Raw genomic sequence first — 53,092 nt, forward strand, 5'->3', positions numbered from 1 at the left:
CCACTTGCCCCCTCCGTCCTCACCCGCACACAGCCACTTGCCCCTTCTGTCCTCACCCGCGCGCAGCCCCTTGCCCCTGCAGTACTTAGCAACTGACAGCAACTTGCCTCCTCTGTCATTACCCGTCCCCAGCTGTCCTGACCCCCTCAGCCTCTTGCCCCAGCAGTCTTCACCCGTCCACGGCGACTTGCCCTTTCCGTCCTGACTCGCTCACGGCGACTTGCGCCCTCACTCCTGACGCACTCAGCGCCAGTTGCCCCTGCAGCCCTGACCCGCTCACAGGGACTGACCCCCCCAGCCCTGACCCGCTCACAGGGACTGACCCCCCCAGCCCTGACCCGCTCACAGGGACTGGCCCCCCCAGCCCTGACCTGCTGACAGCTATTTGCCACCGCAGCCTTGAACCGCTCACAGGGTCTTGCCCCCGCACCCTGACCCGCTGACAGGGACTGTCCCCAGCAGCCCTGACCCGCTGACAGGGACTTGCCCTCACAGCCCTGACCCGCTCACAGGCACTCTCTCTTCCCCCCCCCCCCCCCCCAGCCCTGACCCGCTCACAGGCACCCCCCCCCCCGCCCCCCCGCAGCCCTGACCTGCTCTACAGCGATTTGCCCCCCCAGCCCTGACCCGCTCACAGCGATTTGCCCCCTCAGCTCTGTCCCGCTGACATCGACTTGCCCCCGCAGCCCTGTCCCGCTGACAGCGACTTGCCCCTTCGGTCCTGTCCCACTCTCAGGGACTGGGCCCCGCACCCCTGTCCCGCTTACAGCGATTTGCCCCCGCACCCCTGTCCCGCTCACAGCGACTTGACCCCTCAGCCCTTTCCCGCTGACAGCAACTTGCCCCCGCAGCCGTCTCCCGCTGACAGCGACTTGCCCCCTCAGTCCTGACCGGGCTCACAGCGATTTGCCCCAGCAGCCCTGTCCCGCTGACAGCGATTTGCCCCAGCAGCCCTGTCCCGCTGACAGCGATGTGCCCCCTCAGTCCTGACCGGCTCTCAGGTACCGGCCCACGCAGCCCTGTCCCGCTGACAGGGACTGGCCCCCGCAGCCCTGTCCTGCTCACGGGGACTTGCCCCCTCAGTCCTGACCCGCTCACGGGGACTGGCCCTCACAGCCCTGTCCCGCTCACAGCGATTTGCCCCCTGCAGTCCTGCCGCGCTCACAGGGACTGGCCCCCGCAGCTCTGACATGCTCACAGAGTCTGGCCCCCGCAGCCCTGTCCTGCTCATGGGGACCTGCCCCCGCAGCCCTGACCCGCTGACAGGGACCTGCCCCCGCAGCCCTGACCCGCTCACATCGACTTGCCCCCTCAGCCCTGCCCCGCTGACAGCGACTTGCCCCCTCAGTCCTGATCTGCTCTCAGCGACTGGCCCCTGCCGCCCTGTCCTGCTGACAGCGACTTGCCCCCGCAGCCCTGTCCCGCTGACAGCGACTTGCCCCCGCAGCCCTGTCCCGCTGACAGCGACTTGCCCCTGCAGCCCTGTCCTGCTGACATCGATTTGCTCCCTCAGTCCTGACCGGCTGACAGGGACTGGCCCCCTGCAGTCCTGTCCTGCTCACAGCGATTTGCCCCCTGCAGGACTGTCGCGCTCACCGGGCCTGGCCCCCGCAGCCCTGACCCGCTCACAGGCACTCTCTTCCCCCCCCCCCCCCCCCCGCAGCCCTCACCCGCTGACAGGGACTGGCCCCCTGCAGTCCTGACCCGCTGACAGGGACTGGCCCCCTGCAGCCCTTGCCCGCTCACAGCGATTTGCCCCGGCAGCCCTGACCCGCTCACAGCGATTTGCCCACTGCAGTGCTGTCGCGCTCACAGGGCCTGGCCCCCGCAGCCCTGACCCGCTCACAGGCACTCTCTCTTCCCCCCCCCCCCCCCCAGCCCTGACCCGCTCACAGGCACCCGCCCCCCCGCAGCCCTGACCTGCTCTACAGCGATTTGCCCCCCAGCCCTGCCCCGCTGACAGCGACTTGCCCCCTCAGTCCTGATCTGCTCTCAGCGACTGGCCCCTGCCGCCCTGTCCTGCTGACAGCGACTTGCCCCCACAGCCCTGTCCCGCTGACAGCGACTTGCCCCCGCAGCCCTGTCCCGCTGACAGCGACTTGCCCCGCAGCCCTGTCCCGCTGACAGCGACTTGCCCCCGCTGACAGCGATTTGCCCCTGCAGCCCTGTCCTGCTGACATCGATTTGCCCCCTCAGTCCTGACCGGCTGACAGGTACCGGCCCCCGCAGCCCTGTCCCGCTGACATCGATTTGCCCCCTCAGTCCTTACCGGCTCACAGGTACTGGCCCCCGCAGCCCTGTCCCACTGACAGCGATTTGCCCCCTCAGTCCTGACCGGCTCACAGGTACTGGCCTCCACAGCCATGTGCCCCCTTAGTCCTGACCGGCTCACAGGTACTGGCCCCCGCAGCCCTGTCCCGCTGACAGCGATTTCCCCCCGCAGCCCTGTCCCGCTGACAGTGATTTGCCCCCTCAGTCCTGACTGGCTTACAGGTACTGGCCCCCGCAGCCCTGTCCCGCTCACGGGGACTTGCCCCCTCAGTCCTGACCCGCTCACAGGGACTGGCCCCCACAGCCCTGTCCCACCCACAGCGACTTGCCCCCTGCAGTCCTGTCGCGCTCACAGGGACTGGCCCCCCCAGCCCTGACCCGCTGACAGCTATTTGCCACCGCAGCCCTGAACCGCTCACAGGGTCTTGCCCCCGCACCCTGACCCCTGACCCGCTGACAGGGGCTGTCCCCAGCAGCCCTGACCCGCTGACAGGGACTTGCCCTCACAGCCCTGACCCGCTCCCAGGGACTTGCCCCCGCAGCCCTGTCCCGCTGACAGTGATTTGCCCCCTGCAATCATGTCCCGCTGACAGCGACTTGCCCCTCCTTCCTGATCTGCTCACAGGCACTTGTCCCCTCCGTCGTAACCTGCTCACAACGACTTGTCCCCTCTGTCCTGTCCCGCTCACAGCGTCTTGCCTCCCATCCCTCTTGCACAGGTCGCCCCTTGCTCAGAAACGGTCCCAATTATCCATGAGCCGGAAACCCTGCCCCCTGTGCCAGCTCCTTAACATGCATTCATCTCACCTATCTTTCTATGACAACTCTCTAACATGTGGCACTCGTGGCAACCCATAAATTATTACCCTCTGGGTCCTGCCTTTCAGCCTCTTTGCTAACTCCTTGTCCATAGTCCGCAGAATGTCTTCCCTCTTTCTGCCTATGTCATTGGTACCAACGTGCACGGTGGCCTTTGGCTGCTCACCCTCCACCTTAAGAATTTGTTGCAACCACTCAGAGATGTCCTTGACCTTGGCACCAGGGAAGCAACACACAGCCCTGGTGTCTCAAATGTGGCGACAGAATCTATGCCCCCAATGAATGAGTCTCCAACCACGCTCGCTCACTTGGATTTGCCTGACCCTGTCCCACAGCAGGGTGGTTTGTACCATGGACCTGGCTACTGCTGGTTCTATAACTGACCCAGTTTAGTTTTAGATCAGTGTTAACCTTGGTTTAGTGGATAACCAAGCACCTCAGTAGTCTACAATACAGGAGAAATACATTCTTAAGCTCACGGATTCTGTGACAGTCAAGGACAAGCACTGAATTGTTCTGACCTGATTTCCAACACCTGGCCCGTAGCCTTGCATGACTTGCATAGCACTTGCACATTTAAAAAAAAATAAATGGAAGGATGATGTGAGTGTAAGGACATGGAATTTTTTGGATATGGTCATATTCTCTCTTGTTGGAGCTGATTGCTGCTGAGCACTTGTGTGGCTCAAATGTAACTTATCCTTTATCAGGCCAAGCCTGATCGTTGTCCAAGTCTCACTGTATTTTCTCATCGTTGACTTCACTGTTGGGTCTAACCAACATTTTGTACATACCCTGCCTATTCTGAAACTCTGTCACTTAATATTAAGTCTAACAAAGACAAGTATCCAATGTGCCTTCCAAACCACTTCAACGACCTCGTCCATTACATTGGGGGATCAACAGGCATACACATCAAGATCCTGAGATCCCTCTGATCATTGGTGCTTGTGAGGTCCCTATGATTCATCATGGGCTCCAAAATCTGTTTGTGCTGTGTCACCTAATCCTTATCCCGTTTGTCCTTACATGAAATAATGTTCTCAAACGCTTCTCAAAAATTCTTCCCAATCCTACTTTTTGTAATCATGATACAAGTGAGCATAAAACTTGGAACACTACAGCAACAGGAATGTGCCCTTTGGCCCACCGTGTTGGGCCAAACATGACAAGAAATGAAATAATCCCTTCTGCCTGTCCTTGATCCATAGTCCTCCATTCCTTGCATATTCGTGCACTTAACTAAAAGACCCTTTTAAATGCTTTCATCGTATCTGCATCCACTACCACCCCGGGCAATGTATTCCACACTTATAACATGCTCAGTGTGAAATATTTGCCCCTCACATCTCTTTTGAACTACCCCCCCCCCTCTCAGCTTAAATGCATGCCCCCTAATAGTGGACACTTCAACTCGGGGGGAGAAATTTTCTGACCGTTAGCTGTATTTATGTATCTCCTAATTTTATAGACTTCTATCAAGCCTGCCCTCAGCTTCTGCTGCCCCAGAGAAAACCAAGAGTTTTTCCAGCTCCTCCTCCTCGTTCATACCCTGTATTCCAGTCAGCATGCTGGTAAATCTCTTATGCACCCTGTCCAAAGCCTGCACATCCTTAGTGTAATGTGGCGGCCAGAATTGAATGCAATACTCTGTGTGGTCTCAACAAAGTCTTGTAAAGTTGCAATGTGACATCCTGACTCTTGCACTGAGTTTCCCTCAGCATAAAGGCAAGCATGCGATATGCCTTCTTGACCACCCTATCTACTTGTGTGGCTACTGTCAGGGAGTTATGGCCTAGGACCCCAAGATCCCTCTGGACATCACTGCTGTTTGGGGTCCTGCCATTAACTGTGTATCCCTTTCCTTAACACTTGGTCTCCTAAAATGCAACACCTCATGCCTGCCCAGATTAAATTCCATCGGCCATTTCTCTGCTCGAGTTTGCAATTGGTCTGTATCTTGCTGTGTCCTTTGACAACCTCCCATGCTGCCCACAAGTCCATTGGTCCTTATATCATCTGCAAACTTACTAATCCCCCGTCTACATTTGCCACCAAGTCATTTACATATATCACAAACAGCAGAAGTCACATCGATGCGGAACACCACTCGTCACTGAGCTGCAGCCAGAAAAACAGCTTTCCACCACTGAGACGGCAAGAACTGTAGATGCTGGAATCAGAGTTAGCCAAGTGTGGAGCTGGAGGAACGCAGCAGGTCAGGCAGCATCAGAGGAACAGGAAAGCTGACATTGTTGATGCTGCCTGGCCTGCTGTGTTCCTCCAGACCTACACTGTGTTATCTTTGTTAGCCTTCCACCGCTACCGTCTGCCTTTTATGGGCAGGACAAGTCACCATGGATCTCATGGATCCTAACCTTCTGGATGAGCATACCATGAGGAACCTTGTTAAAACGTTCGTATAATCCATGTATATGTTATCAACTGTTCTACCCGAATTGATCACCCTTGTCACCTCCGTGAAAACTTCAACTGACTTGGTAAGACATAACCTGCCCCGCATAATGCCATGCTGGCTGTCCCTTATTAGCCCATACCTTTGAGACATGAGACACTCACCAGTCTGTAGTTTCCTGGAAAGTCCCTGTTTTCCTGCTTGAACAGAGGAACGACTTTATCCACTCACCAGTCTCCGCAACCCCTCCAGTGCCTGGCAAGTATATCAGATCCTATTGAAAGTGGTGTGTTGATGCATTTGTGTCATGATTGTGTTTTGTTTCAGCCCTAACATTCAAAGCAATGTAAGAATGTCTTTGTGCAGCAGGCGAGGTGTGATGAGACTGAGCCTTAATACAATTGCAAGATGTTGAAAATTTGCCATTATTTATGAAAACAGTGATAAATTTCCATGATCAACATTTCTGTTACACTGCAATGATTATCCCGTGGCATGTAAAATCAGAAAGATACGATAAAATGAGACTGGGTCATATGCAGGGAGAATGTTTGCCTTTCATGTCTATAGAAGTCGTGAAATATTTCCATGAATCTAAGCGTCACTTTTCCGTTCATTGAAGGACACAATCATCGCCTTGGAAGCTTCATCACGATACTACTTTGATTTCTTCTTCCCTCTTCAGAAATGCAATGTGCAAATTCAGTTCCTTGGTTTTGGAAGTCCCATTGAGAACACGATTCATTTGCGCCGGCAAAATGCTCTGACCGAGAAAGAATTGAAGGTGAGTTTGTAGTTTGGAAGATCGCAGCAATTTATGCATCAACTTCTTCATCGATAACGTTCCATTGCTTTCAAACTGCATTTTCCACTCTGCGAGATAATAACTGTTAGAACAAGCAACAGCATCGGTAGATGGGCTATGGGGAATGCAATGTTACAAAACCCAATCCATTCAACAACATATTTCAGATCTGTCAACAAATTAAATATTCCAGCACAGGATAAAACAAGGAAGATGAGAGTGAGGAGGCAATAGTTCTGATGACTGAAGAACAGAAATTTACCTTTCTCCATTCGAGCAAAAAAGCAGGCACACAAATAAATAATCATCTAACAATGCATGTGTGCAACGGAGGCTACAGAGGGACTAAAAATGCCGAATTGTTGTCATGCGTATTGCTGAAAGGGTGAGTGAAACAGATTCTGTGGTAAATTTGAAGAAATACGGATAATGCATCTCAGGAGAAAGAATATTTATGGACTGAGGCAAATCGTATTGCCCTTTTCAGGAGTTAAGAGGTTCATACTGAATTGAAACACTTCCTTGTGTGCTGAAAGCTTTAGTTTAGTTGCAGCTGGATGACAATTTCTGTTCCTGGTAGTATTTAGCAAACTGTTAAAAGTGAATGTCACTGCACAGAATTCCAAACATAACTCCAATCAGTACAGAAAATATCCAAGGGGTATGATGAGTTGTATCCTCTCATGTTGAACAACGCAGCTCCAGATACAATGGAGGCACTGATGATAATCTTCCAAGAATCCTTAGATTGTGGAAAATTCTCAGAGGATTGAAAGATTGTGAACATAACACCATTATTACAAAGATACTTGGACAAAATAGTAAGCAAGTATTGCCAATTTAGGTCAACCTGGGTAGATGTTCATGCCGGCAATGAAAGATGAAATAACAGGGTACTGAGTGTGCTATAACATCCTACAGAGTTAACATCCTTTCATAAAGGGGAAATAATACTTGACAAACTTGCTACAGTGCTTTGAGAAGCAAACAAACATTACTGATGAAGGACCACCAGTTGATGTAGTACATTGAGATTTCAACAAAGCATTTGATAAGGTACAGCTCATAAGGTGTCTCAAAAGAAAAGAGCCCGTGTGTTCAAGGGTAGTATGTTCGGATGGACGGAGGACTGCATCGTAAATAGAAGTAGAGTTGTAGCAGCAGGATGGTAACTTACAAGTCATGTACGGCCACAGAGCGAGTGCTGCGGAGGCCGAACACCTCGTGTTGACTGGGTTGATTTCGGAAATGGCAGAGGGGATTGCTATGCTGAGGAAAGTTGGGCTACACTCACTGGAGTTTATAAGATTGAAAAAAAACTTATTTTTTCGACATTTAAGATTCTTAAGAGTCTTGATAGTGTATATCCGTAGAGATGACTCCCATTTGTGAAAGATTTTACAACCAGAGGCCACATTTTCAAATTGGTTGCCTATTAATTCAGGGAAGAATTACTTCTTTCAGGTTGTAGCAATTTATTGAACACTTCAACCAAGAGTTCAGGCAGACCCTCTAATAAGAGACACCTCCTCTGTATTAATTCTCTAGATTTGACAGAAGATCAGCCCTGTGAGAGGGTCAGTACTGAGGTATTGAAGCTTTGTCAGAAGGCGAATAATGAGTGCGGGCACTGAAGAAGTTCCTCATTGACAGGGGTTCAGTCCTGACCCCTGTGAGAGTTCATCATTGTCAGATGGTCAATACTGAGACAATGCTTCCTTGTAAAAGGATCAGCACTAAAGATCTGCCACACATTTTTAGTGTCAGTGTTGAGGAAATGCAGCAATATGAGTGGGTCCGAACTGTGGGAGTGCATTATTGTCAGAACGCCAAGACTGAGGCAGCACCTCATTCTAAGGTGAGGCAATGCCATACAAATAGAAGGTCAGTCCTGAGATATTGCTGCTGTGAGAGGGTCAGAAATGAAGGTGCCTCCTTCTCAGATGGTCAGAACTGAGGGATTGAAGCATTGTCAGAGCTTCAATACCGAGGCCTTGCTTCGTTGTCAAAGGGTCAAATCTGTGGGAGTGCGATATTGTCAGAGGATCAATGCTGAGGCAGTGCCTCATAATAATGGTGTGTTTTTGATGACAGCGTGCATCGAAGTGGTTCTTTTGTGATTCTATCAAGTGCAGTTAAAGGAATGCTTGCCAATTTTCTGAAAGATGAACATTTATTGAGGAAAGAAAAGATGGAGAAAGAGTAATTATAAAGAATAACAAGTAGAGAGTAAAAAAGAATAAGCCTCATGTTCTTGTGGCCGTGAGGGACCCCTCGATCAATGGCTGGCCTGGAGGCTGAGGTTGTTCCTGGCACCGTTCGCGGTCTCATTCCAAGATGACGTCCAGTGCCGAGGAACAAAATGCTCCCTCTGCTCCGGTGTAACAAACGACTTGGCAAAGAAAAAAACCAGTTACAGAAATAAAATTAACTGTAAAACAGGAATGCTGACAGGACTCATTCAAAGTAAACCATTTCTCAAATATCAAGAAATGTTACCCTTCAGCCCATCCTATTCATGGGGTTGGAACTGCTCGTACCACACGAATGCAGCATCACGACTGAGGCAATGCAGCACTGTGCGAGGGTCAGTATTAAGGGTCAGTTTTGAGGCAGTGCCTTGATGTTATGGAGTCAGAACATTATTGCCACATGTTCAATACAGACAGTGTGTTGACCCTCTGTCAATGCTTCAATGCCTCAGTGCCTACCCTCTGATAATGAATCATTCCAACAGTTCTGACCCTATCTTGCAAGACCTCAGTATGACCTTTCTGACCCTATTACAGTGGGCCACTGCTGCAGTATTGACCATCTGATAATGATGCAATACCTCAGTTCTGACACTCTGACAGTTGTGCAACACCTCAGTCCGCACCCTTTCATCATTCGGCACTTGCTCAATTATGAGCCCTTTGTGAGTAAGTTGAGAGGCAAGACTTCATTGCTGCAGTGTCAGTGCTGAGAGCGGGCCTTTTTATTAGCTCATCAGTACCTAAGGTATTGGCTAATTGTCAGCAGGTCAGTTCTGAGGCAGCGTCTCTTTGCCCGAACCCTGACTCTAAACCCAGCCTCAGCCCTAAACCCATACAAACGCTCGCCTCAGGCTAACCCTCACCTCAGCCCTAACCCTAACCCTAACCCTATCCTCAGCGTAAACCCTCCCTACCCTCAGCCCTAATGCTGATCCTCAGACCGAACATCTAGTCTCAGCCCTAAAGTGAGCCTCAGTCCTACCACTAGCTATGGCCTCAGCCCTAAAATGAACCGTAACACACAGCCCCAATTAACACTTAGCCTCAACCCCAACCCTCACCTAAGCTCCAAGTCTAACCTCAGCCCTAACCTAACCCCCAACACTTGCCTGCCAGAGAGTTAGTACTGAGGAAGTGCTTTAATTTCAGAGATTTAGTCCTGAGAATGCGCTTCATTTTCAGAGTGACCATCTGAAACAGCGTCTCATTGAAATGGGGTCAGAATTGCTGGAATGCTACATGGAATGGTGACAGATTGTAGGACTGTCGGTGGGCCAGATCTGAGGTAGTGCATCAACGGTGGATGGTCAGTCTTGAGGGAGTTCAGAGGATCAACGAAGAGGGAATGCCTCAATGCAATGGCGACAGAACTGAGAGAGGGCCACAGGATTAGAGATATGCCACATGATTCGAGATGGTAGGAAGTGCCTCATTGTCAGCAGGTCCGTTTTGTGGCCGGTCGCCATCGCTGGAGAGTCAGTTCTGAGGCAGTGCGTCTTTGTCAGAGGGTCTGTACTGAAGCAGTGCCTCATTATTCGAGAGGGTTTGGTGTGAGGCAGTATCTGATTGGTGCAAGATCAGCCCTAAGGGAGTGCCTCTTTGTCAGAGGGTCTGTTTGAGCCAGTGCCTACTTGGCAGAGCGTCAGCAATTAGGGAGTTTGCCTTTATCAGAGGGTCAGAACGAGAGAGTGCATTTGTAGCAGAGTGTCAATACTCAGCCTTGTCCGCCCAAGTCCAACACCAGCACCTCCACATCATCCGCCCACCCTGAGGACTGACCCTCCACCAATGAGCTACTGCCTCACACTGGACTGACCAACAATGAGACACTATCCCTCCAGACCCCCTGACAAAGAAGCAGTGCCTCAGTACTGACCGTCAGGCAAGGAAGGCTCTCTGTCAGTACTGACCCTCTCACAAGGAGACACTGCCTCAGATCATGACCCTCTGACAATAATGCACGCCCACAGTTCAGATTCTATGACGCTGTTGCAGTACCTCAGTACTGAGTCTCTGTTAGTGTGGCACTGCTTCAATTCTGACCCTTCTATCATGAGACACTGCCTCAGTATCGACAGTCTGACAATAGTTCACTCCCACTATTCTGATGCTCTGACAGTGCTGCTATACCTCAGTACTCACTAATTAACAATGAGCGTTAGCGTGAGAGGGTGGCGAGGGTTAGGGTTTGGGTTAGGACCGAGGCTAGGGGTTAGGTGTGAGGATTGGACGAGGTTTTGGATGAGGGTAGAGTTAGGGTGAGGGATGAGACTTGTGTTAGGGTGACTAATGAGGTTAAGTTTGGAGTTCGTAGTTTTGTAGGCCTGAAGCCACGGTTAGGTTTGGGGTTGGACTGATTAGACCCACTCTGACCCATTACAATGAGGTACTACCACAGAACTGACTCTCTGTCGATCAAGAACATGAGATGCTGTCAGCTTGTCCAATCAGAGGTCCAATATTAAGGAAATAGTGCACTGTTGGAGGGTTGATAAATATAATATAACATAAAGGGAGTGCTGCACTGTCAGAGGGTTAATGACGTGGGAGTGCTGAAATAGCGCAGAATCAGACCTGAGAGAGTGCTGCACGTTCAGAGAGTTAGTACTGAGGGAGTGCTATAATGTCAGAGGATTGATATCAAGAGGCACCGCCGAAGGATCAGTAGCGCAGTACTGTCCGAAGGCCAATATTGAGAGAGTTCTGCTGCGTCAGTGGGGGTCGACATGACAGAATTGCGACACTATCAGTGTATGGATGTCAGACGGTCAGTTCTGAGGGAGGGCTACGCTGTTGGAGGGTCAATATTGAGTGTGTGCGCGACACTCAGATGATCACTTTGTTGGAGTTCTGCACTGTAACGGAGTGCCACACCGGCAGCGGGTTAATATGAAGGGAGTGCTGCACTGTCAGAGGGTTAAAGATGAGGGAGGGCTTCTCTTTGTGGGGGTGGGTATGAAAGAGAACCTCCCGTTCGGGGATCGATATTAATGTTGTAGAGTCAGTAGAGAGGCAGTGCTGCACTGTGGAGGGTCAATAAGAAGCATGTAGCTCCACTGGCAAGGTGCCAATGATGACAGAATGCTGCACTGCCAGAGGTTCAGCAATGAGGGAAAACTGTATTGTCAGAGTGTCTTCGTCAAGAAAGTGCCACTCTGTCGGAAGGCCAATATTAAGGGAGTGCTGCACTGTCACAGGATCAATATTAGGGGTGTGTTGCACTAACAGAGGGTCAGTGTTGATTGAATGCTTGACTGTTGCAGAGCCAGGACTGAGGGAATCCTGCATCGTTACGGTGTCATCATTGAGGGAGTGCTGCACTGTTGAAGGGCCGATAGTAAGGGAGTGTGACACTGTCAGAGTGTCATTACCAAAGGTGGGCTACAGTATCAAAGGGTGAGTAATGAGGGAATGCTGCGCTGTCGGAGGGTCAGCACTGAGGTGGGCTGTACTGTCAGATCGTCAATATAAATAATAATGTCAGGGGAGTGCTGCATTGTGAGTTGGTCCATATTAAGGGAACGCTGAAACTGTCAGTGATGCTCAGGGTGTGCAACACTGTCAGAGGGAGTGATGTATTCTGAGTGTCAGCACGGAGGCTGACCTTCACTGTAATTGTGTCAGAATTAAAAGACCGGTCAGAGGATATAAAGTGAGGCATTTCAGAGCCATCAGAAGGTCGAAACTGAGGTGTTTCAGATCAGTTTGAGGGTGCCTCATTTTAATGTGGTCAGACTTGAGCAAGTGCTTCATTGTCAGAGGCTCAGAACCAAGTGAGTGCCTCGTTATCAGACACTGTCCTAAAGAGGGCCTTGTTGTTTGTGGCTGTGTTGTAAGGCAATTCCTCATTGCTGCAGGATCAGCCTTGAGAGTGTGCCAGTCTGGAAGGAGTGCCTAAAAACTGAGGGAGTGCTACACAATTAGAGATTCAGCGCTGAGTGAGTGCCTCATTGTCACAGAGTTAGTTCTGAGGCAGGGTCACATTGCCTGAGGGTCAATTCTGAGGGTGTATTTGGAGCAGACTGTAAATACTGAGTCAGTACCTCAGTGCATTGGATTCAGAGTTGATGGAGTACAAGATGATTAGAAGTTCAGTCCTGAAGTATTGCAGCTCTGTCAGAGGGTCAGAACTGAGGGGGCAGTGCTTTACTGTCAGCGGATCAGTTCTGAGGCAGTACCTCATTGCTGGAGGGTCAGATGTGGACGAGTGTCACATTGTCAGAAGGCCAGTTCTGAATAAGTGACTTTTTGTCAGAAGGCCAATACTCAGTCAGTGGCTCATTTTGAGCAGATCAGAATTGAGGGTTTGCAACACTTGTCAAGATTCAGTCTGGAGACATTACTGCTACATGCCTGAATTGAGGGAGTGCTACAAGATTGGAGGGTGAAAATAAACCCGAAAACAGTGACCCCTTTCAATAACCTGTAAAACACAGGGATGACTGTAAATAATCCCTAAAACGCAGAGGCCTTTGTAGGAGTGCCTCAGTGTAATGTTTTCAGAATTGAGGGAGTGCCACGTGATTACAGATTCACTGCTGATGGAGTAGCTCATTGTCACAGGGTCAGTTCTGAGGCAGGGCTGCTTTGCTGGAGGGTCACTTCTGAGTGAGTGTATTAGTATCAGCCCCGTGTTGTAGGGACTGTACTTTTCCAGGAAGACAGTTAGAATAATCTTTAATTATAAACTAATCTGAAATACTGTTTGACTTGTTAAGGTGACAATACATCCTGAGTCACCTGCAGAATACGCACTTGCTCTCCCTGTGTCTCTGGGTAAGCAAAGGTAGTTTCTTTCAGACTACTCTCGGAAATGAAGTGCTGCGCTGGTGGTCAGTATTGAAGGAATGCTCCATTGTTGGAGGATCAGTACTGAGGGAGTGCTGGACTGTCACAGGGCTAAGATTATGGGTGTGCTGTGCTTTCAGAAGGTCACAAGCAAACAAGCACTGCCAGACATAAAAAACAAAAGAACTGCGGATGCTGCAAGTCGGGAACAAAAAGAAAGTTGCCGGAAAATCTCAGCAGGCCTGGCAGCATCTGTGCAGGAGAAAACAGATTCAACGTTTCGAGTCCATTGACCCTTCCTCAGAACTGGGGATCTTCCTCAGAACAGTTCTGAGGAAGGGTCACTGGACCCGAAATGTCAGCTCTGTTTTTGCCTCCACAGATGCTGCCAGACCTGCTGAGCTTTTCCAGCACTGCCAGACAACTGACGCTCTGATTGTGAAACACTCCCTCAGTACTGACCCTCCAACACTGCGTACTCTCTGATGACTGATTCTCTGATGGTGCATCTCTGCCACAGAATTCACCCTCCGTCATACTGGTGTTCTCTCAGCAATAACACTCTGAGAATGCCATGCTCCCTTACCATTGACACTCTGGCCGTGGGACACCACTTCAAATTTAACCCTTCAGCAGTGCAGCACACAGTCATCATTGCCTCTCTGATATTGCAGTGCTGCCTTCATACTGACCGTTTCACAGTGCAGGACACAGTAATATTGAACATCTTAAAGTGCCGCTCTCCCTCAGTGCTGACCCCCCTCTCATTTCTGACCCATTCAGTGTAGCATACCCTTTATTCTGAACCCCTCAGTGCAGCGCTCCCTCAACGCTGACCTGCTTCAGTGCTGACCCCCTTCAGTCCTGATCCCCCTCAGAACAGCACTCCCGCAGTGCTGACCCCACACTGTGCTGCACTCCCTCAGAGCTCACCCACTTATCCCTGACGCCCCCCTCACTTCAGCACTCCCTGATCACCTGGTCGTGCATCACTCCCTTTCTCCGACCCCTCGGACGGCGCAGCACTACGTCAGCGCTGACCCGCCAACAAGATAATGTCAGAGAGATGTACTCCCATCACATTGACCCTCTGAGACTGGAACATTTACTAATGTTGGCCCTCTCACAGTGAAGCTCTCCGTTTAGTCCCTCTGACAGGCCGCATGCCTTTTATTACAGGTCTTTTCACAACGCACTGCCCCGTCATCATTGATTCTCTGACAGTGCAGCCCTCTGTTAATATTGAATTTGTGACAGTGCACAACTCCATTAATATTTGCCCTCTGATAGTGCAGCTCTTCCTCAGTCCTGACTCTCTGACAATGCAGCAGTCCCCTAATTACTGTCAGAGGGTCGATACTGAGAGAATGCTGCACTGTCAGAGTCAGCTGCCCGCAGTCCTATCAGACATTCAGTATTGAAGGTCTGGGAGAGGGTGAGTGTCAGTGAATTCTGCACTGCGACAGGGCCAACAGTGTTGTCCCATGGCCAGAGTGTCCATGGTAAGGAAGAACTGCAATGTCCATGTAACAGGGTCAGGACTGAGGTCAGAATTTTGACAGTACTGCAGGATTAGAGAGTCAGTGTTGTGGCTGAGGAGCACTCTGAGGCCCAGTACTGAGGGAAAGCTTCATGATCAATGGGTCAGTTCTAAAGCTGTGCTACTTTGTCAGAGGGCCATACTAATGCAGTGCCTCATTGTAATGGGATAAGAATTGAGGGAATGTCGCACATGCATCACTAGCTCATCATTGACTGTCTAACAGTGCAGCACACTCTTAGTATTGACCTTCCAACAGTGTAGAGCAGTGTGACACATTAGGTATTAAGAGAGTACTGCACTGTAAGAGGGTCAATGATGGGAGAGTGCTGTGCTGTTGGAAGGTGTGTACTGAAAGGGAGCCGCCCTGCCAGAGGGCCTATATTAAGGCAGTGCAGCATTGTGAGAGGGTCGATATTTAGTGCATGCTCCTGTCTCAGAGGGTCAATTTGATGGGACAACATGCCTCTGAAACTAACTTGTTGGAGTGCTGCACCGCCTGAGGGTTCGTCTGAAGGGAGTGATGCCCTGTCAGATGATGAGCTTTCCCTCATCTTGAACCATCTGACAGTGCAGCACTCCCATCATATTAACCCGCTACCAGTGTGGCACTTGCTTACAATTGAACTTCTGACAGTGCACAAGTCCAACAAAATGATCCTCTTGAGTGTCGCACACACTCAATATTGGCCCTCCACCAGTGCAGCACTCCCTCAGGACTGACTGTCTGACATTGATACGTGGATCGTGGAGCAATCCTGTAATATTGACCCACTGACACAGCAGAACTCCCTCAATATTGTTTTTCTGACAGTAATGCACTACTGATCCTTCGGCAGTGCCCCTTGATATCAATCTTTTCACATTAGACCACTCCCTCAGCACTAACTCTCTGAATGTGCAGCACTTCTCAGGACTGATTCTGTGATATTTCAGCACTCCTACATCATTAACCGTCTGACAGTGCAGCCCTCCCTTTATATCAACCCTCCAACAGTGCAGTGTTTCCTTAATATTGGACCTCTGATTGTGTGATACTCCCTCAGTGCGAAACTCTGACAATACAGCACTCTCTCTGAAATAACTCTCTGATTAAGCACTTCCTCTGTGCTGACCCTCTGAAAATGGAGCTTTCTCTCATGACTGACCCTTTGCAGTGCTGCACTGCCTCAGTACTCACTCACCACAAGTGCAGCACTCCATTAAGAGTGATCCTCTGACAGTGTGGCTCTCCCCTAATATTGGTCCACCGACTGTGTGGCACTCCCTTAATACTGACCTGCTCGCGGTGCATCACTGCTCTAATATCAAACCTGCAGCTCTATCAGAGGGTCAATCCTGAGCAAGTGCCCCATCGTCAGCATGTCAATTCTGAGGCAGTGCCTCTATATCAGTGAGTCAACATTGAGGTAGCTCCTGACGGTCAGAATTACGGGAGTGCCTCATATTTAGAGGGTCATTAACTGAGGGACAGCCTCATGATCAGCGGGTCAGTCTTTACGGACTGCCTTATAGCCAGTGTGTCAGTTCTGAGGCAGTGCCCTCAATGTAACAGATTTAGAAATGGGGGAGGGGAAACATGATTAGAAGGTCAGTAGCAAGCTATTGGAACTTTGTCAGAGGGTCAGTACTCAGCGAGTGCCTCATTGACATCGGGTCCATACAGAGGGTTTGCACTGAGGGAATGCTTCCTTGTCAGAGATTCAGAACTGAGAAAGTGCCTCATTGTCAGAGGCTCATTCCTGAGGCAGTGCCTCATTGTCAGAGTGACATAATCAGATAGCACTCCCTCAATTCTAAACCTTAATACTGACCCTCTGACAGTGAAGCACTGCCTCAGGACTGACCCTATGATAATCAAGTGTTCCTCAGGACTGAACCATTGACGATGTGACTCTCCATTCGTGTTGACCTTCTGATAATGGGGTTCTCCTTAAGTACTGACCCTCTGACGGTTGTGCACTGCCTCAGTACTGACCCTCTAAATATCTGCCACTCCGTCAATTCTGACCTCCTTACGATGAGGCATTACCTCAATACTGACTGGGGTGCAGGTCTCTGGCACAGAGTCTGTCGCTCTTGAAACGAAGGGAAGGGGGTATAGGAGGAGAGTGTTAGTCATTGGGGACTGAATAGTTAGAGAGACAGATAGAAGGCTTGTTTGGAACCGAAGAGACTCACGATTGGTGCGTTGCCTCCAGGTGCTAGGGTCCGTGTTGTCTCGGATAGTGTCTTTGGGGTCCTGAAGGGAGAGGGTGACCAGCCCCAAGCCATGGTCCACATAGGTACCAACGACATAGGTAGAAAGAGGGATAGGGATGTCAGGCAGGATTTCAGGGAGCTCCGCTGGAAGCTGAGAGCTCAAACAAACGGAGTGGTTATCTCTGGTTTGTTACCCGTGCCAAGTGATAGCGAGGCAAAGAACAGGGAGAGATTTCAGCTGAAGACGTGGCTGCAGGGATGCTGCAGGTGGGAGGGCTTCAGGTACATGGACAATTGGGGCTCATTCTGGGGAAGGTGGGACCTGTACAAACAGGACGGTATCCACTTGAACCAGAGGGGCACTAATATCCTGGGCGGGAAATTTGCTAGTGCTTTTCGGGTGGGTTTAAACTAGCTTAGCAAGGGGATGGGAAACTGTGGTGTAGTTTCAGTACACAGGAGAAAGAGAATAGAGAGGACATGGACAGGATCTCAGTGTCACAGGAGTCACAAGACTGACAGATGGGGGAAGGCAATTATAATTGGGCAAGACTTAGGAGGCAAAGAATGGGGTAGCAAAATGCAGGGGATGGGGACAATCGAAATGGGGAGCTGGTTTAAGTAACAGATATTGCGTGTCCTTGATAGGTACGTCCCTGTCAGGCAGGGGTCAGTGATAAGGTAGGGGAACCGTGGTTTACTAAAGAAATTGTATCTCGCGTTAGGCAGAAGAGCGAGGTTTATGTGATGTTGAGATGAGATGGATCAGTTGATGCGATGGAGAGTTACAGATGAGCAAGGAAGGATTTAAAGAGAGAGTTAAGAAGAGCAAGGAGGGGTCCTGAGCAGTCATTCGCAGGTAGAATAAAGGAGATCCGTAAAGTTTTCTTAAGGTATGTGAGGAATATAAGGATGACTGGGGTAGGAATAGGGCCAATCAAAGACAGAAGTGGCAAGTTGTGTGTGGACCGGGTAGAGATCGGAGAGGTGCTAAATGAATATTTCTCATCTGTTTTCACTGAGGAAGAGGAGAATATCCTCGAGGAGACGACTGAGATACGTGCTATTAGACTTGAAAGGATTCAGGTTAGTAAGGAGGAGATGTTATCAATTCTAGAAGGTGTGGAGCTAGATAAATCCCCTGGGCCTGAGAGGATTTTTCCGAGAATTCTCTGGAAAGCTCGGGAGGAGGTGGCGGAGCCCTTGGCTTTGATCTTTGAGTCCTCATTGTCTGCAGGTTTAACACCAGAAGACTGGAGGATTGCAAATGTTGTGCCCTTGTTAAAGAAGGGTAGTAGAGATGAGCCAGGCAATTACAGCCAGTGAGCCTTACGTTGTTGCAGGAAAAGTTTTGGAAAGGGTTATAAGAGATAGGGTTAATAATCATCTCGGAAGCAACAATTTGATTGGAGATAGTCAACATGGATTTGTCAAGGGCAGGTCGTGTCTCACAAACCTCATGGAGATTTTGAGGAGGTGACCAAGCATGTGGATGAGAGAAGGCCAGTTGACGTAGTGTACGTGGACTTCAGTAAAGCCTTTGATAAGGTTCCACATGGTAGGCTATTGGAGAAAATACGGAGCCATGTGATTGAGGGAGATTTAGCAGTTTGGATTAGAAACTGGCTTTCGGTAAAAAGGCAACCAGTGGTGTTTGATGGAAAATATTCAGCCTGGAGTCCGGTTACTAGTGGTGTGCCTCAAGGATCTGTTTTTGGCCCACTGCTGTTTGTCATTTTTATAAATGACTTGGACGCAGGCATAGGTGGATGGGTTAGTAAGTTTGCAAATGACACTAAAGTCGGTGGAGTGGTGGACAATGTGCAAGAATGTCGCATGTTGCAGGGAGACTTGGATAAAGTGCAAAATTGGGCGGAAAGGTGGCAAATGGAGTTCAATGTGAGGTGATTCGCTTTGGGAGGAATAATAGGAAGGTACAATACTGGGCCAATGGAAAGATTCTTGGTTGTGCGGATGTGCAGAGGGACCTTGGCGTCCATGTACATAGATCTCTGAAAGTTGCCACCCATGTTGATCGTGCTGTGAAGAAGGCATATGGTATGTTAGACTTTATCGGTAGAGGGATTGAGTTCCAGAGCCGTGATGTCATGCTGCAACTGCACAAAACGCTCGTGCGACCTGTTCTGGTCACTCCATTGCGGGACGAATTCGGAAGCATTGGAAAAGGAGCAGAGGAGATTTACCAGGATGTTGCCTGGTCTGGAGTGAAGGTCTTAGGAGAGAAGGCTGAGCGACTCGAGTCTGTCCTCATTGGAGAGAAGAAGGGTAAGAGGGCCTTTAATAGAAACATACAAGACGATCAGAGAAAGATGAGTCAGGGTGGACGGTGAGAGTCTTTTTCCTAGGATGATGATGTTGGCTTGTACGAGGGGGCTCAGCGACAAATTGAGGGGTGATGGATTGAAGACAGATGTCAGAGGCAGGCTCTTCACCCAGAGAGTGGTAAGGGCGTGGAATGCCCTGCCTGCCAATGCAGTTAACTCAGCCACATTCAGGGCATTTAAACAGTCCTTGGATAAGCATAGAGATGATGATGGGATAGTGTGAGGGAACGGGCTTAGATTAGTTCACAGGTTGGCGCAACATGGAGGGCCGAAGGACCTGTTCTGCACTGTATTTTTCTATGTTCACAGATGACACTAAAATGAGTGAGAGAGTAAAGTCTGAAGAGGACAATGAAAATCTGTGGAAGGATGAAGAAAGTTAAAGTGAATGGACAAGGGTCTCGCAGATGGAGTCCAATGATAGTAGATGTGAGGGTATCCATTTTGGTAGCAATTATTGAAAAATGGAGTCTTGCTTAAATGGTGAAAAATTGTAGCATGCTGCTCCGCAGAGTGAGCTGGGCAGCCTTGTGTCTGAATCAGGTAGTTTGCAGATGCGGCTGGTAATTGAGACAGCAAATGGAATAGTGTCCTTCATTGCGAGAGTGATGCAGTTTAAAAATCGGGAGGGTATGCTACAGTTGTATAGGGTGCTGGTGAGGCTTGGTGTGGAGTATTTTGTACAGTTTTAGTCTCCTCACTTGAGAAAGGATGTACTTGCACTGGAGGGGGTGCAAAGGAGGTTCACGAGGTTGATTCCAGAATTAAAAATGTTGCTGTATGGGGAGAGATTGAGTAGACTAGGATTGCAGTCACTGGAATTTAGAAGAATGAGGGGTGATCTAATAGAAACTTTCAAAATTATGAAACAAATGGATCGGAAATTGTTTCCACTGATGGGCGAAATTCCAACTTGGGGGCACAGCCTCAAAATAAGTGTGAACAGATTTAAAACTGAGTTGAGGATGAGCTTCTTCATCCAAAGGGTTGTGAATCTGTGGAATTCTCTGCCCACTGAAACAGTTGAGGTTCCTTTGTTGAATGTTTTGAAAGCCAAAACAGATAGATCTTTGAACAGGAAAGGAATTGAGGGTTCTGGTGAATGGGAGGGTAAGTGGAGCTGAGTCCGCAAAAAAGATCAGCGGAACGAGCTGGAAGAGACAGATGGCCTACTCCTGTTTTATTTCTTATGTCCGTATGTCCTTAGATTGCCATCCTTGTCATTCCTCCTTCCCTGGAATAGGCCAGTTCTGAACTGAAGAGTAGGTCTTTAAATAACTCCCACGTATCAAATGTTGACTTGTTCAATAAAAGCTCCTCCCAATTAATACTGCTCAGCTCCTACCTAACACTGATGTAATTTTCCCTTCCCACAAGGTCCTGATTATCCATGGCTGTCTTAAAATGTAAGGAGATGCAATCGCCCATTTAAGAAGCTCCTGGTTCACTGTTTTTCCCAAGTGGGAATCAGCTACAGGCTTTCTTGTTCCACGATGGGGGAGGAGATGGCCTAGTGGTATTATTGCTGGACTGTTAATTCAGAGACTGAGATAACATTCTGGGGACCTGTGTTCAAATTCCAGCACAGCAGATGGTGGAATTTGAATTCAATCCAAAAGAAAATCATGAATTAAGAATATAATGATGACCATGAATTCATTGCCAAATGTCAGAAAAACTCACCTGGTTCACTGATGTGCTTTAGGGAAGGAAACTGCCACCCTTACATGATCTGGTCTATATGTGACTGCAGACCCACAGCAATATGATTGACTTTGAACTGTCCCCTGGGCAATGAGGGATGGACAATAAACACTGCGTAGCTAGTGATGTCCTCCTCCCATTAACAAATAAATAAAATTGGATTCTACATCTTCCGATCCAAGATCGTTTCTTGCTCTCAGACTAATTTCTTCGCTTACAGTCACTTTCCCTCCTGCCTGTCTTTTTGGAATGTCGTATAGCCCTGCGCACTTAGCTCCAGTGTTGATCTCCTTGTAACCATGTCTTTGTAATAGCTATAAAATCATGCCCGTCAACCTAGAAATGTGCTATTAATTTGTTGATTTTGTTCTGAATACAATGAGCACGCAAGCAAAGAGCCATGAATTTAGCTTTATCACTTGATTTCACCTCTTGACACTATTTACAGCTGTTTTCTGTTTGTACATGCTGTCTTTTCCAGTACCACGCTGAGTATTGTTATCCCGATAGTTCTTTCGTATCAGTCCGTGTGTATTCCTGGGCGAATGTGCTCGTGTGGTCTCAGGAGTTGCGGAGGTCACGGCTCTGGGACAGCCGTTTCATTGCCCGATGCTGCAGGTAAGAAGAGAAGAAAATCTCTTGCTCTGAGCTCTGCAAACCTGGGCAATGTCAAAAGGGAAACAAGGTCAAAAGAATTTCAACAAGAATCTCAAAATTAACTGCTGAATTCATATCAACATTACGGGGATCGCCCAACTTAGTGGCCACAACATCCCACTTTCTATTCTTCACAAACAATCCAAAGGCTGAAGTATCCGTATCCCTCTTACCTTTTATGGTTTTTGAGCTGATTTCTTGTTTCTAACTTGTGCATATTTGTGGTGCCTTATGACTTCTTGCATTTAGCAATTGATAAACTCACTCTCTCAGGAGTTCAGGAGAAGCTAGTTTTATAGAATCCCCAGTGTGGAAACAGGCCACTCAGCTCAACAAGCCCACAGCAACCCTCCAAAGAGCATCCCACCTAGACCCATCCTCATTCCCCTACTCTATCCCTGTCAGCCTGCATTTCCCATGGCGAATGTACCGAACCTAGACATCCGTGGGCACTGTGGGTAATTCAGCATTGCCAATCCACCTAACCTGCACATCTCTGGACTGTGAGAGGAAACCAGAGCACCCAGCAGAAACCCACACAGACAAGGGGAGAATGTGCACACTCCACACAGACAGTCATCCGAGGCTGGAATGGAACTCAGGTCCCTGGTGCAGTGAGGTAGCAGTACTAAGTACTGAGTCACCGTGTCACCCTGAGTTATCTTGACTCCTCCTGAAACATAGGAAGGTATCTACAAGACAAAGATCCTTTTTCATCAGCTTAATTCATACCAACTGAGGTGGATCTAGTTGGGTGTGTGAAGAAGGGGAGTCTTTCACGAGGGAACTTAACAATTTGGGAGACTCGGTCACCGAGGGAGCCTGACCCGAAGACTGGTCAAAACAATAATGATTCGATATGAATTAGTTGGAATGCAGCTGTTAACAGTAATCCTCCATCCCTATGTGGGAGCGAGATTTAACATTCAAAATCAAAACTGAAACTCTTGAACAAGGTAGTTCAAAACAGCCAGTTCTCTGATTGAGGTTGTGGACTTGCTCGCCGAGCTGGCTTCTTCTCATTCAGACGTTTCGTCACCATGATCGGTGACATCATCAGTACAGCCTCCAATGAAACGATGTTATTCTACTCTGTCTGGAATTGACACTGTCCAGTCTGTTACCATGAGTACTGTCATTTCCGGTTTTGATCTGTATGGGCTTGTATGTGGGGGTCCAATTGTATCTGTTGGTTGGTTGCATTATGGGTGGAGAATCACGCCTCTCAGAGGACACTGCGACAAGGTAACCGTAGTAGCCCAAGCCAAGCATAGACATGCACAGGAATTCCGAGAGGCATGGTTCTGCACCCGTTCTCCAGCCTCACATTCTTGGTCTCTTCAGTCTGAATATGATCACTCAACCATATCCTTGATGACAAAGAATAAAGTCTTACTTCCCAAAATCTAGAAACAGGACTGTCCAGACAGATCCATTTGTTCTAATGATATCATCTTCTGCTGGAGGGATTCCGAAATGTCTGCATTCTTCCTCAACTGAGCATTCCTTGCATTCGTGGTTGACAGAGCTGTCAGCCATGTCCATTGTGCTGCAGGGTTCCCAAGCGGAATATGAGTTGCTGTTCCTGCAACTTTGGGGTGGCATCATTTGTGGCACTGCAGGAGGCCCATGTTCAGTTTGGTTATGACTTTTGAGGAACGGATGGTCCCTTTGAGATTGAAATTGGAGAAAGATTTCAGGATTTTTTCATGTTCTTGTCTTTCTGTTATGCCCCTAGGAAAAAAGCAATGAAAGTGCCGTTAATTTTTTGCATGGCGAGCTGCTGCATACTAACCGGTCTCACACCATTACCAACACCTTGCCCTTGTGAAGGCAGATATGGATAAGGTTCTCAAAGCTGATAGAAAATTGAAACCACTCTAATCCTGTGACGATGGTAAGTTTCCCTTCTTTAAAAAAAAATGCTTGCAGCTGAATTCGCATAATATAGAGCACAGTGGCTCTGGTTAACACCACTGTCTCAATTCCACCCTTTGATGACTTTCTGTGTGGAGTTTGCACATTCTCCATGTGCCTGCATGGGTTTTCTCCGGGTGCTCGAGTTTGCTCCCACAGTCAAAAGATGTGCAAGGTTTGTGGATTGGCCGTGCTAAATTTCCCAAGGTGTTCAGTGACGTGTAGGTTAGGTGAGTTATAGGTGGATGGGTCTGGGTGGGATGCTGTGAGGGGCAGTGTGGACATGTTGGGCTGACCGACCTGTTTCCACACTGTAAGGGTTCTCTGATTAATGATTCCATGATTTTACTGAGCGCAAAGGTACAATATTGACTCGTCATATTTGTCTCACCTCTTTACACATTGACAAGAAAGCTTTAATGTCAGTTTCTACGCATTTGCAACTTGTCTGCTGTCTCTGACAAGGCTGACTATATCTCCTTCTTAATGCACATCTCCTGTCCCCTAACACTGAGAGGTGACACTTGCTTTTCATTTAGTACAACCAATCAAACAATAGCCTCCATATTACATCCAGCGGCTTCTCTTAACACACTGTTCTTTTTTTCCTCCAGGTATTGACCACTCATCATTTCTAATTCCTCATCTCATCTCTCTCTCATGCGCGCTCTCTCTCTCATGCGCTCTCGCTCTCTCGCTCTCTCTCGCTCTCTCTCTGTCTCTCTCTGTCTCTGTCTGCCTCTCTCTCTCTCTCTCTGTCTGTCTTTATCTCTCCTCTCCCTGTTCTCCCCCCTCTCCCTGTTCTCCCCCATCACTTCACTCACAGGCACCAACAGAGGCTCACAGTCACACTATGTTGCACATGCATATTCTGTCCCTCATGCACAAACACACTACACACACACTACCACAAGTCTCAAGTACACACACACTACCACAAATCTCTCCCTCACACAGTTAGGTTTGCAAATTCACTTGCTGTCAAGCTCATTCACACTTACAGACACACTCACTCCCTCACGCATGCTGTAACACTCCCTTCTTGTGCAAACTCCCTTTCACACACTCTCAAGCACAGTCACTGGCACACACATTCTGTCGTGCGCGCACACACACTTTCATGCACTGTCTTTGCACTCTTGAGCACAATCATATGCTCACCTCTCTCTTGCACACAGTCAATTTGATTTGAGTCAGAGATAATGGGAACTGCAGATGCTGGAGAATCCAAGATAATAAAATGTGAGGCTGGATGAACACAGCAGGCCAAGCAGCATCTCTGATGAAGGGTCTTGGCCCGAAACGTCAGCTTTTGTGCTCCTGAGATGCTGCTTGGCCTGCTGTGTTCATCCAGCCTCACATTTTATTATCTTGATTTGAGTCACATGTGCCCAGGTACAGTGAAAAGTTTTCTTCTGCATGCAGTATAGACAGGTGATATCAAACAAGGCGCATTAGTGAAACGGAACATAGTGACAGCTGCAGAGAAGATGTACAGAGAGCAAGATCAAAATTAGATTTAAGCTTTTCAGTGTCCTATTCAAATGTCCAATAACAGCGGTGAAGAAGCTGTTCTTGAATCTTTTCACGCATGTATACAAACTTTTTTTACATCTTCCCTTCAGAAAAAGGGAGAAGAGAGTGTAATTGTGGGGTGAGAAGGGCCTTTGATTGTCAGTTTCTTTCCCGAGGCAGCGGGAAGTAGAGGTGGAATCAACGAATGGAAGGCTGGTTTGCATGATGGACTATGCTGTGTTCATGACTCTGCAGTTTCTTGTGGTCTTAGGAAGAGCTGTTGCCAAACCATGCTGTGACATGCATCCAGATAGGATGCTTTCTCTGGTACATGAATGAAAGTTGACCTTGCGGACACTCCAAATTACCTTAGCCTGCTGGGGAAATAGAGCCATTTGGTGTGCTTTTTTGCCCATTGCGACGATCTGGGTGGACCAGGAGAGATTGTTGGTGATCGACACTCTCAACTATCTCCACCTCAGCAACATCTCTCTCACTGTCTGATGCAGGCGCTCACACACTCACATTCTGTCACCTATTGTGTCTGTCCCTCTCTCCCTCATCGCCCATCTCTCTCTCGCTCTCTCTCTCTCGCGCTCTCTCTCGCGCTCTCTCTCTCTCTGTCTCTGTCTCTGTCTCCCTCCCCCACCCCCCCCAACCACTCTGGCTTTGTGTGTCTCTCTCTCTCTCTCTCTCTCTTTTTCTCACACACCAACTCATTGCTCAGTATTCCATGGTATCTGAATTGTTGGAAGAATTAACTTAGACTGAGCGTGGATTTTCCCCCAAATTAGTTAGGACAAAGCAGAACCAATTCTGCCTGGAAGAAGAAAGGCAGGAGCCATAATAATTAGGGATTGTTTTGCTAGAGGAACCGTGCTGTGATATGCATCCAGATAGGATGCTTTCTGTGGTACATCAATGAAAGTTGCCCTTGTGGGCACACGGAATTGCCTTAGCCTCCTGGGAAGTAGAGACAACGGTGTGCTTTTTTGCTCATTGCGATGATGTGGATGGACCAGTGAACTAATCTAAGCCCATGCCCCTACACGATCCCATTATCATCCATATGCTTATCCAAGGACTGTTGAAATGCCCCTAATGTGGCTGAGCTAACTGCATTGGCAGGCAGGGGGTTCCACATCCTTACCACTCTCTGAGTAAAGAACCTGCCTCTGATATCTATCTCAAATCTATTATCCCTCACTGTTTAGCTGTGCCCCCTCATACAAGCTGACGTCATCATCCTCGGAAAAAGACCCACACTGTCCACCCTGTCTCATCCACTGATCATCTTGTATGTCTCTATTAAATCCCCTCTGAACCACCTTCTCTCCAATGAGTACAGACCCAAGTCCCTCAGCCTTTCTTCAGAAGACCTTCGCTCGGGACCAAGCAACATCTCCTCTGCACCTTTTCCAATGCTTCCACATCCTTCCTGTAATGGGGCGACCAGAACTGAACGCAATATTCCTAATGAGACCGCACCAGCTTTTTGGACAGTTGCTCCGGATCTCCATCCCACTGCCAATAAAACCTAAAACACCGTAAGCCTTCTTCACAGCACTGTCAACCTGGATGGCAATTTTCAGGGATCGACATCGATGGACACCCTCTGCACAGCAACACTACCAAGAATCTTTCCATTGACCCAATATTCTGCCTTCCTATTATTCATCCCAAAGTGAATCACCTCACATTTATCCGCATTGAACTCCATCTGCCACCTTTCCGCCCAATTCTAACCGATCTACCAATGCCTCCGTCCAAGTCATTTATAAAAATGACAAACAGCAGTGGCCCCAAAACAGATCCTTGAGACAAACCAGTAGTAACCAGACTCCAGGCTGAATATTTTGTATCAACCACCACTGGTTGCCTCCTTAGCCAAAGCCAGTTTCTAATCCAACCTGCTAAATCTCCCTCAATCCCATGTCTCCATGTTTTCTCCAATAGCCTACCATGTGGAACCTTATCGAAGGCTTTACTGAAGTCCATGTCCACCACGTCAACTGCCCGACCCTCATCCACGTGCTTGGTCACCTTCCAAAATTACTCAATGAGGCTTGTGAGACACGACCTGCCCTTGACAAATCCATGTCGACTATCTCCCATCAAATTGGTGCTTGTTCGATGATTATAAATCCTATCTCTTATAATCCTTTCCAAAACTTTTCCTGCAACAGACGGAAGGCTCACTGGGTTTATAATTACCTGGGTCATCTCTACTGCCCTCTTTGAACAAGGGCACAACATTTGCAACCCTCCAGCCTTCTGGTACTAAACCTGTAGACAATGAGGACTCAAAGATCAAGGCCAAAGGCGCCGCCACCTCCTCCGTAGCCTCCCAGAGAATCTGAAAGTTTCGAAGGATGCTGCGTTGTATCCGGAGGTTGGTGGGGTGGTACGTTAGGACGAGGGAGACTTTGTTTTGGTTGTTGTTGCGGGGTGGGGTGAGAGGGATTTGTTGCAGGAAATGCTGGAGACACGGTCGAGGGCGTTATCAACCACAGAGCGGGGCAAGTTGTGGTCCTTGAAAAATGAGGACATCTGAGATATACTGGAATAGAATACCTCATCCTGGGAGTGCAGATGCAGAGGCAAAGGAATGGGGAATAGGGGATGAATTGTTGCAGGAATATGGTGGGAGGAGGTGTAATCTTGGTAGCTGTGGGAATTGGTGGAGTTGAAATGGATATTTGTTTCTCAGTGGTTGGAAATAGAGTGGTCCAGGTAGGAGAGAGAGGTATCAGAGATTGTCCAGGTTAACTTCAAGTTCGGGAGGAAGGTGTTGGTGAAGTGGATGAACTGTTCGAGCCCGTTGTGGGAACACGAGGCGGTGCCGATACAGTCATCAATGTAACGGAGGAAGAGGTGGGGTTGAGGGCCAATGTAGGTACGGAAGAGGGAGCGTTCCATGTAACCTGCAAAGAGGCAGGCATAGCTTGGGCCCATTTGGCTACCCTGGCCACCCTCTTTGTCTGTAGGAAGTGGGAGGAATTGAAAGAGAAACTGTTGAGGGTTGTTCAAGGACCGGAACTTCCCCCTCCTCAGTGGTCAAAAACGCCCTCGACCGTGTCACCCGCGTTTCCCACAACTCATCCCTCACACCCGCACCCCATAATAACTACCAAAACAGTGTCCTCCTCGCCCTCACGTACCACCCCACCAACATCCGGATTCAATGCGTCGTCCTCCGACCCTTCTGCCATCCGCAATCTGACCCCACCACCAAAGACATGTTTCCCACCACCCTTAGGTGACCCCCTTATCCGCTCCACACTCCCCTCTAGCACTCCCGACACCCAGCACTTTTCCCTGCATATCCATAAATGTTGTCATCACAACGTTTAAAATTCACTGGTCCCGATACCTCCCCCCCCCATCCCAGCCCCCAGGAAGAATTTCCTCATCAAACAGATGTTTACCTGCACATCTGCTAATGTGGTAGACTGTATCCACTGTTGCCATTGTGGCCCCCTCTACATCGGGGAAACCAAACAGAGGTTTGGGGACCGCTTCACCTGTGCTCAGTTTGCACGAAAGAACTGCACCTCCCAGTTGCGAACTGTTTCGACTCTCCCTACCAATCCTCAGGTAACATGTCCATCCTGGGCCTCCTGCAGTGCCACAACGATGCCACCTGAAGGTTGCAGGAGCAGCACCTCATATTGCGCTTGGGAACCCTGCACTCCATGGTATCAATGTGGACTTCACAAGCTTCAAAATCACCCCTCCCCCTCCCGCATCCCAAAACCAGCCCACCTATCCCATCCTGCCACCTCAAACCCCACCCCCATTTCCTACCTCCTCACCTCTTCCCGCCCCGGAGACCTGTTCGTCCTCCCCGGACTGACCTATCCCCTCCCTACCTCCCCACCTACACTCACCTCTGCTGGCTCTATCCCCACCTCTTTAACTTGTCTGTTTCCTCTCCACCTATCTTCTCCTCTAACCATCTTTGATCCGCCTCCCCCTCTCTCACTATTTATTTCAGAACTCTCTCCCCCTCCCCCTTTTCTGATGAAAGGTCTCGGCCCAACATGTCAGCTTTTGTGCTCCTCAGATGCTGCTTGGCCTGCTGTGTTCATCCAGCTGCACACTTTGTTATCTCTACATCTCTTAACAACCTCATTAAGTGAGTTCTAGAGCGAACTATGCAGGCTAGACTTTGGGTTTATCATTCTAACTTGCCAGTCCTGAAAGATGAAAGTTGGTTTGTGTTGGATGTTTGTCTCATAGCTATGAAAGATATCCTGAAAGGATTTTTCAAATCTTTTGTTGAGAATTGTACCCAATTAGTCACTAATCCTTTTCCTTCTTTAAAGTTTCCTTGGTCGTGACAAATTTCAAATATCTGCAGAATTTTATTTGGCTTTGTATTGGTTGTCTGTGATTCTCTGTTAATGGCTCCGCGACCTGCCAGCTAATTACAGAATTTATCATTGATGTGCCTGTACCAAAATCTTTCGTCTTATACTATATATCCCAATTTCAGGAGAAAGTCCATAGAAACCTTTTAAAGGAAAGGGGATTAGAAAGAAAATCTATCGATCAAAATCATGAATAGTTGATAAATTATTTGCATTCCATATTTCCAGAACATGCCCCGGAAGAGAGAGCCCAGAGAATTGCCAAAGCTGTCCGCAAACAGTCAATAGAAGTGAAGGAAAATTGGGAACAACTGAAAATCCGTGCGAGCAACTGGCAGAAACAGGTGGAAAAGGCGTTGGAGAAACTTCAAGAACTGCTGAAAGCTCTGGATGATCTTGAGGCTCACGTGATAACAGCTGAGGGGGTCCACACTGATTGGCAACCTGTGAGTGACCTGCTTATTGACTCATTGCAGGATCACATTGATAAAACCACAGTAAGTGCAATTACATTACACTTCAGTTATGAACAGATGTAACCACAATGTTGTATCGAGACGATCAGTAATATGAGTACTTCAGTCATATTGATTGAATGGTTGTTAACTTAATTTGCAAATTAAAACTTAGTTGAGCATGCCTTCTGATGATATCACATCGTTAATATTAGTATAGTTGAGGATTCTGTTAGTCAGTGACATCAGCTGAGTTATCTGCTTGTTGCCATGTTATCAGGGTTAAAGGTAAAGTCTTAGCACGCCATTTGGCGACTCCTTAGAGAGAGACAACTGGTTATGATTTAACCTGAAGATCACCATGCCTCAGGGAAGTAGAGGGGTTGAGGCGAAGACCCTTTGTGGTCAGCTCACTGGTGTGGCAATTGAGCCCTCTGTGCAGGGCATCAGTCTGCATCACAAACCAACTGAATTTGAATAGAGTTTAGGATTAGAGAGCAATCCATGCAATTATTTTTTTTTAATGAATGTTTCTCACTGGGACTCTCTCACCGGCAAACTTTTTAAAAGCCAGCTCAGCCATACAGGCGAGATCAGTTCCTGATCTCAGCCGAATTTTTTGACGTGGGGTGGGTCAGCGTTAGGAGTTCATTGATTGGAATGAATTCTCATTAAGTTAGCAAGAGGGATACTACACGTGAATAGATCGATGTTTTGAAAAGAGGATGAGATATGAGCAAAAGTTGAATTGATGTGGAAGACCAGCCACAATCATCATCGACGGTGGAGCAAGCTTGAGCGGCCATGCAACATTGTGCTGCCGCTATTTGACTTGTTCTGTGGAAAGGAAGGAAAATGGTCCAAGTGTCAAAAATGCCGAAGACCACATCATTCTACAACCTCAAAATTTGATTGTGTTCAGCATATTATCACTCCTGGTACCCCTAAATCCTGGTCTATCATCTCAGCAGCTCGACTCTGCCCAAAAGCTGGTTACTTGTGACATTTTTGAGGGATCTTCCCAAGTCGGAAAATCATTTTTGTTTTTGTACAATCAGAGTTGGCCAGTGTGGAAGGAGGTCGTTTGGCATATCGTAGCTCTTTGAAATAACTCCCCAATTCGTCCCCCTCTGCTTGGCAATGACTTCAACCACTTATAAAATCTCTTTAATGGAGGGAAACTTTGAAGGCGTCTGATTGGAGTTATAACGATCCCAGAATACAACTGAGCCTTATTAAGTTGTTAGTTCTGATGATCAAGAGCTTGATGAAAGAGGATTGTTTGAAAAAGTGCCTTAAAAGAGGAAATGTACAGAGGCTAAGAGGTGTAGGAAGTTAGCGAGTTTTAAGAGGATTTGTTGCTTGGGTTGAGGTTCTGGATGTGAGTTTGCTCGCTGAAGGTGCAGGAAGTCTCTTCTTGGGTTTGAAGCCGACACAATTAAATGTTTGGCAACTAGGAGTGGGCCGTTTAAAATCAAGAGTGGGCAAGAGGACATAATTAGACGAGTGCAGATATCCTGAAGTATGGTTGGACTGGTGGAGATTACCAAAATAGCGATAGGCATAGCCAAGTAGCGATTTGTAAACAAAAATGAGAATTTAATAAAATTACTGTTAATAGTATCAGTCAGGTAGAAAGTACAGAGAATAGGAATTGGTTCAAGTTGAGACTCAGGCAGTGGAGTTTTAGACGACCTCAAGTGTTCAAGGGACAAATGTGGGTCTCCATCAGGGAATGCATTGGAATTGTCAGGTCCAGAAGTGAAGTAGTTCCAGGTGAAGGCTTCACTGCGAATGAGCCGAGACAAAAGACAGGTAGGCAGGATTGAAAAGATGTAAAGAGACAGCTTTAGGGATTGCATGAATGTGTGGTCGGACGTTCATCATGGGATAAACAAGATGCCAAGGTTGTGCTGAGACAAGTGTAATATTACATTGTTGCCAAGGCGGAGTAATGCAATCAGTAGGTCGTGAATAGAGATTGGTGTGGGGACCACAAAGTGGTCTTCCCAGTTTGAAATTGTTATCTCGACATAGTTGCGCAACTTTATGTTCTGTTCAAAAGGCATTACTGACGAGGAAACAGAAGTTAGCCATTTGTTTACTTGTCAATATATCTTGATTTTTCCACCATGTTCTCCAATTATTGACACAACATGTGCAGTGTACGAAGTGAACCGTTCAAACCTTAAAAGGAGATGTTAAAATTGTGGAATATAAAGTTAAATTTATTTTATTGAAAATTTAAATAAATTACATGAAGGTTTGACCAAGACTGCAAGGAATTAGATGGAACACCAGATGAATAAAACAAGCAGTAGTAAGGTGGTACTAGCTGGATGTTCCTGAAGAAAGAGAACGCAGCCAACCTTTCTTCCATCAGGGGGATGAATTGTGTGGTGTCAGACACAGTCGATGAAATCATTCCTTCTGTCTTTACTGTCTGACTAGACTATGGTTGTAATATTTCCTTTTTTAAGCGCTCAAGGTTAGACATACTTCACTTGACATGCTCATTTTATAAATTTTTAGAAGTTGACCTTTTGTCAAGTCACGATAGGATTGAAAACACATTCTAGAACTGTTTGAAGTCAGAAGTCACATGACACCAGCTTGTCGTCCAACAGGTTCATTTGAAATCACACAAGCGTTTGAAGTGCAGCCCCTTCATCAGGTGCAGTTAGTGAGGTGACCACAGAGAGACACAGCTTATCAGCAGAGAGATCAAAAGATCATAGAATTGGCGTGAGTGGAGTGTCAGATAATAACTCTATACAGGTGACCAAGCGTGTCAGAGGCAAGTAAAGCGTTTATAAAGTCAATGTCAGTGCTGTGTTGTCATGATAATCAGGCAGCGCAACAGGAATGTACAAAAGGTGACATCTCAGGTCAGACTCTGACTTGTAGTTTAGAGGCTTGTGTTCAGAATCTGTCTTAGAGTTTTACCCTTTATTTCAAAAGCAAGAATTTATAAGATACCACACTGACTGTAACTACAAGTTGTGTGTTTCTTCAACAAAATATCTGCAAACAAACAAACATCCTGGATGAAGACTTATTATCTGACACTCCACTCACACCAGTTGCATGATGTTTTGATCTGTCTGCTTATCAATTGTGTGTCTGTGTGTTTTCCTCCCTGACCGCACCTGATGAAGGGACTGCACTCCGAAAGCTTGTATGATTTCAAATAAACCTGTCAGATTATAACCTGATGTCATGTGAGCTCTGACTTGGTCCATCCTAGTCCAACACCAGCACCTCCACATTATAACTGTTTGGAACCAAGTCAGCGCAACAGGTATATGTCGAACATTTGACTTCGGAAGAATGCCGAGTGCTGAAAAATTCATTAATAACAAAGGATTTCTTCATGGTGCCATCTATCGTAACATGCTGCGTCTCACAGTCACAATGAAAGGATGGCCACTTCAATTTAGCAGGGCCAAGAACAGTTATGGACATTTTTAGCATGGGAGGAGGCCATTCAACCTATTTTAACTGTCCCAGCTCTCTCCCACCGCAACAAAATTAATCCTTCTCTCGAACTCATTCCACATATTTCACAGAATTGAAATATATGGGCACATACTTAAGAGATTTTAACATCAAGTGAGCAGTTCTCGCACTTCACCTTGTCACTAAAAATGGAAAACGTGACTTACAAGGAGTGGGTCTTTATTTTGTTCTGTTTGGATGATGAAGCAGATGCAAGTCAAAGTGCTGGAACTGGCGTCTTGAACTTAGCAACTGTTCAACGTGTATAAAATGAATTCTGTGCGCATCTACAAAAAGCAGTTTTATGGAAGGAAAAGGTACCAAAGAAGATTTGGTGTATTGTGCTTGATGCTATTATACTCCAACCTGTGAAAACAGAACTCTACGACTGTGAGTGTTGAGTTCTGAGAGGGTGCTATCTTGTTTGAATGTACATTGCTAAGCCGAGGCCTATTTTCCCAACAGCAAAATTGGTAATCCAGCAAGAAATGGATATTTCTCACATTTGTTGGCTGTAAGTGTCTGTTTCAAGTTTGAGTACAGTTTCCTTATATACAGGTGCTCAACCTGCTTTTACAGTTGGAACATTTGTTGTGCCAATGAAAATTTTTTGAATAGTTTCACCTCCAGTTTTCCTCTTTATACGTATTTGGTATTTTTTCAGGGTAAGGACTATCTTCAAAATCTGAGATTGGGTTTTGAAAGACAGCAGCCTTTGTTTTGGAGAGATAATTGGAACTGCAGATGCTGGAGAATGCGAGATAACAACGTGTGGAGCTGGATGAAGACAGCAGGCCAATCAGCATCTTAGGAGCACAAAAGCTGACGTTTCGGGCCGAGAACCACCTTCAGAAAATGGGGAGGGGGTGCGGGTTCTGAAATAAATACGGAGAGAGGGGGAGGCGGATGGAAGATGGATGGAGGAGAAGATAGGTGGAGAGGAGAGTATGGGTACGGAGGCAGGGAGGGGATAGGTCAGTCTGGGGAGGCCGGACAGGTCAAGGGAGCGGGATGAGGGGAAATAGGGGTGCGGCATGAGGTGGGAGGGGGGATGGGTGAGAGGAAGAATAGGTTTGGGAGGCGGGGACGAGCTGGGCTGGTTTTGGGATGCAGTGGCAGGACAGGAGATTTGGAAGCTTGTGAAATCCACATTGATACCATTGGGCTGCAGGGTTCCCAAGCAGAATATGAGTTGCTGTTCCTGCAACCTTCGGGTGGCGTCATTATGGCACTGCAGGAGGCCCAGGTTGGACATGTCCTCTCGGGAATGGGAGGGGGAGTTGAAATGGTTCGTGATGGCAAGTGCAGTTGTTTACTGCAAACTGAGCGTAGGTGTTCTAAAAAGCGGTCCCCAAGCCTCTGCATCGTTTCCCCAATGTAGAGGAAGCCACAACGGGGACAGCGGATGTTTTGGATATTTTTTAAGCATTGATTTTCATTCAGAGTTGGTTGGATTTTGCTGAAGCAATAGACATAACTCACTATGACGTAGACAATGTCAGAGTTAATGTTTCGCGTCCTGTGACCCTTCCTCAGATCTCACTCTTCACTGATGCTGCCAGACCTGCTGAGCTTTTCCAGCAACTTCTGCTTTTCTTGCTGATTTACAGTGTCCACAGTTCTTTTGTTTTTTACGACACAGACAAAACTTGATCTCTGCAGGAAGCATGATGCTGCATTCTCCAACTTCCCTGCCTTTTTGTCAAATGATATTGTCTTTTTAGGACAGAAGTGGCTTTTTTTTGTTTGTTTTAACTTCCGCACATACTTTCTATGCAGGTTAAAAGTCTACACCTTTTCAGTTCTCTGCTGCATAATGAAGACTTGGAACAATTTTTTTTAGAAAGTAGAAAATCAGTGTGGTTTGTTTTCCAAAATGTGATGTGTAAGTGCAACACTTAACAGTGTGTTCATCAAACTATTGTTTCCTTTGATCTTTGTGTTGCAGAAATTTCTAGAATCATTTCATATTTTTTTTTGATATATTTTAGCAGCTTTCCTGGAGCAAGTCTGTTTTCCTTCGGATGAGACGACTTTCAGACATACTCCCTTTATTATGAGATTCCAGTTACTGGATTCCAGTTCCCTCTCCCCATCCCCCTCTCTGATGAAGGGTCTCGGCCCGAAACGTCAGCTTTTGTGCTCCTGAGATGCTGCTTGGCCTGCTGTGTTCATCCAGCCTCCCATTTTATTATCTTGGAATTCTCCAGCATCTGCAGTTCCCATTATCTCTGGTATCAATGTGGACTTGACCAGCTTCAAAATCTCCCCTTCCCCAACTGCATCCCAAAACCAGCCCAGTTCTTCCCCTCCCCCTACTGCATCACAAAACCAGCCCAGCTGTTCCCTTCCCCCGACTGCATCCCAAAACCAGCCCAGCCTGTCTCCGCCTCCCTAACATGTTGTTCCTCTCACCCATCCCTTCCTCCCACCTCAAGCCACACCTCCATTTCCTACCTACCACCTCATCCTGCCTCCTTGACCTGTCCGTCTTCCCTGGACTGACCTATCCCCTCCCTACCTCCTCACCTGTACTCTCCTCTCTACCTATCTTGTTTTCTCTCCATCTTCGGTCCGCATCCCCCCCCTCCCTATTTATTCCAGTTCCCTCTCCCATCCCCCTCTCTGATGAAGGGTCTAGGCCCGAAATGTCAGCTTTTGTGCTCCTGAAATGCTGCTTGGCCTGCTGTGTTCATCCAGCTCCACACTTTGTTATCTTGGATTCTCCAGCATCTGCAGTTCCCATTATCAGTGGCATTTTCCTCTTCATCAAAGTTTGTGCAAAAGCAACACGATATGGGGGGGCACGGTGGCTCAGCGGTTAGCAGTGCAGCCTCACAGCACTGGGGACCCAGGTTCAATTCCAGCCTCAGGCAACTGTCTGTGTGGAATTTGCACCTTGTCCCTGTGTCTGCGTGGGTTTCCTCCAGGTGCTCCGGTCTCCTCCCACAGTCCAAAGATGTGCACGCTAGGTGGATTGGCCATGCTAAATTGCCCATCGTGTTCAGGGGCGTGGGTCTGGGTGGGATGCTCCAAGGTTTGGTTTGCACTTGTTGGGCCAAAGGGCCTGTTGCCACACTGTAGGGAATCTAAACAATCCTGTTCCCACATCTCCATGTTATAACCCTGCTGATCACTGCACACAGAGATGTTTGATAACAAAAGGATAACAATAATATTCAAACCCAGTGCTGGAGATGTATTTTAAATACACTGAGGCCAGTGTCGATCTCCAAATCAACTTTTATTTACAAATGAACTGTCTTCAACTTTAGCACTGCCTCATTCAGAGATAGTTGCCAGGGTGTCAGCATCTCTGACCCTCACTTCTTATCTGTCAGCCAGGGCTCCCTGATTTGGGCTGTTAATATGGAACAATCAGGCAACTCATATTCTGTGACGTTCAACTGGCCGACCTGGTCACAATCCAGTGCGGTGTGTTCATCGAAAATCAAACGTACGAGAAAGATACCATTCCATACCAGTGTAAAGGAAGGCATGAGGCTAAACTGGGGAGGGAAGGGAACTGCTTATTGGGGGTGGCCCAGAGAGTGGAAGAAAATCGAATGGGAAGAAGACCATTTGAGACTGAGGGAGAGAGATGTAATTGCCTGAATGAGGCATTCCAATTGCGAAATGGATTTTTGTGTGTACACCATGTTCAGTTTCCCCGATCTTAATCTGTACTCCTCTTTCAATCATTAGTATCTGAAATTTGTGTATCATTTCCAAATGCTCTGTCTCTAATGTTATGCTGTTGGAATTGGTTGAACTGCAGAGATATCATTTATTTGCACAAATGTGTTCAGTGAAATGAGTTGCATGCTATATATGTATTATTCTTCCTGATTCTATTGTACGCATGCAAATTAAAGTTAGTTCCACTTTTGAACAACAAACTGCTTTTAGATGTCTGATGTATCTCATTTGCCTGCCACTTACTCTTGTTGATGAGTTGTGTTTCTGTTTTGTGAAGAAATATGAATGAGCTGGAGCACCAATGGCAATGCCCAATGTGGTGATCTTCCAACATTGCAGCTGGAAGGTGGGGCAGGGAGGGGGATGGGTTTCACAAGAACTATTACAGAGGGAAATGGAGAGACAGGTGATGTATGTGGCAGCACCGAGACAGGGAGGAGAATGAAATGCAGCCTGAAGGGGAATCTGGCTGTAGTTGCAAAGGCACGGGCTGAATGGAAGAGGACAGAAAGGATTCACTCAGAGGAACAGAAGATCAGACTAGACTGACTGTGAAACAGGCAGTAATCATTGGCAAGTTCCTGATAGGAGGGTGAATCAATCGGGTTCACTTTAACACTGTTTACAGTTACCGTATAGTTCCTGGGAGATGTGCAGATCAGGCCAGGCTCACAGAGAAACGCTTCCCGGAGTAATTAACATGGAGACCCCACTGTGAAAGAGTGAGGGGTTGGCCGTCCTGCTTCCACTGCTGCTGGTGATGTCCAGGCCAGTCATTCTGGCCAGAGACTTCAGCTGCATCATCGGCACGAATGAACAATATGGAGGGTATGACAGTGAACTGGACTCGACGTCCAGATTTCTGATGGAAACAGTTAAAGTTGCCAAGCTGCATAACATCTTCAGCACCCCTGCAGACTGAGCATAGAGGAGAAACGCCTGGTCATAGCCAGATGGGTCTATACACCCATTGGATAGATTTCCTGTTTGCGCCCACACGTCCTCGATCGTATCCATTGAAGTCAAGCCGGTGTTCTTCTCTGACTACTGCCTCCTGCTGGCTGACTGTCACCTACAGGATGACCAGCGGGCTGGCAAGGGAACATGGAAGCTGAATGTGAAACTGTTGACCCCAGAAAAATCAATAAGAAGCTCAAAAGAGAGCACACAGGTTGGAGAACGATGAAGACCCTTTTTGCACTTGGTGGGAGGCAGTCAAAGCGAACTCCAAGAAGCTCTTTGTCCTGAAAAGTGTTCAGAAGGTGAGAGAGAGTTGGGCAAAACTGTTCAAACTCCAGAAACCCGTGCAAAACCTACTCTTCCTACAGACAATCGGGTCAATGTCACGGAGGAGCCCCAGGAGGTGTCGAGGCAGCAAGCCCCACTCTCTGCCTTGGAGGCCCCCAAGACAATCTTGCGGTTCAGGTCTGCACTGTGGAGCAAGAGAGAATAACAGGCAGAGACAGATAGCACTGAAACAGACCGTTTGGTCCAACGTGTTCATGCTGACTCGATATCCTAAATAAATGTAGTCCCATTTGCCAGCATTTGGCCCATATCCCTCTAAACTCTTCCTATTCATTTTCCCATCCAGATGGCTTTTAAATGTTGAAATTGTACCAGCTTCCAGTCCTCTCGCTAGCAGCTCATTTCATACATACACCACCCTCTGCATGAAAATAATGTACCTTAAATCCCTTTCAGATCTTTCCCCTGTTACTTTAAACCGATGCCCTCCAGTTATGGACTCTCCCACCCCAGGGAACAGACAATGTCTATAAACCATATCCATGCCTCTCATGCTGTTCCTAATCTCTATCAGGTCATCTCTCAGCCTTTGATGCTCCAGGGAAAATAGACCCAGTCTATTCAGCCTCGTCCTTTAGCTTTAACCCTCCAACCCAGTCACCATCCTTGTAAATCTTTTCTGAACCCTTTCCGGTTTCACAACATCCTTCCTACAGCAGGGAGACTGGAATTAGATCCAGTATTCCAATGGAGGCCAAATCAGTGTCCTTTCAAGCTGCATGTGACCTAACGAGATGTGTTCACATTCCGTCTTCTTGAAGATGCTAAAGGAGAGCTCTGTGCTCAGCAGCCTGAAGGATGAACATAGCTCGATAAGTTTGTCTCAATCTGACATCCTGAAGCTCAGCAAATCCTTTTAAGCCAGTCCGTATGACACTCTGACCACAGCCAGCTCAATGACACCCAGACATTCCTGTCCTCGATCCTGGGGGTCTTAGACAACACCAAGCAGGAGAGCCTGGACTGACCATGATCTCTGGATGAGCTGGTGAAGGCCTTCGAGTCCTTAGAAAAGAATAAAACTTTGGGAAGTGATGCCTTTCCAGCCGAGCTGTATTCAGTTCTTTGGGAGTTGATTGGCCAGGGCCTGCTGGAGCTGTACGACAGTATGCTTCTGTCAGGTACTATGAGCGAATCCATGAGGAATGGTATCATCACCCTGACCTGCAAGTGGAAGGGAGTGCGGGAGGAAGTTAGAAATCAGCGACCAAGATAATTGGCGAATGTAGCCTACAAAATCCTGTCTCAGTCATGTGTAACTGGGTCAGGTCTGCTCTGCGATTGGTGATTGACCCTGACCAAACCTGTGCTGCAGCGGACAGGACGATCTCTGAGAGCCTCGCGCTCCGAGGGATACGATCACCGGCAGGCAGAACAGAGGGGTGGATACCTGCCTCATCAGCCTGGACCAAGAGAAGGCCTTTGGCAGGATATTGCAGACCAACATGTGGGATGTGCTTTATAAAATGGGCTTTGGGGAGAGAATCTGGAATTGGGCCCGACAGATCGACACCGACATCATTAGCGCAGTCTCAATCTGCGTATGGGAATCACAGAGCTTACCCATCAGATCCAGGGTCTGGCAGGGCTGCCCACTCTATCGAGCCCTTTGCTGAGTCCATCAGTAAGGATGTGAGCCTGAGAAGTGTGATTATTCCAGGTAGAGCGGGCCTGCAGGTCAAAGCGTCCCTGTAAGATAACAATGTCACCAAACTCTGCTCAGCCCCAGTGTCAGTGCGCAGGTTCATGAGCATCTGTGACCCTTTCAAACTGGCCTCGGGAGCCACGGTAAATCGAGACAAGAGTGAGGCCATGTCCTTTGGGATCTGGCCTGAATGATCCTTCATTCCCTTCACCGTCAGGGCAGATTACCCAAAAGTGCTGGGCACACAGTTCAGAGAGCCTGGGGCGTGCAGAAAGCCTTGGGAGGTGCACATTGTGGGTAAAATCCTGGTCATCAGGTGTGAGGCACTCTGTTGTTGTGCATGGCACAGTTCTGGCCCATCACCCACACTGCACTGTTTCCCTCATCCGAGCCATCTTCCATTCCTACTGGAAGCCTAAGATAGACCGTGTCTGCAACAACTCCATGTACTAAGCTCTGGCTAAGTGGGGGAAGAACGTACCCAATGTCACCCTCATCCTGATGTCCACCTTGTTGTGCATTAAGCTGTGTGTAGACTCTCAGTACGCAAAGACCAAGTGTCACTATGTACTGAGGTACGACCTGATCCCAGTGTTGCGAACGAAGGGACTGGCCTCTCTGTCACGGAAAGCTCCAAGTATTTGGACCGTTCTATAACATATATCCTTTGTTGTGAAATTTGCAAAGAAACAAACGTCTGACCGCCAGTCCATCAGGTAGTGGTCAGCACGCAGCATGCTCGAGATCCTGTGGGAAAAGGAGAGGCTGGATCCTGTCGTGTGGTTCCCAGAGCAGACTGACAAAGTCATTTGGGACAATGTCTCATCATCAGAACTTTCCAACAAACAACAAAACATAGATTGGCGGGTGGTGAGAATCCTGTCAGATTGTTTATGTGCACCTTGTTGGCCTGTGGCCTGTTGGCCTGTGCTACAGGGAGTGTGTGGATGAGGCCAGGCTCAATGTTTACCTTCAGCATATAGTTATTGGGAGGTGCACGGATGAGGACAGACTTGCTGTGAGACTGTTCACAGTCACCGTATAGTAAGTCGGAAGCATGGAGATGAGGCCAGGCCCACTGTGATACTGTTTACAATCACTGTTTAGTTTCTGGGAGGAGTGTAAATAAGGCCATGCTCGGTGTGAGACTGTTTTGTGTCCCTGTATAATTACTGGAGGTGTGTCAATGAGGTGAGGGCAATTGTCAGACCGTTTACAGTCAAGTAGGACTTTCTGTGAGTTGTGCGAATGAGGCCAGGGCCACTGTGAGACCATTTACAGTCACCGCATCATGACGCGGAAGCGTGTAGATGCTGCCAGGCTCCCTGTCAGTAACCAGGTGGTGTGTCCACGAGGCATAACTGGGATGCACTAAAAGCTTGGGGCATAACTGGGACGATGGGGCTGCTGCTGCCGAGGCACAGTCGGGAAGGACCACTGTCTGAGGTTTTCCTGCTGAAGGTAAATGAGGGTCCATTCAGTTATCGGACCCTCCCCGTGTCTCACATGTATGTAAATATTGTTGTTGTATGTCTAAGAGAGGTCTTTGGTTCATTGGGTGGAGCCAAAGTCCAATGCTTTATTTGTTTATTTGATATGCAGCTGGACAGAACGCAACTGCAGTTGTGACATTGCACATATACAAAGAGATTTCTTGTGAAAAAGGTGTATTTTTCAAATCAGAAATGTGACTGGGAGGAGTGTGGATGAGCCCAGGCTCACTGTGGGTCTGGTTACGGTCACCACATTGTCACTAAGATGTGTGTATATGAGGCATGGCTGGCTGTGAGACTGTGAAAAATCACTAATTAATAAGAGTTTGTTTCTTCAATTATTTGTTGGATGTGTGTGTCACTGACTGGTCCAGCATTTATTGCCCATCCCTAATTGCCCTGGAGATGTTGGTGGTGAGCTGCCTTCTCGAACCGCTGCAGTTCGCCTATTGTGGGTTGCCCCCACAGTGCCATGAGGGAGGGAATTCCCATCTTTTGAACAGTCGCAGTGAAGGATTCCGGAGAAATTTCTAAATCAGAATCACGAGTGGCTTGGAGTGGGATTGAAGGAGGTGTTCCCGTGTACTTTATGCCCTTGTCCTTCGAGATGGAAGCTGTCATGGGTTTGGAAGGGACTGCATGAGGAGCTTTGGCGAATTTCTGCCGTGCATCTTGTGGATCGTACACAGTGCTGCTGAGGCCGCTCATCATTGGTGGTGGAGGGAGTGGATGATTGTCGATATCGTGCCAGTCAACTGGGCTGCTTTGTCCTGGATGGAGTCAAGCTTCTTGCATGTTGTTACAGATGCAGCCATCCTGGTAAATCGGGAGCGTTCCATCACAGTCCTGAATTATGCCTTGTAGACAGTGGACACGTTCTGGGGAATCAGGAGGTGGGTTAGTCGCCGCAGCATTCCTCACCTCTGACCTGCTCTTGTAGTCACTGTGTTTATGTGGTGCGTCTGGTTCAGTTTTTGTTCAAAGCTCACCCCCACGACGGTGACAGTGTGGGATGCAGTGAATGTAACAAATTGTTTGTCAAGGGGGGGTTGTCTCTTGTTGGTGACGGTTATTGCCTGGTATTTCTGTGGTGTGAATGTAACTTCCACTTGTCTGACCAAGCCTGGGTATTGCCCAGATCTAGTTGCATTTGGACAAGGACTGCTTTGGGATCTGAGGAATCATGAATGATGCTGAACATTGTGCAATCATCAGGAACATCCCAACTTCTGGCCTTATGATGAACGCAAGTTCATTGATGAAGCAGCTGAAGATGGTTATATCGGACACTGCCCCGAGAAACTCCTGCAGGGATCCCCTGGAGCTAAGATATCTGACCTCCAATAAGATCATTCATTTTTCTGCGTGCCAGGTATGACTCCAGCAAGTGGAGAATTTGTCCCCTTATACCCATTGAGTCCAGTTTTGCTCGGGCTTCTTGATGCCACACTTGGTCAAATGTAGTCTTGTTGTAAAGGGCTGGAGCTCTCACTTCCTCTCTGGAATGCAGCTGTATTGTCCATGTTTGAACCAAGGCTGTAATGAGGTCAGGAGCTGAGCTGCCCTGACAACCCAAACTGGCCGTCGCTGAGCAGGTGCTGCTTGATAACAATGTTGCTGACACCTTGTATCACTTTCCTGATGATTGAGTGCAGCCTGATAGGGCAGTATATGGCCAGGTTGGATTTGTCCTATGTTTGCAATCCAGCACATACGTGGGCAATTTTCCACATTGTCGGGTAGATACCAGTGTTGAAACTGCACTGCAACAGCTTGGCACGGGGAGCGGCACGTTCTGGAGCACAAGTCTTCAGTATTATTGCCAGAATATTGTCAGGGCCTGTGACCTTTGCAGTATCCAGTGTCTCCAAGTGTTTCCTGACATCACGTGGGGTGAATTGAATTTACTGAAGACCGGTATCTGTGATGCTGGCGGAGCCCGAGATGAATCATCCACTTGGCCCTTCTGGCTGAAGATTGCTATGAATACTTCAGCCTTATCTTTTGCACTGATGTGCTGGGCTCTTCCATCATTGAGGATGGGGATATGTGTGGAGTCTTCACGTCCAATCAGTTGTTTAATTGTGCACCACAGTAAATGACGAGATGTGGCAGGACTGCAGAGCTCAGATTTGATCCAGTGATGGTGGGATCACTTTGCTGTGTCTATCACTTGCTGGCTATGCTGTTTGGCGGCTTCACCAGGTTTCTTTATTTATTCATTCACAGGACAAGGGCATCATAGAATAGAATCAGAGAATCCCTACAGTGTTTTGGTATTTCCAGGCGGTCCCGGGAGGGGTGGTGTGTCGGTATTTCCAGGGGGTCTCAGGGAGTGTGTCAAGATTTACAGTGGGTCGCAGGGAGTTTGTCTGTACAGGGGTGTGGGGCTGTGTGTCAGTATTTGGAGGAGCTCCTGGGGAATGTGTCAGTGTTTCGAGGGGACCCTGGGAAATGTGTCATTATATACAGGGAGTCCCAGGGAGTTTCTCAGTACTTATAGCGGGGACAGGGAATGTGTCAATATTTGCAGCTGGTCCCGGGGAATATATCAGTATTTACAAAGGGTCCTGGGGAGTGTGGCAGTATTTTCAGGGGTTCTCTGGGACTTTGCCAGTATTTAAAGGGTGTCTAGGGAATATGTCAGTATTTAGAGGGCTTCCCGAGGAGTGTGACAGAATTTACAGGGGTCCCGGTGATTGCATCAGTATTTGCAGGGTGTCCCAGGGAGAGTATCGGTATCCGGGGGTGGAATGTGTCAGTGTTTACGGGAGTTCCGGCGTGTGTATCGGTATTTACAGGGGGAATGGGGATTGTGTAATTATTTCCAGGGGGTCCTGGGAGTTTCTCAGTGTTTCCGGGGGTTCCGTGGAATGTGTCAGTGTTCAGGTGAAGTCCCAGGGAATGTGTTCGTGTTTCGAGGGGTCCCTGGGAAATGTGTCCGTATTTACATGCAGCCCCAGGGAGTTTCTCAGTATTTACAGCGGATTCCAGGGAATGTGACAGTAGTTACAGTGTGTCTTGAGGTGTGTGTCGGTATTTACGGGATATCCCAGTATTTGTGGTTAGTTGTGTAGAGTGTGTCTAGACGTACAAGGGTCCGGGGATGTGTGTCAGTATACAGAGGAGGCCGAGGGAATTTTTCAGTGTATAAAGCGGGCCCTGGGAAATGTGTCAGCGTTTACAGAGGGTCCCTGGGAGTGTGGTGGCATTTTCAGGGATTCTCAGGTACTATGTCAGTATTTACAGGGAGTCCTGCGGAGCGTGTCAGAATTTCTAGGGGCTCGGTGCATACTGACACACACCCCTGGAATCCCTGTAAACACTGGCACACTCCCTGGGACCACCTTGAAATACTGTAGCTCTCCCTAACACCCGCTGAAAAAACAAAGCCCACGGGCCCCCCTGTAACGACTGACGCTCTCCCCAAGTCTCCCTGTCAATCCTGACACAATCCCTGAGACGCCCTGTAAATACTGACTCTCCATGGGACCGCCTGTAACTACTGACACACTCCCGGGAGCACCTGTAAATAATTACAAATTCCCCGGAACACCCTGTAAATACTGACACTCTCACCAAGAGCCCCTGTCAATACTGACACAGTCCCTGAACCCCTGAAGATCGCGGGAATTTTTCAATATTTAAAGGGGGCCCCGGGAAATGCGTCAGTCTTTGCAGAGGGTCCCAGGGACTGTCAGTATTTTCAGGATTTGCTGGGACTGTGTCAATATTTACAGGGGGTCCCACGGAGTGTGTCAGTTTTACAGGTGATTTCAGGGGCTTTGTCAGTATTTCCAGGGGGTCACACAGATGTGTCAATATTTACAGTGTGTCCCCGGGAACTCTGTTGGTCTTGACAGGGGATTACCAGGTCGTGTGTCAATATTTACAAGGTGTCACAGGTTGTGTGTGTGTGTCAATATTTACAGGGTGTCCCTGTGTGTGTGTGTGGGTATTTACAAAGAGTCCCTGGGGAGTGTGTCAGTGTTCATTGTGAGTCCAGGAGAGACTGTCAGTATTTATAGGACGTCCAAGGAGACTGTCAGTCTTTACAGGGGGTCGTCAGGAGTTTGTCAGAGGGTGAACGCTGAGTCAGTGCCTCATTATGCAGGTGTCAGAATTCAGATAGTGTCCCTTGATGAGAGGGTCAGTACTGAGGTATTGCAGCTCTGTGAGCAGGTCAGTTCTTAACCAGTGTCTCGTTGTCAAGTGGTCAGTGACTCCATGCTGGATGGTCAGTGTTGAGGAAGTGCCTCATTGTTAGAGGAACATTACGGAGGGTAAGTCTCAAGGTAATGGTGACAGAGCTGAGACAGAGCCACATGATCAGAGATTCAGGGCTAATCACAGCATTGTCTTGAGGCAGTCCCTCTTTGTGAGAGGTTTCGTTCTGATGGAGCGCATTTGTCAGAGGCGGTCCACACTGATCCAGTGCCTCATTGTAGTGGGGTCAGACTGAGAGGCTGCTAAACAATTATCAGGTCAGTTGTGACATATTACACTTCTATCCTGGGGTCAGTCCTGACAGAGTGCCTCATTGCCAGAGTATCAGTACGGAGGTATTGAAGCGCTGTCTGAGCATCAGGGGTTAGGGAGTGCCTCATTGTCACAGGGTCAGAAATGTGGGAGTGCGTTATTGTCAAAGGGTCAATGCCGAGGGAGTGCTCCATTTAAGGGGGACAGAATTAAGGAAGTTGCTCACATTTCAAGGGCCAGTACTGAAATAGTTTTGCACTGGGATGTCAGTGTGGAGGGAGGGCCTCAGAAGCAGTGGGTCAGTATGACGGGTTCCCTTATTGTCAGGGGGGCAGTTCTGAGGAACTGACTCATTGTCAGAGGTTCAGTACTGAGGTATTGAATCACTGTCAGCGTATCAGAACAGTGGGGCTGTTTTATTGTCACAGCGTCAAAACTGACGCAGTGCCTCATGAAAAATGGGTTAGAATTGCGAGAGACCCACACATTACACAATCAGTAATGATGTACTGCAGCATTGTGAGATGGTCAGAATGAGCGAGGGCCTCATTGTCGCAGGGTCTGTGCTGAGCGATTTCATCATTTTCAGACACTCCGTACCGAGGCAGAGCCTCATTGTGATCGGGTCAGAATTGAGGGAGTGCCACTTGATTACAGGGGCAATACTGAGGTATTGCAGTTCTGTCAGGTGGTCAAATCTGATGGAGCTCCTCATTGTCAGGGGATCAGCATTGAGGCATTGAAACACTGTCAGAGCATAAGGGCTGAGGTGTTACAGGTCTATGAGAGGTCAGTACTACGGGAGTGCCTCATTATCAGAGGTCCAGGACTGAGGGAGTGCACAATCGTCAGACTGTCAGTCCTGAGGGAATGCCTGATTGTTCAAAGGGTCAGTACACAAGGAATGTCTCAATGTAATGTCTGATTAGAGAGGCAGTGCTGAAGGAGTGCCTCATTCTCAGTGTCAGTTCTGGGGCAGGGTCACATTGCTGGAGATAATGGGAACTGCAGATGCTGGAGAATTCCAAGATAATAAAATGTGAGGCTGGATGAACACAGCAGGCCAAGCAGCATCTCAGGAGCACAAAAGCTGACGTTTCGGGCCTAGACCCTTCATCAGAGAGGGGGATGGGGAGAGGGAACTGGAATAAATAGGGAGAGAGGGGGAGGCGGACCGAAGATGGAGAGTAAAGAAGATAGGTGGAGAGAGTGGAGGTGGGGAGGTAGGGAGGGGATAGGTCAGTCCAGGGAAGACGGACAGGTCAAGGAGGTGGGATGAGGTTAATAGGTAGCTGGGGGTGCGGCTTGGGGTGGGAGGAAGGGATGGGTGAGAGGAAGAACCGGTTAGGGAGGCAGAGACAGGTTGGACTGGTTTTGGGATGCAGTTGGTGGGTGGGTGGGGGGGGGAAGAGCTGGGCTGGTTGTGTGGTGCAGTGTGGGGAGGGGACGAACTGGGCTGGTTTAGGGATGCAGTCGGGGAAGGGGAGATTTTGAAACTGGTGAAGTCCACATTGATACCATATGGCTGCAGGGTTCCCAGGCGGAATATGAGTTGCTGTTCCTGCAACCTTCGGGTGGCATCATTGTGGCAGTGCAGGAGGCCCATGATGGACATGTCATCTAGAGAATGGGAGGGGGAGTGGAAATGGTTTGCGACAGTTGACAGGGAGGTGCAGTTGTTTGTTGCGAACTGAGCGGAGGTGTTCTGCAAAGCGGTCCCCAAGCCACCGCTTGGTTTCCCCAATGTAGAGGGAGCCGCACCGGGTACAGTGGATGCAGTATACCACATTGGCAGATGTGCATCACATTGCTGGAGGGTTGTTCTGACTTGGTGCATTAGTAACAGAGGGTCAATACTGAGGCAGTATCTCATTTTAGGGGCTTAGAATTCATGGGTGCTGCATAATTTGGAGGTTTGCCCCGAGGTATTGCAGCTCAGGTGCGGTCATTAGTGAGGGGGGAGTGCAACATTGTCAGGGGTCAATTCTGAGGTGTCAGAAAAAGTCCTCCCAGAAACTTCAGCAGGACTTGACAAAATCTGTACAAGCGAAGCAATGCCTGGCCCGTTAAATAAGAGCAGGTTTGTTGGAGCCTATATAAACGATAGACCTCAGTGTAATGGAGGAAGCATTGAGGGAGTCCTGTACTGATAATACAAGATAATAATTCAGACATAATTGCAGCATTGTCAGAGGATCAGGACAGCCAGAGTGCATTATTATGAGAGACTGAACACAGAGGAGGAGCTTCATTGGAACGGGTTCAGAATTAATGGTGAGCAACCCATTCAGAAGGTCAGTACGGAAGTACTGCATTTCTATTGGAGGCTCAATACTGAGGAATTACCTCTGTCAGAAGTTCGTACTTTGTCAGTCGTGAGGAATTGTGGCATTGTCACTGTGTTGGTCTGAGAAAGTGCCTCTTTATCAGAGGGTCAGAATTGATGGGAGTGCGACATGATTAGATGCTCAGGACTAACAGATTGCAGGACTGTCGGCGGGTCAGATCTGTGGGAGTGATCATTGTGAGATGGTCGCTGATGTCCAACCCTAAAACATAGAGCGCCCTGTAAATAACTCCTTAAAAAAAAGGCCCCTTCAACTCAACCCGAAAACAGAGCCCCCGTATCTGAGTCGGAACACACAGAGCCCACTAAATAACCCCTAAAACACGAAGCTCACAGTGAATAAACCCCAAACACAGATGGCCCTGTAAATGAACACGAAAGAAGAGAGCCTCCTAAAACAAACAGCACCCGTGAAATAAAGCCTAAAACACAGGAACCCCAGTGTATAAACCCTGACATTCAGAGCCCCCTGTAGATAAACACTAAAAAAAAGGAAAAACTAAAAGGAACTGTGGACACAGTAAATTCAGGAACAAAAACAAAATTGCTGGAAAAGCTCAGACCGCACGCTCGCCCAATCCGGCATTCACCAGAGCCTCAGGCCCAAACTAAACAAAGCTTCAGCCGCACTCCTCGCCCTCACACATGGAGCCGCCTGCACAGAGGCCCTCAAACACCTTTCTATAATCCGTAAAAAGCGGGCTTCACTGTAAATAACCCCTAAAACACAGAGTCCTGTTTAAACAAACTTCTACAACATCAACTTCACCCCCTGTAATTATACGCTCAAATACAGAGACCCCTTTAAACGAACACGAACACATATCCCCCAGGAAGTAAAAGGTGAAATACCGGGCTCCTTCGAAACAAAGCCGAAGGCACAGAGCACCTGTCAATACACCCCAACATCGAGCCGACCTGGATATTATCCGTAAAACAGGGCCCCTTACAAATAAACCCTAAAAGACAGAGCTGGCTGTAAGTAAAGAGCCCCTTGTAAATAAATACCAAAAGCACACAGTAAAAACCGGAAGAACTGCGGATGCTTCAAATCAGGGAAAATGTACAAAGTTGCTGGAAAAGGTCAGCAAGTCTGACAGCATCTGTGAGGGAAAAGAAAGAGTTAACGTTTTGGGTCAGGTGATCCTTCCTCAGAACCTCTGGCTGGCGCGTCTTCAGTCATGCAGGGTCAATTGCTTTAAAATCTCCTTTTTCTGTGAGGCTCTATAACATTATAATAGAAAAACATCAGAACTTAGCAGGAGTAGGCCACCCGGCCCCTCGAGACTGCCCCTCTGTTCAATAAGATCCTGGCTGATCTTTTTGAGACTCAGCTCCACTCATCCACTCGCTCACCATAAACCTGAATTCCTTTCATGTTCACAACGTGATCTGGTCTTGCCTGAAACACATTCAGCGAGGTAGTTTCAACTGCTTCACTGGGCAGGGTATTCCACAGATTCACAACCCTTTGGGTGAAGAAGTTCCTCCTGTCCTCAGTCTGACATCTGCTTCCTTTTATTTTGAGCTATACCCGCCTCGTCCTCGTTTCACCTGCCAGTGGAAACAACCTCCCTGTCTCCACCTTATCTATTCCCTTCATAATCTTGTATGTTTCTATAAGCTCTCCCCTCATTCTTCTGAATTCCAATGAGTATAATCCCAGCCAACTCAGTCTCTCCTCATATTCCAACCCTCTCAAGTCTAGAATCAACCAAGTCAATCTCCTCTGTGCCCCCTCCAGTGAGAGTATATCCCTTCTCAAGTCAGGAGACCAAAACTGCACACAGTAGTCCAGGTGGAGCTTCATCAGGACCCTATACAGCTGCAGCATAGCCTCCCTGTTTTTAAACTCCATCCTTCTCGCAATGACAGACAAAATTCTATTTGCCTTTATAATTACCTGCTGCAATGTTACTTTTAGCGATTCCTGCACAACGACACCCAAGTCACTTTACACAGTAACATGCTGCAATTTTTTTACCATTTGAACCATAGCCTACTTTGTTGTTATTCCTATCAAAATGGATGACCTCACATTTATTGACATTGAACTCCATCTGCCAGACCATTGCCCACTCACTTAGACTGTATAACCATCTGCAGGCCTTCAGTTCTTCTGCACACTTTGCTCTACCGCTCATCTTAGTGTCATCTGCAAATGTTGACACACCACACTTCATCCCCGACTATAAATCATCTGTATCAATTGTAAACAATTGCAGTCCCAACACTGATCCCTGAGACACACTACTAGCCACTGACCGCCAACCAGATAAACACCCATTTACCCCTACTCTTTGTTTTCTGCTAGTCAATCAATCCTCTGTCCATGCCAATACATTACCTGTCATGTCATGCAACTTTATCTCATGTCGCAGCCTTGGCATCTAGTCAAATGCCTTCTTGAAATCCAGATACATGATATCCACAGGTTCCCCATTGTCCACCATGCAAGTATGTCCTCAAAGAATTCCACCAAATTAATTAAACATGACCTCCCCTTCATGAACCCATGCTGGCTGTTCCCAATGAGACAATTTATATCCAGTTGTCTTGCTGTTATCTTCCTTAATGATGGATTCACGCATTCTCCCAACAACCGAAATTAAGCTAACTGGCCTATAGTTATGTGCTTTTTGGAAAACAGCCAATGTGACACCACTGTTTAAAAAGGAAGTTTACAATCTGCGGGAACAAGCCCAGATTCCAGTGAATTTTGGTAAATAATTACTGGTGCAAGCCTCTTTACTATACTGTTGTACTAAAGGTCCTCTTTACCAATGTACCCACAAGCACTGCATATTAGTGCTCTCACGCTCTCATTCATCCATAACTTTACTAACCTCTGACTGGCGTACCTTGTTTAATATTACCGCATTTCATTCATAAAATTGCCATCTTGTCATACCTTTCACTATGAAAGGGAGACTGAATTAAAATGCTCCTTCCACCCCATTTACAGTCCTTTTACAGTTTTAATCCTCACGGCTTTATTTGCTGACAGCTGCAAAACGTGTGTCTACATCAGTGTCTATCCCTGAGTACATGTTAATTTTCTAACCTATTTAGAACAATACCATCGTGTCATCATTTGAAGAAGCATAATATTAATCAGCCCTCAGCAACAGTCTCCCAGGGCTTGAATGGCTTGCAGGATATCAAACAAGTTTTCTGCATTAGCAGGGATAGTAGGAACAGCAGATGCTGGAGAATCTGAGATAACAAGGTGTAGAGGTGGATGAACACAGCAGGTCAAGCATCAGAGGAGCAGGAAGATTGATGTTTCAGGCCTAGATGCTTCTTCAGAAATTGGGAAGGGGAAGGAGGTTCTGAGATAACGAGGGAGAGAGGGGGAGACGGATAGAAGATGCATAGAGGAGAAGGTAGGTGGAGAGGAGACAGACAGGTCAAAGAGGTGGGGATGGAGCCAGTAAAGGTGAGTGTAGATGGGGATGTAGGAAGGAGCTGGGTCAGTCCAGGGAGGATGGACAGGTCAAGGGAGCGGGATGAGGTTAGTCGGTAGGGGACGGAGGTTGGGGCTTGAGGTAGGAGGAAGGACAAGGGTAGGGAGGCAAGGGCGAGCTGGGCTGGTTTTGGGATGCGGTGGGGGAGGAGAGATTTTGAAGCTTATGAAGCCCACATTGACACCATTGGGCCGCAGGGTTCCCAAGCGGAATATGAGATGCTGTTCCTGCAACCTTCGGGTGACATCGTTGTGGCACTGCAGGAGGCTCAAGATGGACATGTCGTCTGAGGAATGGGAGGGCGTGTTGAAACAGTTCGCGACTGGGAGGCGCAGTTGTTCAGTGCGAACTAAGTGTAGGTATTCTGCAAAGCGGTCCCCAAGCCTCCACTTGGTTTCCCCAATGTCGAGGATGCCACAATGCGAGCAGTGGATGCAGGAGACCACATTGGCAGATGTGCAAGTGAACATCTGCTTGAGGTGGAAAGTGTTCTTAGGGCCTGGGATGGGGAGTGAGGGGAGTGGTGTGGGGGCAGGTGTAGCACTTCTTGCAGTTGCAGGGAAAAACGTGCCAGGTGTATTGGGGCTGGAGGGGAGTGCGGAGCAGACAAGGCAGTCACAGAGACAGTGGTCCCTCCAGAAAGCAGATAAGGGTGGGGAGGGAGATATGTCTTTGGTGGAGTTGGATTGCAGATGATGGTTGGAGGATGATACGTTAGATCCGGAGGTTGGTGGCGTGGTACGTGAGGATGAGGGGGATTGTGTTTTGGTTGTTATTGCGGAGAGGGGACACGAATTACGGGAAATGTGGGAGACGCGGTCAAGGGCGTTCTCGACCACTCTGGGGGTCGGGGGGAGGATTTGTGGTCCTTGAAATATTAGGAAATCTGAGATGTCTTGGAGTGGAATGCCTCATCCTGGGAGCAGGTGTGGTGGAGGTGAAGGAATTGAGAACAGGGGGTGTTATTTTTGCAGGAAGGTGGGTGGGAGGAGATGTATTCTGGGTAGCTGTGGGAGTCGGTGAAATAGATATCAGTTTCTAGGTGGTTGCCGGAGATGGAAACAGAGAGGTCCAGGAAGGTGAGACAGGTATTA

At 48.0% G+C, this 53,092-nt stretch overlaps 1 protein-coding gene across 5 annotated transcripts; it reads left to right on the forward strand.

Annotated features, from left to right (window-relative positions):
- Nucleotides 1–6,132: 6,132 nt before the first annotated feature.
- On the forward strand, nt 6,133–37,439 carry LOC132208721 (utrophin-like). Of its 5 annotated transcripts, XM_059644110.1 has the most exons (6): nt 6,133–6,290; nt 6,505–6,696; nt 11,830–11,962; nt 21,627–21,763; nt 29,836–30,104; nt 34,225–37,439. In XM_059644110.1, the coding sequence occupies exons 4-6, from the start codon at nt 21,691–21,693 to the stop codon at nt 34,369–34,371; spliced, it is 489 nt and encodes a 162-aa protein (XP_059500093.1). In that variant the 5' UTR covers nt 6,133–6,290; nt 6,505–6,696; nt 11,830–11,962; nt 21,627–21,690; the 3' UTR covers nt 34,372–37,439. The 5 variants fall into 5 exon arrangements, 3 of the variants coding, with proteins under 3 accessions (XP_059500093.1, XP_059500091.1, XP_059500092.1); XR_009444842.1 differs by lacking the exons at nt 6,505–6,696; nt 11,830–11,962 and adding an exon at nt 23,541–23,699; XM_059644108.1 differs by lacking the exon at nt 11,830–11,962.
- Nucleotides 37,440–53,092: the final 15,653 nt, after the last annotated feature.

This window comes from Stegostoma tigrinum, unplaced genomic scaffold, assembly GCF_030684315.1.
Source record: "Stegostoma tigrinum isolate sSteTig4 unplaced genomic scaffold, sSteTig4.hap1 scaffold_520, whole genome shotgun sequence".
NCBI lineage: Eukaryota > Metazoa > Chordata > Chondrichthyes > Orectolobiformes > Stegostomatidae > Stegostoma > Stegostoma tigrinum.

What these genes read in the sequence shown, in the direction of transcription:
- LOC132208721 (XM_059644108.1), top strand. Translation starts at nt 6,551, where the DNA reads ATGACTGAAGAACAGAAATTTACCTTTCTCCATTCGAGCAAAAAAGCA. An exon ending in TCATGCGTATTGCTGAAAGG is followed by an intron (nt 6,697 to 21,626) that starts GTGAGTGAAACA and finishes TGTCTTTTCCAG; the next exon opens with TACCACGCTGAGTATTGTTA. An exon ending in TTCATTGCCCGATGCTGCAG is followed by an intron (nt 21,764 to 29,835) that starts GTAAGAAGAGAA and finishes CCATATTTCCAG; the next exon opens with AACATGCCCCGGAAGAGAGA.